At 37.7% G+C, this 72,089-nt stretch overlaps 2 protein-coding genes across 4 annotated transcripts; one reads left to right on the forward strand and one right to left on the reverse strand.

Annotated features, from left to right (window-relative positions):
- Positions 1 to 3,975: 3,975 nt before the first annotated feature.
- LOC139739756 (perilipin-2-like) lies at positions 3,976 to 40,476 on the forward strand. Of its 3 annotated transcripts, none has more exons than XM_071650354.1 (9): positions 3,976 to 4,476; positions 13,670 to 13,912; positions 16,194 to 16,276; positions 18,193 to 18,373; positions 26,102 to 26,298; positions 26,961 to 27,116; positions 28,259 to 28,423; positions 30,540 to 30,665; positions 39,132 to 40,476. In XM_071650354.1, exons 1-9 carry the CDS (start codon positions 4,470 to 4,472, stop codon positions 39,228 to 39,230), a joined length of 1,257 nt encoding a protein of 418 aa, XP_071506455.1. In that variant the 5' UTR covers positions 3,976 to 4,469; the 3' UTR covers positions 39,231 to 40,476. The 3 variants fall into 3 exon arrangements, with proteins under 3 accessions (XP_071506455.1, XP_071506453.1, XP_071506454.1); XM_071650352.1 differs by lacking the exon at positions 39,132 to 40,476 and adding an exon at positions 34,404 to 34,880; XM_071650353.1 differs by lacking the exons at positions 3,976 to 4,476; positions 39,132 to 40,476 and adding exons at positions 10,476 to 10,575; positions 34,404 to 34,880.
- Positions 40,477 to 68,890: 28,414 nt separating this feature from the next.
- Positions 68,891 to 71,388, reverse strand: LOC139739758 (uncharacterized). The gene is made up of 2 exons (XM_071650355.1): positions 71,266 to 71,388; positions 68,891 to 70,091 (listed from the first exon to the last, which is right to left on the reverse strand). Exons 1-2 carry the CDS (start codon positions 71,295 to 71,297, stop codon positions 68,891 to 68,893), a joined length of 1,233 nt encoding a protein of 410 aa, XP_071506456.1. The 5' UTR covers positions 71,298 to 71,388.
- Between the last annotated feature and the right edge of the window lie 701 nt (positions 71,389 to 72,089).

The raw sequence follows: 72,089 nt of genomic DNA on the forward strand, positions 1-72,089 counted from the left end.
ATCAGACTTAAGGGACGCTGAGGCTTCAACTCCCCCCACCCCCAACCCCACCCCACCCCACCCCCCCCCCCCTTCGGCCGTGTGTGGACGGTGGGGGGGGGCTCATTTTAACAAATTGATATCATAACACGATAAAGATGCTATCTGCCAAGTTTGGTGAAAATGCGTCTTAGATTTTTCAAGAAGATGCTGAAAATGTAGAAAATCCCCTTCCTCCCCTCACCCCTCCCCCTCTCAGTTTAAGGGCCGCCTGCATGGTTCCGCCATAATCAAACATGAAATTTCAGTCATTAATGTCTTCGAAGAACCTCTATCTTTTTTGGTTCGACTAAGAAGATGAAAAATTCCAGACTTTAGATCTCTGAGGCTTCAACTCCCTCCCCCCCCCCCTTCGGCGGTTTGGGGGGGGGGGGGGAGTTATTTAAACAAATTAAGATAATATCACCATAAAGACGTCATCTGCCAAGTTTGATGAATATCCGTTTTGGAGTTTACAGGATTCGTTTTGGAGTTCACAGATGCTGATTTATCGTTTGATGTATTCATGAAAATTTTGAAGTCATATTTAGATAAACATATTCAATTAGTGAAAGTTAAACAATCTAGTTATAAAAAACATCCCAGACTTCCGTGGATAACAAAATCACTTTTACGATCTATAAATCGAAAAAAAATAGATTATATTACGCGGATAGAATCAAGCGTACTGAACAATCTCGTCGTAAATACACTATGTATAAAAATATTCTCACAAGATTATTACGTAATGAAAAAAGAGGTATTATATGGATCAGATATCCCTTTTCAAGCATGATATGAACAAGACTTGGAAATTGATAAATAGTGCTATTCATTAGAATAATGACAAACCCCGAATAACAAGTATTAAATTGGATGGTGTTAAAATAACAGACCCTGTGTCGATAGCCGCTACATTTGATAATTATTTTTCCCAGGTTGGACATGACCTTGCTGAAAATATTCCCACATCTCAAAAGAAATTCCATGAATTTCTTGCATTACCCAACTCTAAGTCATTTTTCTTAATCCTGTCACAAGTTTAGAAATAAAAGATATTATTATGAATTTAGAAATAAAGTTCTGGACCTGATGCTATTGATAACATTATTTTACAGAATATTAGTGAGAGTATTGTCGAACCATTAACTCACATTTCTAATTTATCATTAAGTAATGGTGTTGTTCCATCGGAAATGAAAATCGCCAAAGTGATCCCAATTTATAAGAGAGGTGATAAAGAAGATATTTGTAATTATAGACAAATTTCTTTGCTGTCTCCGATTTCTAAATTATTAGAAAAAATTGTATATTCTTATAGACTCCTTAATTTTTTTGATTTGCATGATATTATTTCTAACTCTCAATTCGGATTCCGTAAGGAGCACAACACATCTCAAGCTATTCTATCCTTTGTTGAAAAAGTCGCCAAAGCCGTATAGACCAGTGCTATCATACAGTTTACTTGGACTTCTCCAAGGCCTTCTATACCATCGATCATGACATACTTCTTTATAAATTGTGTCACTATGGTATCCATGGGAAGGCCTTGGAGTGGTTCAGGAGCTACCTTACTGATCGTAAACAATTTTGTTTCTTTATCTGGTCAAAGTTACATAAATAGATCAGTCAGATGCGGTGTTCCTCAAGGCAGTTTACTGGGACCTCTTCTGTTTATAACGTATGTGAATGATATGATAAATATTTCTCATATTATTTTTATCTTTTTTGTTGTTTGCAGATGATTCAAACGTATTTTTCCCACTTGGATCCCACATTTTGGTGGATACCTTAAATTCAGAACTTCAAAAGTTACTTTATTGGATAAGATCAAACAAACTGTCATTGAATCTTCTCAAAACTTAGTGTATGTTATTCAGTAATAATTATCTTTGAATAGTCTTCCAAATAATGTAGTTTTAGATGATGCTGTTATAGATGTAACTTCATCAACGAAATTCCTAGTATATGTCTGACAATTGATATATAATAAACTTTCGTGGAAGACACATATTGATAATATTTGTCATATAATATCTTGTAACATTGGTGTCATAAATAAAGCTAAGTTTTATTTTCCCATTCCCACCCTCCTTATGCTATATTCAACTTTGATTCTGCATACCTTATCTTAATTACGGTATCATAGCTTGGGGAAATCTCTCAATGCATGTCGATAGACTGTTACGTCTCAAGAAAAAAGCCCTTCGTATAATTTGCAATGTATCATGGAGATCTCATACAGACGTTTTATTTTTTGAAAATAAGATTTTAAAGGCAACTGATCTTTATAATTATCACCTTGGTCAATTCATGTACAAATTTAGTAACAACTTATTACCTCCCAATTTTACTGGGACGTCCCTGAAAAAAAAAAAAAAAAACTCCTTCCCGGATACCCAACTCATCATTCTAATGAATTTCATTTACCTTTAACCAGGTCCATATTTACTTAATCTATACATTTACTTTTGTTGGACCAAAATTTTGGAATAGCCTTAGTGATAATTTAGAAACGGCCCCAAGTTTAGATTGTTTGAAAGTCAAGTTAAATAAAATAGTTTAGATATTTGTTAAAGGTCATTTAAATGCTATCATAAAAAAAAAATATTTATTACTATTTTTGAATAAGAAATGGATAAAATTTTGCTGAATCGTTAATGATTGCAGAAGTAGTGAATATTCACTTTTATTTTTTTTTCATAATGCGTATGGCTCAGCGGCTCCGTTTACTCATCACCTCTTGTCTTCACATCGACATTGTTCTTTCTTTAACCAATTTTCCAACCATGTCATCTCTTCTGCTTTATCTCTCAGTCTTTTCTTTCCTGTTCTATTCTCAGCATGACAGCGACTTAGTGTTTGGATTTGTCTGGGTGTCTGTCTAGGGTAGTTAGGTTTTTACTCGTAGTTTGTGTAATCTATATTTTGTAAATTTAATTTCGTGTACAAAGTAGAAGATCAACGATATAATATGCATTGTTTAACTATGTTTGGGGGAATGCACTGTACAAGCTGTGCTTCTTCAGCATTCCTCCCCATCTCCTGCATTTTCTAAACTTTAGAATGTTTTTTGTGCTTTTTTTCTCACCCTATCATTTGTTTATCCTTAAATATCATTTCATGATTACTGTTGACACATACGTGATAAGTTTTATGTGAAAAAAAATGTGTTTACAAGTTCTGTTGGAGATGGAAAAAAAATGAATGAATGAATGAATGAATGAATTAAAATTATAACGGTAAATGTTCATGAGCAATTTTGTTAGACATCGAGATTATCTATAATACCAACGGTACGTAGACCGTTGAAGTACATGATTTTTACATTTCCCGGCAGCGTTTTTACAATTCCCGGCAAAATTGAAAGTTTTTACATTTCCCGGCGAGACGTTTTTACTAATCCCATTAATGCAGTTTTCGAGATTTTTAAATTTCCCGGCGAGACGTTATTACAATTCCCGGCGTTTTTACAATTCCCGGCGAGACGTTTTTACAAATCCCGGAGTTTTTACAAATCCCGGCGTTTTTACAAAACCCGGCTCCACACACCGTCGTCACGAAGGATCCAGTGTACTGTCTCTCTGACTGTAGTCTGCAACCTTGAATAATTGATGGAAAAAAAAAAAACAAACCCGAAGCAGGACATAATATTTATTTCATGCTGTGTTTGGTCCTAGGCAATGAGATAACAATCACACGGGGTCATAGGTGCACGTTATCAACCTCGGATAGTGATCGTAACTCGGATCGACCCCGCGTCTGAATATTCCCGAGACTGAGGCCGAGGGCCGTACAGTTCTGTCGTCGAACTTTTTCAAAGTTCAAAGTACAGTATGTTCACCAATGCGCGCGTACCGCGTGTATGTTTTCCATGCAGCGCCATCTCATCCAGCACCGATTTTTGGCGAAGTGGCCGTACGTACGTCTTAGTGCGACTTGAACTTATGATAAATACCCTCCGCAACTCTGCGCAGCAATGCTTATCTATCGACTGACTGCCATCAAGTCAAAGTAGGGCCTACTTCACAAGCTCATCCATTAAGTGAGGTAGCAGATTAATCCTTAATTAGAGTCTACTAGAGGACAATTGTTGCCCTACTGGAGTACTTAGTATCAGTTTTAGTACTTCTTCTGTTTGTTGGAGGCACGTACACGTGTACGTTTTGCGTTTTTCACCGCTGTGCGGCTGCATGCTGTCTGCAACAACAACGTCGCTCGGTGTACCGGTACCGGGATCGGACTGCTCTTGCTGCATCACCATCAGTAATCTCTTGAACTTGGGTGAAGCCTAACCGTCCGGACGTAGTACAGTAGGCCTAAATAAGTCGTACTGTAACGTTAGAAAGCTATCGTTCGGTTTACCAGAGTATTTGAGAATCGACGCTATATTCTTCTACTAGTAAAGGCAACATCTGCACAAGTCAACGAAGTTTCAGCCACCATTAAAGATGTCTGGTAAGTTGACATGTGTTGTATGTTTTCTATGTCACTACCAACTAGTCTAGCTCTTGCACTTTTAATGTTTTAACGTTTTTTGTTAACCCTTCTTAAAGCCCAAACCAAGCTACTGATTGACCCTGATTCCCAGACCGATTTGATCTAAACTTGCCTAACTGTTAACGTTAGAGGGCCTTATCACCGCCATATTTTGCACATGTCATGGCCCTAGCGTTACAATGTATGTGTAGAGTAGCAGCGAGTAACTTCATTCAACCACTCAGTCAGTCCGCAGCGCGAGCGAAAACGCACGTATTTATTCAAGTCGTATGCACGGCTGAGCGGTGCTTGCATACGTAATGAGCAGATACATGGTCATGAATAAATCCGTGTAGAACGAGTATTTCTTGTCAGTTTTCGACATTTTTAATATCGACTGAAAGAGAAAACATTAGCAAATATGCTCATGATCAAAATAAAACGGAAAAGAAGAATATAGAATATCAAAATATCTCTCGAATTCGGTATAGTATTCAAAAATATTCCTTCACGTTTGACGCCAAAAAACTAACCTGAAATCTTTCATGCCCCTCTAAAATATGGTGAAGACTATGTCCGCTAAAGTATATAGTATCACAATAAGGGCAAGTTTTCTCATCTTCATTTCAATACGGGTCAGGAACTAGCAAAATTCAGAGACATGTCTAGCGTCGAGTTTAAAAAGATTATCCTCGCGTTCGCACCGGAATTCCGGGTCTGTGATTGGTCGAAATCTGTCGCAAGACGCGGCGTGTCGCATTGCGTATAGTATCCATTGGCTGCTGACTCAATGCTGTGAGTTCAAAAACTATGTATCAGATAAAAGTGTCATTGATATGAGTAATAGCTGAATAGTGCACAATTGAGTTGGAGGTAATTTGAAAATGAAAGCCTAGACTAGAGTCTATATTAGTTTCATGAATCCATGATTTTTTTTTTTTAAATGTTAGGTTCCAGATTGTGATCGAATTTTCACTCTCTATACAAAACTTGAACTTTACACAGAAACCAATGATGTGTATGTGAGTGTGCACTTACAATAACCCTGAACAATGGACCTGGCTACCACCTGTCCCGAGCTCTGCTGCAAGGCACATGAATGCTTTATCAATTATTCATGTGGATTGCCCTGAGCACTGCTAGTCTGAATTCTTGACACAGGGTGAAATGCATGCACATGAAAGAAGTAAGCACATATTTCCATGTGCTTGCACACACCACATTTCAGAATTAACAAAGACTAGCTGCGATAGTGGAATTCCTCAAGAAGCATTCCAATCCTGGTCATTGTCCACGACCATTGTCTGGGTATCAACAACACACTCCACGCGTGTTCATTCACTACCCCACTTTCGGTAAGAAAACATAATTTGCCTTGTTTTCAACAGGAAAATTCACAACCTTAAAAATGGTGCCCCTCTTCGTTTTTTAATTGATCATACTCGCTCAAGTTTCACGATTGTGAAATCGAAGAAATTACGGAGATCCATTTTTAATACCAGTCAGGAACTAGCAAAACATCAAACTATGATCTAAAAGCTTCTTGAACACTGGCAAAATAATCGTTTACTTTGATGCTAAAATGGACTACTATATTGAGATCAAAAATAGGGAAATTAGGTATCAAATTAATGAGCATAATCAGCTCTATAACCTACCCAACCATCCTGGGTCAAACAATGCACTGCGAAAGCTATGAAAGCTGTTATTGCGACCTCTGCAAAAACTTTCGCAAAGTATCGCGAAATCTCGTCAGTCTCAAGGGCACAAACTGCGCAAACGTGATTCTGAATAAAATTGTCGTTCGTGCCTCATTATCGCACGCGCTGCGGACTGACTGCACTGGCCGGCCAAGTGCGCACGGCTGTACATTTAAACTTTCTCAAAGTCACCCATTGAGGGCGCTATTATTATAATCAAAATACTAGTATTATAGGGCCTAGATATGATATTGATTAAAAAAAAAAAGAAGAAGCAGGGCTCTCAATAAACATTAGACACAGAAACTCTTTTCAGGCGTAGGAAATTGATATGGATATCTAACATTAGACCTAGACCTCTAACTGTTAGAGTTGTCCTAGGCTCTATGCAGAAAATTATTATTTTTACAATTTGCCTACCTCCGCCATCCAAGGTAGGACTAGGATAGGTTGTTTTCATCAGCATTGCCATTGCGTGGTTTGTTTTTTTATTTGCCTGTGTGCAAAATAGAAATCTAACTCAAAAAGTTGTGATGGATTTGGATAAAAATCTAAAGTCTTAACTGTTATTTAAATATTAGACCTGGTCTAACATTAGAGAACATTCTACAGCCACAGAAAATTTTGAAAACAACACAAGTAACGTTAACCAATATGCTGGACATTGCATTGGCACTGGTCTGACGGTTCAGGACCAGTAAAAATCACTGTCGAACCAATAGTCTTAACTTTTTCTGGAATGGACCAGTAATATAAAGATGAAAAATTAGGCGTGCACCTAAAATGTCCTAGACTATTACATGTAGTAATATGTGGTACTACTGTAAAGTGGAAATTTCTGCGGTGTTGAAATTTTTGCGCATTTCGCACAACCAGAAACTAGCGCCAAAATAAAAGCATGCAAATATTTTTGCTTGCCATGTTTTCCAATAGCTGATGGCTTGATTTCGCAGAATTAAAAGCACATGAAACTCGTCTTCATACTTGGCCAAGTGCGAAAAATTATCTGACAGACAGGTTGGACCAGTAGAAAAAATTGGTTAGTTTGCAGCCCTGTGTTAAGAGATAATTCAATTTTGGTAGTGATTTTTGTGGATTTTATGAAGAATTTTTGATATTTTGGCAGGTAGGTTCAGTTAACTTGGAAGCTAAAGTGCGTGATCTAGTATTGAGTAGTATCTTCTAGGGTAAGGGGCGCTGCACACCTGGACCTACAAAAGTAGAAGTTGATGACGTAATAAAAAGCGTAGACCTACACAGTTGTATTGGGAAATCGGGCGACTTTCAGTACAGGCCTGTGCATATACAATGTACGTATAGACTCTAAGTAGCCCGACCAAACGCCATGCTTTGCACGGCATCAGACGAGCGGGGCTTTTCCATCACATTGGGGAACCACAACACAACTACAAAACTTATAAAAATGTATGCATTACTTATAGAAATTTATGTTCGTACTCACATAAAGTGCATGCTTATATTACAGAAGGTACATAACAATGTAAGTCCATAGTGGCATAGAGAGCCCCTGGGATAAATCCATGGAACAAAAAAATGGCACTTTCTAGCGCACTCCTGAACTGTCGGGGTTCATCGTTGCAGAATTCAAAATTGCACGTTGACCATTTTGCAAATTATGCGAGCGTGTGCGTGGCTGGAAGTGCAGGTACAATGTACATGCTTGTATCTGTAGCGTGTGTGCGCTCCTTGAGTGGTGCAGCACGGTTGACAACGCGACCTTTACTGTAAATGTACATTTAGATCCCGATTATCAGATGTACAACGCTGTACCGTTCGCAAACGCTGCATATAATCTTGTTTTCGGTAGGTTGTGAATTGTAATTGTACAATGTAGTATGTCAATATCGCTAACGTGAAGTCTCATTTATGAAGATTACATTTAATAAGTTTGAGGTGACAAAAAATGATGGAAATTCGCTTTGTGCTTGCTCTGTGTTGTGGGCCGCTCTGGTACAGCCCTGTCGCTATCAATACAGCGACTGGGGCTGTGTATAGTTACACTGTAGACTCTAGGAGGAAATCACTGATCTCTATGGAAAAACAAAATCAGTGGTGGAAATGAGCTGATTGGCAGAGGTCTTCGCTCTCAGAGTGCTTCTCTAGTTCTTTATACAGTGTAATTTTTTATATTTTTTGTACGTAGGGTTCTAGTACCTAAGCCTCGGGCATTAAGAACTGAATGTCTTTATTTTGGACCAATCATTTTCATATTTCCCTGGTCCTACCAGAAATCAAAACCAAGTCAAACTTTATTGTTTGTCATGGTTAGAATTTCTCAAGGTCCCCACATGGGTGGGCTATTCATTACACTATTGAGACCATACAATGTATGTCTATGATGTGTTCTTTGGGATAGGTAGGCCTACATGTACATGATGTAGAGTACAACACATTTTGTTTCCATACCTACAAAAATTTTAAACTCCGTAAAATTTTGAGTTTGCAGATTGATGATATGATAAACAAATTGATACTACAGCCACTGACAAAACTAGTGTGATAGATTCAAAGTTATATGAAATAAAATGGTAATATTTGTTAGAAATGCTGCTTTTTCTACCCCTCTATTAATGCCTAGACACCTATTTACATAATGTGACAAACTAGCGTAAGCACTGAGAGCGCAGACCTCCGCCCAGCAGCTACGTACTTTCCACCGATGATTTTGTTCCTTCCATGGAGATCAATGATTTCCACCCATACGTATGCATGCTGAAAACTTGGCCGATTTCCCAATACAGTACTCTCCGCGTAATCGGGTATCGCTTAACTTGCCTGTAGATCTTACAGATTGTAGACTATAGGTAGAGACATTACACTGTAGATTACTGTTGGGTCAGTCCATGGGGTTGGGTCATCATCTGTGGCGTACACCATGTACTACCTGAACTCAAAATCAATCTGCCAGTAATGAATTCAGAAAGGAAACAGTATCCCACCAAGATTTACTGCTCAAGCATCATGGGTATTACAATTTCAGACTAGAGAATTTTAAAATATTGCCAATGTTAATGTACAGTTTTACTATGTCTGCGGCAAATCCATGAAAGATTTCTGATCTTTCATGCATGCATGAAAGACATGCATCTCTATAGCAGGGGGCAGAGCTCATATTGGTACAGCAAAACTTAACCACATTCAAAGTGATCATCTTCATTATGAAACGAAAAATTTGGTACCTCCATTGCACAGTTGAACAGACATCATGCAATATATTGACTCAACTGAAAAAGAAGAAAGAAAGAAAGAAAAAAAAAGAAGAGATTCCTGTGGCCCAAAACACAAGTGTACAATGTACAATGGTGTACCTGCCCAGAATGTACAGTAGTCAGAATTTGTTTCATGTCATTCCATGCCCATGCAAGCAATCAACATACAATGTACTTCAAGGCTAAACAGGTTATTTTTTTATGACTCAATATGAGAAGAATCTGCATGCTGTACAGTCTGAATAAAATAGATCGTGTGGAGAAAATTGTATCTTTTTTGTTTTGTTTTGTTTTTGTTTTGTTTAGTTTTTTACTTGAGAACATTGATCTCTACATTCAGAAGCCAAATAACCAGTTTGTCAGGTTTCCTGGAGTATTTTGGTATTTTCTGAAGGAATAGATTATCATAAAAATAATGATTGGCAGTACAGTGTACGGTATTTATGCTCATTCCTTGGGCTCGACTAAAATTCTCTTCTTCGTCCCATCAACTCTGATACAAATTTCCTGTTTTGGTTCTCATAGTGAATTAAAAGAAATGTGTGGTAAAATGTGCATTTTCACCCTAGCCATCCTCAGACACATTTTATCTGTAATTCTTAAGTATTCAGACCTACAACTACAAGTGTATTTATGATAACCTGTACTGACCTACATTCATTGCCCCTGTGTCATTGACGTGACCTCCAGAGCCTGTCAAAGAATGCAGTACAAGTGCATAATGAGTTCACCAGGCTTTTGTGTACTAGACTCTGACTAATACCATTACAGAGCTTACTGGGAAAGCCCTGAAAGTCAATAGAAGGTCAGGCTCCACTATCTGAGCGTGCGTGCGTAATGGAAGCAGTGTCCGCCTGTCATTCACACTGAAGTGCCAATCAGTCTATATAAGTACGTGCAGTTTCACAGGGGCACAGTCGTCTCTCAGTGACTGAACTTTGTGGCATAATTGATGAACTTCTCTGGAAAGAACTGGTTACTACGTATTCATTGTGCACATGTACACTGTACAGTAGCATAGTGTTGCATCATACTGTACAAATTCAATGACTTTCAAGTTGAATGTTCCGTCTCGCGAGAGAAGGTGTTAAGATCAACCGTCAAAATCACATTTGTGCCCTAGAGCTTTGATATATTTGGTTCAGGAGGTAAGTTGATTGCATGGATTTAATGCTTTGGAATCCATATTCCATGTCTATGTCATGTCTGTATCATGATACAGTGTATTCTATCTGTCAGCAATGTGTGTAGTCAGCTAGTGCCAAATGTGTGGATCTGGACCCCTATAGCAACTCCTACTGTAATGGAATGGCAACTTCCAATAGCAACAGTCATTCAGGAAGCTGGATTCTTGTTGTTACCATGACAATTGACATTCCAGCAAGAGTTGTTATCATATCAACTTTTTTATGAAATTGGTCCCTATGTTCTTGAGCAGTAGCATCTACAGCTTGTATACACATGTACACTCATACTGTTTACAGGTGATTGTAATGTGCATAGTATCATACAAATTGTATGTCATTGATGAAGATTGTGATAGCCATTTATGAATCAAGTTGTTATATTATCATATTTTTGTAATGTTTTTCTTTTTTAATTTTATGTTTCTCTCTTTTACTTTTTTTTTTTGGGGGGGGGGGGGCGGGGGGTGTCATCCAGCCCAGTCAGTTTTGTCACATTGTATATTCCAAAGATAGATAAAATCTTATCACTCGTGAAAAAGACATGGTAACATCATCTTTATATTGTAAAGGTGATCTATATCTATTAAAGGGAAGATAAACCCCAGAGCAATGTGGATTGAGTGAAAGCAGCAACATTAGTACACATCAGTGAAAGTTTGAAGAAAATCGGACAATCGATGCAAAAGTTATGAATTTTTAAAGTTTTGGTGTTGGAACCGCTGGACGAGGAGACTACTAGAGGTTATGACGTATGAGTGGACAACAATACCAAGAAAATATAAAGAAAATTCTACAAAAATACATTTTTCATGAAAATTACAAATTCCATCAACTTGATATTGACATATGTTATGGGTAGCAATTATTCCCCCTGCTTTCTGAAAGAGGTTGGTCCATTGCTCTTTCATTATTCTAGAAAAGTGAATTTTTGTAGAATTTCCTTTATATTTTCTTTGTATTGTTGTCCACTCATACGTCATATCCTCTAGTAGTCTCCTCATCCAGCGGTTCCAACACCAAAACTTTAAAAATTCATAACTTTTGCATCGATTGTCCGATTTTCCTCAAACTTTCACTGATGTGTTCTACTAATGTTGCTGCTTTCACTCAATCCGCATTGCTTTTGGGTTTACCTTCCCTTTAATGTTTAAACAACTTACAAGTTTTAGTTACCACTTGAATGACAAATTACTCTTCATCCATCTATGAGCGTGTTTCTATTGAGAGCACCTCGCATCACCACGAATTTTGTCCCCCGCATCACCTCATTTTTTACGACCACTCGAGCTGTTTCTACTGAGCGATAAAATACGCGGTGATGCGAGGTGACGTGCTAAATGTGGTGAATCCGGAAGTCGCGTATTTTCAGGTCACAGTAATCACAAGCCCTGCCTGCGCTACAGCTGCCTCTGCCATTTTGTGGTAGGCCACCGAATTTCGTTTAGTCTTTCTGTTAAAAATGCCCCTCACCAACATGCCACTTGGTTTAGAAATCATTGCAGGTCGAGGGTCCAGTTACTGTAAAACAAGAAATGTTCGCGTGCATTTTAATTTCGCGAGCGCCAAGATTCGCGAAATTAAAATTAAAATTTCTTATCTACACTATATGCATTGAACGCAAGAGGCAATTCGTGAAAATTTCTTGCCACGAAAAAAGCAGTCGGCTCCTATTCGCGAAAATTTCATGCCGCGAATATATCATGTTTTACAGTAATGCTCTGACATACAAACGTTAGTATTCTAGCGAAAACTAGGGAATCTACAACTTTGAGACAATACGATTCTATCCATGGGGAAAAATGAATGCAGTGTAAAATCAGAGCAGAGTATAGTAGAGCCTATAGTATTATAATAGGCTGTTGGGCACGCAAACAATAGACGATGAAGAAAGCACGCAATTCACATGTACCACCACCTATTTAGTAGGAGTTGGTACAGTGTACAAGGCATGACGCGTGCGAAACTACAGTCGCTGTGTACACACAAGTGTCGGAGTGTGCGATGAACTGATTGAAAAGCGCGGGGCGAAAGCTCCCAATAATTCAAGACTTCCGGTACACCGCGAATTTCGCTACCCGGTGTGTGGGCCCATTTCCGGTTGTGTGTGTAAAACAAAAACAAAAACAAAAAAAAAGGGTCCTCAGCTCATCTCTCCCCTTCCATTTTACGGGTTTCTTCAGCTGACAAGCAAAAAAAAAAAGGGTCCTCAGCTCAAAAAAAGTAAACAATAAGAAATAATGGTCTTCAGTAAAAAACATAACCTTACCGCGCTCACACTTCAAGATTTCTATCTTTTTCTATTAAGTGCCACTTTTGTACTTCCGGGTTAAAAGAAGTGTGGGGGCCCAAAGTGATGACACCTTACAAGTGTATGTACTCCTTGGTATGGTGCACAAAAAGTGTGGGGGCCTGAGCCCCCACAGCCCCCACGGTTCCGCCGGCCATGACATGTACCTCTGTTCATTACTGTACTCCAAAATAAGGAATTTCACCACTCCTGAAATTGTCCGGAAGTCACAATTTGTGAAAAATTAGGCTTGCTAAACAACACTGTATGCTGTATACATGTACAGTACTTTATACTCGGTAACTGACGTACACTTTGTACAATGTATACACTGAGAGAGAGAGAGAGAGAGAAAGAGAAAGAGAAAGAGAGAGAGGTTTCAAGTACGTACGATGGTACAAAGAAATTTCTTCTACTTGCCCAAATGGAGATTCAGGCAAGGATCACATTCTGTTAACAATAACAGGCAGATGCCCTCTTTTTAAAGGGACTGTACAGTACTGGTTGAAGTGACGATTCAGCTTGTAATGTTTATATTATCCACACCTCAGGATTGTCACTGAATGTCAGATATTCAATAGTGTCATAGTGACAATTGCTGTGACTGCAAGCATATTCTCAGAGACAGAATGTTACCATGGGGTTCTGTTCAGCAAGGTGCACAACCATGGCCTTTCCCTTTGATATCTTTAGACGAGACCATAAAATTACTGATCTCGTTTTGCGTGAATTTGATGCCTGTCCTTGTATTATTTTGTCTTTGCTCAGAAATCAAGGAGCCAGCCAATATGCCTGCTGAAGAGACTAAAGCAGTTGACGCTCAGTCCAATGTCATCAACCGTGTGGCCGCACTCCCAATGGTCAGCTCCACTCTGACCCAGGTCACCAATGCCTACAACTGGACCAAGGACAAGAACAGCCTGGTCAAGTACACCCTGGAAATGGCAGAGAGCACCGTTGCTATGGCAGCCACCACAGCCAAGCCTGTTGTGGATCGCCTGGAAGGCCCACGTGAGTGTTTTTTATTTGCTGGTTTATGTGTTTTGCTGGTTTATTTGTTCTGCTGGTTTATGTGTTTTGGCCCTTTAAGTTAACTGACAAAACATAGGACACCATCACTACATATTCCAGTATGAAGTAAAATATTGTCTATTTTATTAAGAAAAATCAGAAAATCAAAAAAAAAAAAAAATCATGTGTTTTCAAATTTTCAGTTTGTTTATAGCAGTCTACATAGTGACTTATGACTTGTGCCTCAAGGCAATGACAAACTACAGGTGTACACTGTACCGTATATCTGGTGTGCACCAATCGTGTTTGTAGCTCAGCAATTTTTTTTTCAGTCTGACATTCCGGCTCCTAAACATGTTTTAGCCATCACCCCTCTTCCAGTGTTCCCTAATCTTGTGATACCATGTTTGTGGAGTCATAGCGAGCAATTGCAGAAATCATTCTACGGCAATACACATTTACTGTGTAGTGTGATGCAAAATTAAAATGCTTCATGTGCAGAGAAGACACAAATAAGTCGAGAGAGTTATTTGACTCTTGGGTAATGCTTTCATTTTCATCTTGCACTCTTTTTGTCCCCGCCGAACGAGTTCGAGCAGGGGACTATGAAACGGGCTCCGTACGTGTGTGTGTCTGTGTGTCCGTGTGTCCGTGTGTCCGTGTGTCCGTCTGTCCGTCTGTCCGTGCGTCCGTGTGTGATCAAAATGTTCAAAATGCTACTCCTTTGCCATTTCTAACCCGATTTTGATTCTGTTTGCTTTATATGATAGCACTACATGGGAGCTTTGAAACTTCTAAACAGAATTTCAGTTGTGACCTTTGACCTTGACCTTTGACCTATATTGTACATTTTGCTTCAAAATGCTACTCCTTCGCCATTTCTAACCCGATTTTGATTCCGTTTGCTTTATATGATGGCACTAGGTGAGGGCTTCAAAACTTCTACACAGAATTTTGACCTTTGACTTCTTTGACCTTTGACCTTGATTTTTGACCTATATTGTACATTGCCTACAAAATGCTACTCCTTCACCATTTCTAACCCGATTTCGATTCCGTTTGCTTTATGTGATGGCACTAGGTGAGGGCTTCAAAACTTCTACACAGAATTTTGACCTTTGACTTCTTTGACCTTTGACCTTGATTTTTGACCTATATTTTACATTTTGCTACAAAATGCTACTCCTTCGCCATTTGTTACCCGATTTAAATTCCGTTTGCTTTAAGTGATGGCACTAAGTGAGGGCTTCAAAACTTCTACACAGAATTTTGACCTTTGACTTCTTTGACCTTTGACCTTGATTTTTGACCTGTATTGTACATTTTGCTACCAAATGCTACTCCTTCGCCATTTCTAACCCGATTTCGATTTCGTTTGCTTTATGTGATGGCACTAGGTGAGGGCTTCAAAACTTCTACACAGAATTTTGACCTTTGACTTCTTTGACCTTTGACCTTGATTTTTTTTACCTATATTGTACATTGGCTACAAAATGCTACTCCTTCGCCATTTCTAACCCGGTTTCGATTTCGTTTGCTTTATGTGATGGCACTAGGTGAGGGCTTCAAAACTTCTACATAGACTTTTGACCCTTGACTTCTTTCACCTTTGACCTTGATCTTTTTACCTATATTGTACATTTTGCTACTAAATGCTACTTCCGGCGGGGACATATTTTACGCACCGCGTAATTTCTACTTTTCCTTGTTTTTGTGTGCATGTGTGTTATTGCAAGATCTCAATATGTATTGTACTATTATTAGATAACACATATTTCTCTCCATTTTTGTGTCATTTTTGCATAGTGCTGTGATTTTGGTATGCTTTGAGAAGAAAACCGAATGACAGTTCTTGTTTTGCAGACGGTGGCATATTTGAACTGTACCGTAGATGATTGCTGTCCACTTCATGGCATATATCCATAATAGCTATCCACTGAGATTGCATTATTGTATAATACATTGTACCTGCAGACAAATTTGTACACAGTTGTAAGATTTTTGTAAAGTATGCATACAATTGTACAAACAGTGATTCCATTGTACATGTAAGTGTGCATTTATGTGTTTCCATTCAATGGGTGGTAGACACATGACACTTCGGAAATTGTATTCAACAGCACTAATCATTAGAGCATCAGTGTACAGTATGTTAAAGGTGAACAGATCAGCACTCACGTATCTGAGAACATTGTCAGTGACACAGTATTGTCAGAGTATGTCAATACGTTGTACATGGTGAGGACTCATTATACCCCCACTCTTTCCGTTGCATTATCAGTTTCTGCCGCCAATGAATACGCCAACCAGCGTTTGGATATGCTGCAGGAAAAGGCACCCATAATCAATGACAGTCCGGACAAGGTAAGCTCATGAATATCAATTGTTTATGCATGTCTCTGGTCTAAAAGGCCATCCTCTTTCATATTAAAACAGTTGTTTTCTGTTTTCTGCATGGTAAAGACTGTATGAGATTCTGCTGATCATTTGGAATGAATTGATATATTGTGTAATTCGGAGTAAATGTACATTGTAATAATGCCTATTTTGTACTACTTACACCTCGTAGATAAAGGCAGTCATGTGATTTCTTGAATGTAAAATCCATGATAAATAACATTTGTTGTCCCCGCCGAACGAGTTCGAGCAGGGGACTATGAAACGGGCTCCGTACGTGTGTGTGTCCGTGTGTCCGTCCGTCCGTGTGTCCGTCCGTCCGTCCGTGTGTCCGTGTGTGCGTCCGTGTGTGATCAAAATCTTCAATTTGCTACTTCTCTGTCATTTATGAGCCAATTTTGATTCTGTTTGCTTTATATGATAGCACTACATGGGAGCTTTGAAACTTCTACACAGAATTTCAGTCGTGACCTTTGACCTTGACCTTTGACCTATATTGTACATTTTGCTACAAAATGCTACTCCTTCGCCATTTCTAACCCGATTTCGATTCTGTTTGCTTTATGTGATGGCACTAGGTGAGGGCTTCAAAACTTCAACACAGAATTTTGACCTTTGACTTCTTTGACCTTTGACCTTGATTTTTGACCTGTATTGTACATTTTGCTACAAAATGCTACTCCTTCGCCATTTCTAACCCGATTTCGATTCCGTTTGCTTTATGTGATGGCACTAGGTGAGGGCTTCAAAACTTCTACACAGAATTTTGACCTTTGACTTCTTTGACCTTTGACCTTGATTTTTTGACCTATATTGTACATTTTGCTACAAAATGCTACTCCTTCGCCATTTCTAACCCGATTTCGATTCCGTTTGCTTTATGTGATGGCACTAGGTGAGGGCTTCAAAACTTCTACACAGAATTTTGACCTTTGACTTCTTTGACCTTTGACCTTGATTTTTGACCTATATTGTACATTTTGCTACGAAATGCTACTCCTTCACCATTTTTAACCCGATTTCGATTCCGTTTGCTTTATATGATGGCACTAGTTGAGGGCTTCAAAACTTCTACACAGAATTTTGACCTTTGACTTCTTTGACCTTTGACCTTGATTTTTGACCTATATTGTGCATTTTGCTACAGAATGCTACTCCTTCGCCATTTCTAACCCGATTTCGATTCCGTTTGCTTTATGTGATAGCACTAGGTGAGGGCTTCAAAACTTCTACACAGAATTTTGACCTTTGTCTTCTTTGACCTTTGACCTTGATTTTTGACCTATATTGTACATTGGCTACAAAATGCTACTCCTTCGCCATTTCTAACCCAATTTTGATTCCATTTGCTTTATGTGATGGCACTAGGTGAGGGCTTCAAAATTTCTACACAGAATTTTGACCTTTGACTTCTTTGACCTTTGACCTTGATTTTTTACCTATATTGCACATTTTGTTACAAAATGCTACTTCCGGCGGGGACATATGTTACGCACCGCGTAATTTCTACTTTTCCTTGTTTATTATTAGGATATGAAGATCGAAGATCTGTGGGTGTATTCAATTCATGAAAATCACATGAAGAATACACTGTAGCTAATTGTTGGATGTTGGAAGTGATAATATATATATATATATTTTTAAAGAGACTATGGGGTGTTTAGGGGTGTTCCGAGATAATACAGATGTGTTAATGCATTGGTAGTATATCTTGTAGTTTGCAATATTTTGGTAGTGTATTAAAGTGTTTGGCAAGATTACATGTACAGGTGGGATTAACCTGTTTGCACTGAATTGTTACCCGTGTTTCCAATTTCCTGTGGTATGCATACCCCTCTCCTGACCCCCTGGTCCCTCCTCTTCTCTCTCCTGATCCCACTCAGGTCCTCGCCTCCATTCAGGATGGCACCAAGAGGGTGCTGGACAACACCAAGACTGCTGGGGCAGAGCAGATCAACAAGGTTCTGCTGACCAGGCTTGGCAAGGCAGTGACCCAGGGGGTGAACACTGCCATCACGCTCTCCGAGTTTGCCGTGGACTACTACCTGCCTCAGGAAGAGGGCAGTAAGTACACTGTATCTCGTAACCTGCCCTAGAAAGATAACCTTGACCTGTCGGGATAAATCCCTTATCACTGGTGAGCAGATATAGAAAATGAAAGAACTACAGTACGCGCAATAAGAAACGCCTCCGTCAATTTCGTTTTCCAACGAAAGTTCGTTATCGATCCAGTAGCAACGAAATCTGGACGAAATTTGGACGAACTTTCGTTATCGATCCAGTAGCAACGATTCTGACGCTTTGTGGACGCTTTGTGGACGCATTTCACGCACGACCGCCCGCTCAATTCCGTTCGGCAAATGCGTTGCTCGTTCGGAAAATGCGTGTTCGGAGCTCGGCAGTTTCGTCCAAATTTCGTTAGAAGCGTCCGTGATCCAAGGCGCACATGGAATACACACGTGTGTGTAGTACAGTGGCCACATCCACTAGCCAGCCGGCAAGAATCACACTGCAAGACTCAGCAAGTAGCACAGCGGTCGGAATGAGAACTGTAGACAGGCGTGGAATTCACCTGATACACATGATAATATTAAAATGGTAACATGTATACATATATCGATGCCGTTTTCATTGAAGCAATTTGTAAAAGTTTTAGTTTCCCTTACCCTAACTGTAAGTACGGTACCGTTATCACTGCATTTAGTAAGTCACCTGATACATCACATTTCATGCTGCTGGCTGCATGTAACCGTATTAACCAGGGAAAGTGCACGTGGTGGGAAAGGCGAGTGCGCCGTGTGTGCGTCGCCATTGCTATGGCATGACTCGCTCGCCTGAACCACGTTCTGTGGGCTGAACCAGGCAGGTGAGACTGGCTGAACGAAACAGAGATATGTACGATGTACTAGTACGAGTAGTTCACGTGGTGTTTTGTTTTGTTTTGTTTGTTTTTTTTACAAGCAGAAAATAAACAACTGTTGATCATGAAATAGACTAAATTACCAATCAGAGATCATTCGGGTTCATAGTATTTAAGAGAAATCACGCAATTTTGGCGAGCGGGAACCCACAGGAACCTTATCGTAGAATGCCGACCAAAAAGAAAATGGTTTCACTAAAATTGCGCGTACGTAAAATCCATTTGAGTATTAGAAAGAAAATTAACCCCCCAAAAGAGGAAAAAAGAAATTAGAAGGATTTGTTCGCCGTTATTTGGTCATTAAATATATTTTCTTTCTTCAGCAATTGCGCGTTACATTGCCCGTTTTTTTATTGAATCAGAAAAGCAAAAAAAAAATATTTAAAACAAGACAATAAGTTTAATTCTTAGTTTCATATCGTTTATTTCTTTATTGGACAGAGATAATTCAGACGGTACGTGGAATTTTCAAAGCGACTAATTCTGACTGATTCTTAGTTTGACTAAGCTCTTTCTTTCTTTCTTTCTTTCTTTCTTTCTTTTTTTTTTGGGGGGGGGGGGGTGAGGGTCATGTTCGTTGTACCCATGCACCCATAAGGTTCGTTAGTACGAAAATGAAACGTTCAGATACACGCGACTTCCCTACACGAAATATAGATGTTCGTAAATGTGATAGTCAAATTATATTATGATTCATAATCCGAAAATGTACGAATGTTTGTGATTGGGTAGGTGCGTTATTGTCGGATAAGCAAACCTTCGTAGTACTGTAGTATCGAGCCTTTTGTATTCACGGATAAACGAACTTCTGGAATAATGAATTCTATATTAGAGCAAGACAATAAGTTTAATTCTTATATACTTGTAGTATGACATCGTTTATTTCCTAGTTGTGAAGCGGGAAGCGAGAGATAATTCTGAAAAGAAGTATAATATACAGACGGAACGTGAAATATTCAAAGCAGCTAAATGAGATTAAATCTTAAGTTGTTTATTTGTTTGTTAGCTTTCTTGTTTGTTGTTATGCTCAAGTGTTGGTGTAATACATTTTTTTTTTTTTTTTAGGGGGGAGGCATTTTTGTAGTACCCACGTAAAGTTCGCTGATGCGAAACTGATAAAATGTTCCGTAACACGCAAATTCCCTACACCTTGCAGACGTTCGTACCTAGTGTGAAAATAAAATCTATTATTATTTTTTTTGTCATTGTTCGATTAGCAAACCTTCGGAGTGTCAATCCTTTCGTTTTCGGATAAACGAACTTCCTTTACTCACAACACCACTTTCAGAGTAACAAACTAGTCATTATTTTATTCGGGCATTGGGAATAGTTCAGGAAAGAAATATAGAAGGGAGGAAAATCATTAAGGCAAGAATTACGTTGGATTCTTATAGTTTGAAATAATTTATTCATTTCCTTGGTGTTCATTATTCCTAAAAAGAAAACGGGTGCGCTATTCCGATGGTTACGGCGTTATTTCGAATCCGAAACACGCATATTCCTTGTGCCTATCCATGTTTGTTGATTCGAAAATGTAATCATGCTGCGGGTAATTGCTATAGGGCCATATATTGTTTTATTTCTGTCTTTTGTTATATTATTATTATTATTATTATTATTATTATCATTATTATCGTCTTTCACTATTATTAACCAATAATTTGATTAACGAGCATTTTGTGGGCTGTTTTTTTTTTGGGGGGGGGGGCATTGTCCGATTAGCAAACTTTCGGAGTGTCAATCCTTTCGTTTTCGGATGAACGAACTTCCTTACCTCAGAAGAAGAAATCAGAGTAACAAACTAGTCATTATTTTATTCGGGCATTGGGAATACTAGTAGTTCAGGAAAGAAATATAGAAGGGAGGAATCCCAAACACGCATATTCCGTGTGCCTACTCATGTTTGTTGATATGCTGCGGCTAAGGGCCTATAATATTGGAGGTCGTTTCTCATACCTCTCGTTTGGTATACGATTTCTTTCGTTTCATATCACTTAATTTGTTCCCTTTATATTCTGAAATATTTAAAGGTAATTCTTTCAATTGCCTCGCACTGTGTACATATGCATTTTAGTCACGGCGATTTCCCGCTTTGCTGCAGTATTTCGAAGGGTGTTTGATCCCAGCCGCTTCGGTGTGCTCTGTGGTAATGTTTATGTAGTTGTCGGGGAGGTTGTTGATACTTTGTTTGTTGTCATTTATTTTCGTACAGGCAGGGGCGGATCCAGGAATTCTGTAATATTTCTGGTGCCACTTCCGGGTTTCACTTCTTTTTTTTTTCTTTTCTTTTCTTTTAACGATAAATAAAGGGGGCGTGCGCCTCATGCGCCCCCTCTGGATCTGCCACTGCTACGTGTTTATCTCGAGTGATGGTGATCGTTTTTCTAAATGTTTATAAGAAAAGGACAAAATTATCGGAGTGATGCCTGATGATGGTGATGATAATCAACGATGCTGATGTAAAAGACGGCTTGCTGTGGATGCTGAGCGTACGTGCCCTTCGTTTATTTAAATGAGTTTTCCCTCTTTTACTCTTCTTTCCCCTCCCAAGAATGATAAAAAAGAAAATACCTACACCTCACAACAAAAGGAACCACGTGTGAACAACCATCATCAAGTTCAACCTAAATGTTCATTATTAGCAAAGAATAAGGGGGAAACACAAGTGACGGAAAATAATAGAAGCGACGAGATTGTCTTCTTGTATAATGCGGTCTCTTGGGATTGGAAAAACCCCACCCTCTCCCTTTGTGGAAATTTCCACAAAACCAGGTGCGTGCCAGACCCCAGGTGCCAGACGAAAGAATGCGCGCACTGGTCTAATATCGATCGAAGAACTCGCTGGTGAGTTGAGTTAAAGGAATCATTGCAAAGATGTTCTGATTCTTTCGCCTTTCTTTAGGCGCATACATCGAACCGTCGATTATTGTGTACTTGATCTAAGTACAATGCATTTATATGTTCCCGAACTGTTAAAAGGAATTGATTAATCACTCAAAAATGCAATCACAGAAATATATGAAATGTCTCATATGCCTAGACAAATTCACTGCGATGTCCTATGTGATGCAGCCACCACCCGATTAAACAGCAAAATCATGACAATTAATTTCACGCTCATCAAAACTGCCTATTACTTTTCATTATATGAATTTTGGTTATCAACACTCGTTCGTGGATTTGTTTGTTTGCATGTTTTGTGTGTATTATTCCTCGATCCTGAAAGACGTAATAATCATTCGCATCGAACGTAAACTGTTTACCGTAACTAAGCCTATGGCGCATTCGATCCATTAAACTTGCAGTAGCACATGGTGCATTCCTTTGAACCACGTGTTTCCCATATCGGCACATCCATCCAAACACATTAGCGATCATCGTTATGGCGAACTTTCCGATTACAGTCAGGGGAGAAGAAATCGTAATACTGTACATGTACTTACGAAAGTGATTATGCTTAAGATCAAATAAAATGAAGAAGCTTGAAAACAACTTGGCAACACTCAATCAAGTTTTGCATTCTGTCACACAAATGCTCTCTTGAGAAAATGAAAGCATTCCCCCTCCCATGCTAGATAATGAAGTTTTCATTACTACAGCCCAGCAAGTTTTGGGAGTGTACATGAATGTTTTTAGGATAGAGTCAAAAGGGACCTAAGCTTTCGATCATAGCAGAATCTTCGTCAGAAGCAAAATGGCAAATAGGCAGAAAAAGCAACCACATACATGTAAAGCGACTTCACACAACAAGAACAGTCAGGAACAGGCAAGGGACACGAAACAAAGAAAACAAAAGGAGAGGGTAGGATGTCATGGGCAAGGAGCCCAACAGGTAAAGGGAGGGGGATTAGAGCAGGAGGATGGACAGACAAAAGGCAGGGGAAGGTTAGTAATAGTCGTGAGGGCCAGGGGGCAACCATTGAAGGAAAAGGATGAATATGGAGGCAACATCAAACAAGATAAGGAACAACAGAGAGATAAAGAAAGGTATAAAGAGTGAAATAGCAACAGCAAAGGGGGGGGGGGGGTGAGCAAACAGCAAGCCCTAGAAAGGATCTGCACAAGTACCAAGAGGAGGCAACGAAATGAAAGTGAGAGTCAATCAACAAATGCAATTAACCATATCAAAGTATGGTAATAATAATACAGCAATAATGATGATATTGACAAAACAAACTAGAATAATAATCATTAAAGCACATAAAAAAAGGGGGACACAAAGTCCATGGGAGAGAAAACGTATACTTGCAAAGCAAGTATCAATAGGCAAATTAAATACGTTTCACAGAGCTGGTTCATATGAAATCACCTTTGATTTATGATTTTACAAACAAGAATTTTCATCGCTTACCTATTTCTTTTATTACTTTAGTAATGTCATGATATTTCATGATGGTATGTGTTCTGTCTTTACATGGCAAGATAGGGTTTTTCTTTTCCATCCAGGGTCAAAGAAGAAAGTGATAGAAAGATAATTGAAAGGATAGAATGAAACACCTACTCAGCAGGCTCTTGATATAACACAAAAGCAATTCATCAGAAATGCAGTACAGTTCTAAATAATTTATCAGTGGAAAAATGAGCAAAGAAAATGGGATTTCGAGTTAAAAAGGAGTAGGAACATGAGGATCAGGCGTGATCCTCTATCTACGAGGTACATCGACCACCTATCTCATCGCAATTGACAGACTTGGGCTTGATGTGCAAACATATTGTCTAACTTCTGGTTGAGTTTCTTCAGAGACATAAATTTTTGTAGCAGTAAACCAGAGTGAAAAAGGCAAAAGGATACAATTAAATGAAAAAATAAAATGCAGGTCTCTAGACCACTCCAGTGCACGATCGAGCGAGCCAACACTAAAACCGCCCCCAGGGCCAGGCCATGTCGTCAGTGTCACTCTCGTCTTACAGGCCTACATTGTACATGTGTAGGCTACTCGTTTCGTACTCGTCATCGCCAACGTCATGATGGTCGGTCACACGAAATAAATTGCATCATCAAAAGAGCTCGTATATCAACACCACTAGATAGTAGAATCATTATTATTATCACTATCATTCCAGTCAATCTCATCCACCGCGAAACCCTCAAAATCCCTCTCAAAACAAACCTGTAAACGATTCAGACATCGCAGACCTAGCTACACATCTGGCACACAAAAATGAAATGGAGGTGGAAAACTACGATGAATACACAAAAACTATCGACGATGGCATTTTACCGTAGCAGAAAATACACAGAGTATCTTGCACCGGAAAAAAAAAATGGATGTGGAAAACTACGATGAGGAAAACTAGGTGAAAACCCGATGCGTGAAGACGAACGATGAAGACACTTTACGGTAAAAATACTTACACGGAAACAAACGAGTGGGTACGATGTCCTCGCACACACGAAGATAATCGACAAATCGTTCAATCGAAAAACTCAACAAACACTCGAACAAAAACTCACCCCAAATTGTTGCAAACAGGGTAATCACTTAATAAAAATGAGAAAACTAAACTCTCAGAAGTATGATTGTACTCTGAAAAGAAAGGGATACAATGATACGAAAGCAAAAGAGAGAAAATGAGAGAAATGGACGGGAAACCTAGACAACTTCAACGAAGGGAGAGCTAGCGATTCGAGCTAACTTTGTATACACTGTAGCTGTGTGTGTGATGTGTACAGAGGGTTGAAAGCGTTGAAAGGGTTGAAAGCGTAGAAAGCGTTGAAAGCGTCCACAGCTTCGGAAAAGCGTTCGGGGATTTCGTTGAATTCGTTGAATTCGTCCAAAATCCGTCCATGAAGTCTGGACGCAAAAAGCGTTGAAAACGTCCCCGACGAAATCAACAACGAAAAAAGCGTTGGGACGAAATTTGGACGCACTTTCGTCGGGCGTTTTCTATTGCGCGTACTGTACACGTACATCCGTAGGCTAGATGGGTTTAAAAGTCAAGAGGCATTGTGAAGAGAAACCATGCAGTGCTTGGATCAATAATGTCCAACTGTGGAAATTGGTGATACCCTGTAAATATGTCAACATATTAACTAACAGAGAAAAGAAAGGAAACAAACTGAGGCCATGTTAACTTTGCTTGTCATTGCCTTCTCTCTTTTTTTTTTCTTTCTTTTAACGAAGCGATTGAAAATTGAAATTGTGTTTTGTTTCTAATATAACTGATATCACCTGGCTTGAATGTGCTTTGCCCATGAAATTTGGTTATACATGACACTTAAGAATATTGTTAATGACAGTTTGTGGTGTGACTTTGTATCTCCCTCCATGTCCTAGCAATGTACAACTGTGTACATCTACATGTATAGTAGTCGACTGCCTTTTGCTGTTTCGTGATGTGAAAGTCATATACAGTAAATGCAAAACTTGCTGGCACCCATCGCATTTTCACTTCCCCTTTCCAATTTGCAAGTCATACTACCCTCTTAGATTAAGTATAGTTCCATGCTGCATCAATGGAATGGTAATAAAGTGTACTGCATGGAAGGAGAGCTGGGGATTTCATTTGAAACTACATGATACAAGCATTATTATATGTCTTGAAAGATGAACAGATTAGCCTCTTATATACCCAGGTACTGTTAGATGCAATTTGTTTACTGTGCTAAGCCTTTTCTTCAGACTTCAATAATCCTTCCAAACTGGACCAAGTAATACAGTTAGTTAGCCCACTGTGCATTTCTAACCTGTAATTGTCTGTTTTGTGTCGCAGAATACCTTTAAATTTAGAGATTTGGTATTTGGTTGAGTTCTGTTCAGCGGCACATATTTTTCAAAGTCACTACATTACCTCCGCGAGAACAAGAACATTTTCAACTGTGCCTTGTTGGATCAGTGCCGATTCTATCCTGTCATATGTCCTCACTCTAGATGCTTCTGAGAAGGCACAAACTGATGAAGCTGTGCAGTGTGATGGGGACAAGCCCTTGGAGGCCACCTTCAGCCAGGCCTCGCGTGTCACCAACAAGGTCCGCCGCCGCATCGTCAACAGGGCCATGAGGAACATCAGCTCTGCCCAGAAGCGCAGCAAGGAGACCCTAGACAAGCTGCATGTTGCTGTTGACCTGGTGAGTAGCTGTCGCCTGCAGCGTCCAAAGCAAAAGATTCAATTGTAAAATGTTTGTGGAGGATATGCGATCTTGCTTCACATATCCCAAAAGGTCATGTAGGTCAATTTTCCAATAAACCTTAAAGTATACTCTATCAGCTATTATTGGAAGTGAGGGACACTCGGTTGTTACAACCATCATATGCTTTAATCTGTGAACCTTTTTTTATGTCCGCTTGTATTGTACATGTATGTTGAATTGCCAAATAAATAATAATAATAATGATAATAATAATTAACCTGCTCCATCCAAACTTCATTGGCAGGTATGCATCTAGATGATTTAAATTGGTACACTTGTAAATAAGCTTACTAGCACTGTTCTCAAAAGGTATCTAAGTTTGAACTTAACATTGCATGATTAAGGGAGGAAAGAACAATCAAGTAATATGAACAAATAATCTTTGTGTGAATACAGGGGTCAAATATGTTTTCATCATCACATTCCAGCTGTAGGACAGATGTCTCAATATGGGAGGTGGGTGTTCCTGCACTAGAAATGATTCAGCAGTAATCTACAATGTATAGTTGGATTAACCATGGTCACGTTCATCTGTAGTAAGGAGATAAGTTGGCTTCATTATTGTTGTGTGTTCCTCTGTCACTGTCAACCCACCACAGATGGAGTACACAAAGCAGCACATGATCCAGCCAGCCAGCCAGGCCGTCCAGGTGCGCATCGAGACTACGCAGCATACCCTCTGGAAGACCTGGGATGAGTGGACACTGGAGGAGGGAGAGGAGAAAGGGACAGCCACTGACGAAGTTGAAGCCACCGTAAGACCTTGACCAGCTGACCAGGCACTAGCTGCCAAAAATGAATATAATTTCTTTTTGTCATTCCTCTCTTTGTTTTTTAATATTCAAAATTGCAATGGTCAGTTTAAACCAGGCTTGCATATCACCATGCAAGTTTCTGTACATCACAAAGAGAATTGTTAGCAATTCCTGTTGAAAGAAAACCCACACACACAAAGAGTTGTGTAGCAAGACAAACAAAAAGAAACGGAGTGTATTTGAGAACTTACATGATGTGTTCTTGACCGAATGAGCATGAAATGTGTGAGTAGTGGAGTGAATCATCTTGTAACATTGTTGAGAAGAAGATGCAAAAACACAACTTCAGCTTAGTAGGGTTTTTGATATTACAATGATGGTGCAAACATTTGGATTATAGTAGGAAGTAATAAAAAAAAATCATTTCAACTACTTTATGAAGGGCATGCATTAAATGGAGAGACCAACTTTTCTCATGAAATTTGTTTCATTCCTTTGTTGCAAAACAAGTGAAAATGTGTCTATACATCAGTCTGTAAAATTAGAATGTCATAAATCCCAAACTTAGTAGCTCTATTTAACGCGTTGAAGACGAGTCTCGAGAATACTCGAGCAGGTGTTTATGAGAAATGTGTGTTATAGCAAAATCAGTTGGTCCTTACGGGGTTAAACGGATTGGGATAAACTTGCTGAGGAGTAATATGTTCTTACATCAAATGGCAGCAAGAAGTAATATTTTACCTAGTCAGCTGAGAGTGTGGCTGCTGCATTCAGTGCAGCTTCAAACTAAGAACTTGAATCTAACAGGATGAAGAATCTCCCCATTTTAAACACTTTGTTATCTGCACAAACTTGCAAATGTAGCCAAAGTGCACCATGTGTCTCCTTCAAGCATGGTTCTTGCCTGTACTTTAAAACCAGAAATTTCCGCATGCTTTTGCGAATTTAGCGAAAATCCAAGATCTGCGAAAGTAAGATCTGCATGAAAGGTTTTGTCTCCACAATGCTATGAATGCCAGTGGCAGTTCGCAAAATTTTCATGCTGCAAAGAAGGATGCGGCTCCAATTTGTGAACGTTTCTGGTTTTTACAGTATATTTGGTCCTAATCCTGTGCCTCTCCTACTTCTTTGCTGCTGCACAGAATGGTGAACAGAAGACTCTCGCCATCGCCCGCAGCCTTGCCAGTCGCCTCAAAGTCTTGAGCGGCAACATCGCCGGATGTGTCCGCCTCCTCCCGCAGAGCCTAGCAACCAAGGTGGAAGAGGGGCGCGACCTGGCAGAAGCCCTTTACAATTCCCTGGAAGAGGTAGGTTGCTAGAGATCAACTGGTATTTGAATTCCTCATCAATGCTTCATCATTGTAAGGAATATCCTTCATTGCCCCCACCCCCCCCCCCCAAAAAAAAAGTAGCGAGAATAGCACTAAATGCAGACGTATCTCTTCCTCTAGAGAGAAATGCCGTTCATGTCTTCTCTAAGAGCATGGTATATTAACCCTAACTAGGCCGGGCTATTTAGGTACTTGATAGAGCCGGGGGGGGGGGGGCTCCCAGGCCCCCCTCCAGATCTCGGCCGTAGACTGCGCGATCGCAACGAAAATTGGCACACACATTGCCTATGATGTAATCTAAAATACCATGAAGTTAATTTGTCAAAAAAATCATCATTTATGCTAAATTATGCTAATTTATGCATGATGATGCATAAAATCAGACTATTTGGTATAAATCACACAAAAAAAGCTCAAAACAGGCACATTTTTTGTGTAAATATTCTTTTTAGTGTCCTTAGCAAATGTGATTTAAAAAAATTGTGATATCAGAAAAAATTCTTAATTATTTTATTGTTTTTTTGAATTTCTTATGTATTTCATTGTTTTTTCGACTTTATGTTTTTCATTGTTTTTCCGATGAAATTTGTCCGCGACATCGCTCCGAACAAGAAAATATGTTATTCATTGATTTTAATCAATAAAACACCAAAATAATCATGCTTTTATGAAATTTGCCAGTAAGCACAGTGTGCATTGAAATTGTACACGAATTAACGTTTTCAAGCAATTTTTGGTCTGACATGCATGTACATATTTATGCGTAACTTCGGAACCGCGTGCCCGGGTGTCGCAAATTTGGTGTCAAAAGATGCGGGAGACTCGAAAGAAAAAAGTCATGAAACGTCGCGGTGATAGCTTTTTGCGATTGCGATACATCGCGCAGAACGTCGAGGGGGAGAGGCCCCCCGGCCTAGTTAGGGTTAAAGGTAGTTAATGAATCAAGACTACTTGGCTCAGTCAGTAGCGCGTCTGCCTCCGACCCAAGCGACCCGGGTTGAAACCCGAGTCTGGACTGAGCAACGTTGTGTGTACATGTAATCATACCATCCCCTCCAGCAAGAGGCAAAACACTCTGTCCCTGGGATAGGACATAAAATGGAGGTCCTATGTGCGAAAGAGTCACAACTCATGCACGTAAAAGATCCCGCTTCATTCATTCATTGCAAAGAGCAGGGTATTTAACCGGGTGAAGTGATCCTGCCTCACATCCAACTGGACCCCATGGAAGACCAACTAATCCATAGCTGAATATGGGCTATCCAGCCATCTTCTCAGATGGAAAATGAACAAACAAAGAGGTCAGCTGTCTTCCAGCGATGATGTGTGAAAAAAAGAAGAAATAAGAAACTAGAAAAACAATGATTTTCATGTAATTTTCTTTGCCTGTTTTGTAATATGAAGCATGTGGCTGGGACGACCAAATAGGTCAGGTGACACACTACAAGTGCATAACTCAGGAGAGCTCCTGGTACAATGGTGGTTGTTGGTACAATGATGGAAGATTCTTGTTTCAGGAACGTAGTGGCAAATGGACTCCTTAATTTAGAACCTTTGTAGATCCCATGGAAAAGGAAGGTCAACCACTTTACAGTAGCAATATGCAAATTCTATGTATTTGTAAGTACTTGCATCATCAGTCTTTTTGTTCAGCCCTCAAGAATATAATCAGATCCATGAGTAGTGTAGTGCAACAATGATTAAAGAAGATAAGACATGACACATTTATCTTGACTTTCAAATCAAACAAAATTTGTGATGGAGTATAACATTCAATGTACACTCATTCTTGTTTATCTTCATGATGTTCTTTGTGTATTATCAGTTCTTCTTTGAGATATTTTCTCTGTTCACTTGTTTCATACTATCCTGTGTTTACTTTTTGAGAAGAATGACATGACAAATTATTCAGCAAGAATGTAGGTGAGATTTATCAGTGTACATTGTTTTGATGATAATTCATATGGTCGTAATGCATAAAGAGCTGTTTCTGTTACGGAATAAGTAGCAAGCAATTGATGAAGTTGAGAGAGAGAGAGAGAGAGAAGACATCCATGAAGTATCACATGGCATGTCATACTTCTTTGCCCAGGTCCAGACTGTCCGTGAGCTCCCCTCCAATGTGGTCAGCTCGGCGAAACAACAGCTGAACAGACTGACCGACATCACCATGTCTCTGGCGGACTTCCTTGTGTCGTCGACTCCTCTCCAGTGGCTGGTAAGTCAAGACTAACTACATTTTAACATCACATTTCTTCTTTTCCTGCTGTTTTTCTTTCTGTACTTCCTTCTTTCTTTCTTTCTTTTTTTTTCTCTCTTTCTTTCTATTCTTTTTTTCTTTTTTTCTTTTTCTTTCTTTCTTTCTTCTTTCGTTCTTTCTTTCTTTCTTTCTTTCTTTCTTTCTTTCTTTCTTTTTATCTAGTATCCCTCATCTTCTTATATGTGATCATACTGTTTTTCATATGCATGCTTTTAGGATTTTCTTCTCATTTTATCTTCATTTTAGAAAAAAAGAGGAAATGGTAATTTTAAAATAGGAGGAAACACATTTAAACCCTTCATGCAAGCATTCTTTCAAACTAAAAAACACACAAGCAGAAGTTCTTAATCCCCTCCCCCCCCCCCCATTGAAAAAAGAAGGGTAAAAAACAGAACTCCCACCTCAAAACATTTTCAGTAGTTTCAGAAAACTTGTAGGCACAAGCAGTGTATAAATACATTCTTTCAAACTAAAAACACACAAGCAGAAGTTCTTACTCCCCCTCCACCAGAAAAAACAAAAGTTTTGTCAGTAAGTTTAGGAAAGTTTTAGCCACAAACAGTGTATAGATACATGTGTGTTGTTGTTTTTAGTATCTTTGTAAACATCAAATTGAGAAGATTTTAGGCTGTTCATTTCTCTTCAAATTGTCATCAGACAATGTTAGATATTATGGTCATCACAACAAATTATGCAGAAACTGGACATTACGAACACAGTAAGATACCCTACTCTAGTAATTGATTAGTAGATGTGCTGTGTAAGTTTAAACCAAACTGATATGAACCTTCTGTGGAGTCATTCACTTGTGATCATGTTTTGTGTTGAAGCTTTCACCATAGTGTTCTGATATTCTGTGGTTGAAACATTGTGTCCATAAAAGTGTCAATTGGGTGCATGTGGTACCACTTTATGTGTTGATGAAGCTTGTGCGGCAGCTAATTAGTACCAATTTCATGACCTTCATGCATCGCTGTACACCGTCATGAATCGAGTGCTTTATCTGGTGTAGGTCTCTTTCATGGCCGTATTCGAATGGGAGTTCCAGAGTTTTTGATCTGATGTTCTCCTGCTTGATGTGTGTTTGAACATTAACAAACACTTCATGTTGGATTATCTACTGGTATATTTTGGTGGGAAGGCGGCATGCTGTGATAACCTTGCTCCCTGTCTTCAGACTGACACTGCACTCAGGAGTTTGTTATATTTTGAAGGAAATGGCACTATTAGTGACATTCACACATGCCAATAAGATGGGTAATGATGACATGCTCTCACAGTCTTCTCTTTAAACAAAAAAACAAAACAAAATCAAAGCAAAACAGATTAGGAGGTGTATGACTTGTTAGTAGTCATGATGATAATACATTTATAAACATAGCATTAGAGATGTGTGGCAGGTAAAGCTGACCCTATTGTTGATAGGTATGTATTATGACTGTGAATGCAGAAAATCAAAAAGAAATATCGATCAAAGGAATCGTGAGAATACGTATGTAGTCATAACAAGCAGGCAAACATTGATGGTGCTTTGTAGGGCAGGTTGAATTTGTTTGCATTTTTCCACCGATGCTTTGACTAAAAAGCAAAGCAGATTATGGATAAGTGACCGACATTTTGTTTACCGACATTTTGTTTTTTCTTGTTGACAGACAAAATAAGTGGCCCTGTGAAAAATAGGCACACTCATCCCCTCCCCTCCCCCCCCCCCCCCATAGAACAAGGTTGACAAAGTATGAATGTCGCTTAAATGCACAAGTTTAGGTGATGGAGGCCTGTTCATTGCTATTAAATGTACAGTAGTGCGGCAGAGATGATAATAGCATACAAAATGGTAGATTTTGTGACGCAGACGTACAAATGTCTGAGCTACACGTAGTACTGCTTCATCATGTCATGTGAATACATGACTCATTTTGACACACTCATTCAGGTCAATGTCCTTACTTACACACACACACACACACACACACACACACACACACACACACACACACACACACACACACACAAAGGTTGCTGGACATGTTGTCTTGGTTTTCTTCTGGTGGCAAATTATCATGTATCTGGCATTGAAATGGTACAACTTGTGTAACTCACTGGGTAGTTTGAGGCAGTAATAACACAAGAGTGAGACCTGGTAGTGATTATGATTTCATCATACCTTCGCAAGGTCGAGCTCTCAATATTCATGTTTGTATGTCATTGTCTTTTCTCTCAACATTTTGTGCACTGCAAAGTGTAGAATTGTCTGTGATCACAAAATTGTCTCGAACTGACAGTTTTTTATTCTTTACACACTGCTATTTGCACAGTATCATTTTCACACTACACTTGTTGAGCAGAGTGCCAGAGTCTGTATTCGATCTTTCTAGCCTTGAGAAAGAGGCTGTCATGTTGCGATCAATTCTTGGTATCAGATGTAGAAGTAAAACATCATCACAGCTTATAATCGAACATTGAGAAAAAAAAAAAATCTGTCCGTGGGCCAATTTAGATAAGGATTTAGTTGATGCAGTGACAGTATGCAGAAGCATGCATACATTGTACAATGTATAATTCACCTTCCGAGTAGGTAAAATGGTTGATTGAATTGTGATTTTATATGATACCGGTACTCATATCTTTAGTCCCATTGATAACTGTTAAATCAGAAGATTAACACTTCCAATTCTGTAGCTCTTTTAAAGTTAGAAATGCCAGAAGAAAATATGGGGTTAAACAGAGAATACTTTGTAATTGTTGGCCAATGAAGTAAAACTTAAAAGACAAAATGCAAATTGGTGGGGGAGGGGGGGGGGGGGGGGGGATAGGGATAGAAATACAACTGTCTTTAAACACAGGCTTCCTTTTTCAATTTCGGTTGTGCTGTTCAACTGTACACATGATACTGTTCCAAAGTTCTGCATGAAGACATAAAGAAGCCATTCTTTGAATAATTTGCATAGTTACAGCATACTGATATTTGGAGTTAAAGACATTACATGTGTTCTGAAATTTTATCAAGCACTCTTTTCATCAGTTATTTTCTGATAACATCAGACTCGCTTGATTTTACTTGAAAAGAACACGTAAAGATAGTATTTTGTAATTTCCTTTACAAATGTGTACTAACAAGATACTTACTATTGACATTCGATGTCCTGACAAGTACCTCATACATAAAAAATGGTGTAGGGGATAGAAATCATATATATACATTCACAGTAACTTTGTGCAAAAAATATTAGTGCTGTAGGATGAATGTATACACAGCTATGCATGACAACTCTTTGACAAGGAATGAAACAGATTTAAGATGCAGAGAGAGATAAAGAGAGAGAGGGAGGCTGACCTTGTGAGTGCTGCATTGTATTCAAATTCTTGTTGTTGATATGAACTTGCAGATTGATAATTATTGGTGATAGTACAGGTGTTTTGTCTGTTACAGTGGTCTTATTTGAGTGACTGAGTCATTTGAGTCTCTGGGTTGCAGATTACATGATAAGCTTGCTGTAGATTTTTTATCATATGATGTGGCCTGAGCATCAGGTCACAAAGGTGTGCTTGCCGTGCGCTACGCATGAGATATATCTGGAAATTCTTGCCATGGGAATTGGTGCCCCACCCCTACCTTTTAAAGTGGATGGTATCTCTAGCGACAGCCAGCCCCCGAATGAATCCTTGCCCTCATTCCTTTGTTTGCACAATGCCCAGGTACCAAGCAGCGCGAGGACATACTTGGCCTCTTACAAGTCTACATCGAATGGGCATGTCGCTGAAATACAGACCCCATCACCCTTGCCATGCGGACAGGACCACAGCTATGCTAATAGCAAGCCTCCATCCCAATGACTAAGCAACCAGCAGCCATACTCAGGAACATTTAAAGGTCTTCCCATGGCTTTAGGCACCCTCATCACAGGGTATCAGCTTACAGAGAAACCAAACCAAAAACTGCATCCCAAGAGTTGCTCCCCAGTCACGAGGCACAGAAAAGTCGTCCGCCATCCGCTGGAAACGGGTGAAATCTGGAAGAGGGCAATGAACAAAGGACTCAGCTCTGGTTCCTTGAAATCCCTGCAACAGTCTGTATGCCCTTTTCTCCCAACCATTCACCTCAAGGCATCAGTACGTATAAGCATCAAGGTGCAAGAACACGAGGACACCCAGCAGCACTATCAGTTTGGTGTGAGCGCATCTTCACTGGTATACATCCCCCATCTCAATCAGCACTGCCATCCCACTACCATGGTCTGCAGGGCTACCCATGTATTAGCTGCTGACTGACCTCTCCTTGTCATGCTCTTCCCCCCCTCTTCTTCTGCTTCTTTTTTTTTTAATATAATCATTTCTGAAATTAATATTATGTTTGTTTTTGAGGCATTCAGTGCTACATTTATGCCGTCTGAACCTGGAATATCTTAGTACAAGTCACATTTTGAGGCAAATCAAAGATTTTATACATGCTGTAGCTTTGTTTTGTATTTGTCAGCATTCTTGTTTGGGTCAAATTTAAACTGCATTGTCTTTTGAGTGCATATTATGTGTTTGTATGTTTGTTCGGATGTCTTTGGTACCTGTGATTTTTCAGAGAAATTGTATGTTTCAAAGTTGTTGTTTTTTTACATGGTATATTGTACGTAGATGATGTAAACCTGATTTTTAAGGAAAATTTAAAGGCTTTGACAGAGTGTTCATGATAAAAGAAATCATAGTTGCTATTACATGCACAGATGTGGAAAATTTTGAACTGTTAACCAGAATATCATTTTAAAGCATGCATTTTGTGCAATTTTTGCAAGTGAATGGCCCTTACAGTACCAGTATGTGATGTTCCCAAGAGGGATAAAGTTTGCAGTGTTTGTACAACATAAACACTTTAATAAATAATGCTGCACAGTTTGTGTTTGTCTTCATACACAATTTGCTCAAGATTGTTTTGGTGATTTGGGATGTTGTAATATTCTATTACTGTCTGTTTATATTCTCTTGTATTGCTGTCATGTCAGTCCCATCATATTCTTGTCTTCTTGCTCTCCACACTTCTCAATTATGCATTGTGTATTATACATAGTGGACTATGCAAAGCATTTCATAATGTGAACAATGAAATATATTGATGATCTAAACAGTGACAATTTGCTTGTTTTATCAGGTTTCTCATTCTATCAGGCTACTGAAAAAAAAAAATTAAAGAGCTGGGACCTGCTAGATTACGTTTTTTCATAAAGGACTTTGTTACAATTACGTTGTATGTATATCCATCCTTAATTACAAGGTCCCACTGTACCTTTGTTATCTTTAAATAGTGGAATTGATGGATTTTGGTGTGTTCGCACATATTCTGCAATGTAGATTGGCGTTGATGTGTTATATTTCTTCAAAAGTTCTTGCACCAAGTATTGTATTTTAATCATCATTTCTCAAGTGCAGTACTTTGTTGAATCAGTAATGATCTGTAAAGATGTTTTGTGATATGGATTTTCATTGATGATTTCTTGACCGAATACTAACATTAATACCAAAGTGTAATATATTTTTGTGTTTAGATAAGTGTGCTCATATACAAAATGAAATAAACACTTGTTTCTTAGAGTTCCAACCTTTAAGTCATTATTTGCAAGGGAATGAGTCACAATATGAGAAAGGAAAAGTGTTTCACATGAGGTGGTTACTATTGAGAATGATTTTGTTTTGTCTTCCTTTTTATATGACGAGATAGCGCAATACATTTATCTTCAAACAAGATTTCGATTGCTGATATGCTTACACTCTGTATATGTACAATGTACTTACCAGTAATCTTTATGCTGCCATGTATGTATCAAAGACCTAGTGATAATAAAATTTCTGAAGTGCTGACATCTCCTGTGTTGTCATCTGTGCAAGAAGTGCAAGAATGTTGTGTGTCACAGGTCAAATCAGAGTGTGGGTGAAGCTGAGTGTGCAGTGAGCATTTCAGACTTTTGGCATTGGCTCTAAATAGCTAGCTGACAGTGTGCTGGTACATCAAATGTAACTATTGCAGGAATCTTAGACATTTGATTTGTCCCCAGTAGTGGAAGAAGGGAGGGGGACTTCTTTCCAATGCTGTCAAAGAGCTATGATAATTACAAGTATGTTTTTATGTATGTGTGTGTGTGTGTGTGTGTGTGTGTGTGTGTGCGCACGCACGTTTGTATTTCTTGTTTGTTTTGTTTGTTTTTTACAAGTACATGGCTTCTATCAAGGTAATATCAGTAGATTCAATTTCATTTCACCTCCTTTCCTTTTCTTTACCTCCATTTGCCGTGTGAAGCATATTGATACAAATATCTGACTAGAAAAAATATTGGTAAACATTTTCACTACTTAAACTCTTTGATGAAAACAAAGTAAAGTTTCAATATACTGTGGTGACTTTTTAAAGGAAAGTTTTTGTCAGTCCGAAATCTCTGTCCGTATTGACAGATATAAGTTTGATGACTTTTGCAGAATTTTACCACCAGGAAATAAACCTAGTTACTCTTTTTTCTTCACGATCTTGACAAAAGGGTCATTAATTAAGGGGATAAGTCGGGTAGAGTATTGCATTATGTAAAGGACAACATACAACATATCCTGCACAGTGATAGGGGAAGAACAGAGCACACCCATGCTTTGCAAACCCATGCTTTGTGTAAAAGATCAGAGCATGTGAAGAAAATCTAGCAAGATTTACAAAAGAAGCTTTGCTGTCCTGTAGATTTATAGGGTATTCAGCAGTAACAAGAAATTTGCAATCTTCCTCTATTAAAATCAAATGCTGAGAAATGATGTGGTCCCATTTGTGAATGTGTTCAGAGACTGCTACTGATTGGTGACTAAGGTGATTGATTGATATACAAAGGAGCTGAATAGATAAACAAGCACATGATAAAGGATTGGGAGGATTAAAACCATTTGAAGTGATGACAACTACAACAATTTTATAGCAAGAACTCTTCATGTGCCCTTGTGTACAGGGAAAGACTTGTAGCCCTCCCTGTCTATCAGTGTGTTTTACAGGCTGCAGTGGATAGTGATCTCTGAGTGAGAGAATAGAAAATGAGTAAGCATCCTTCATAGTTCTTGATTGGTAGGATTGACAGCCAGGATTGTTGCACATTTACTGTCATGGTGTGATTGAGACCGACTAATCTGTTATTACAGAAAAATGCAGATATTCACAGTTCCAGAAATGCTCCAAAATTTATTCATGGGAGTACACTGTATATTATGATCAAATACAGAGATGACAGATAGATGCAGGTACATGTACCAAATATATATTATTTGTGTTTGTGAGAAAAACAGAGCAGAAATGGCATTGACCTTGTGACTTACAAGGCTAACTCTTTTAATAGAATATTATGTGTATAATATGCAAACAGAAGTTTAGAATACATTGGTCATCCCACACATGTTTCATAATTATACACACACACACACACACACACACACACACACACAAGCACATGCACAGCAATCCAACACTTTTCAAAACGAGTCGTAAATGAAACCTAAAAGTGAACCATGACTGTCCACACCTTTACCAGTGGGAGTAGAAAGTGCCCAAATCAAAGACATCGCACTTTGTGAACATATTGTAAAACTGCTGACTAAATGAAATCTTATGTATACTGCATCAGTTCCTTACATCAGGGTTTTAAAAAAAAAAAAAAAACAGATGAGACACTGTACTGTATTAAGAAAGTCTGCCCAAAGCTGGAGGGAGGGACATGGGAGAAATATTTTCAGTAGCTGTTGGCATTATAAATAATCTTTCACAGCAGCATCAAACATGAAGATGTGCATTAAACCCACACACAGTGGTACAGCTAGAACTCTTACCCATCAAGTTCTTACATCAGTAGGCCAATGGATATACACATGCCCATAATGTCCATGATAGCACACTCACAGAGAACAATGTTAATCCCAGTCCAGCCCACCCCTCCCCCATTTTATTCAATTATACAACTTTGCTGCTTTTAGTTTGTGATAGAAAGCAATTGTATGGAATTAACCCCATTTTAATGCACAGTCCTCCTGCTTTGCCATATTTTGGGCTGTAATCATGAAAAATCCACAGTAGAAATTGATTTCCTCTTACTTCACCTCCACGAACATGTACTATTAAAGGTTTGTAGTTTTCTTTTCTTCTTTTTTTCTTCTTCTTTTTTTTTTGGGGGGGGGGGTAGTTTTGTTCTTTTTGTTTCTTTTTTTCTGGAAAAAATATGGCTAATATTGATGAATCATGGTAATGTTTCTTCAAAGTTCATTCAGAAAAGTTCATATAATATTATTATTTATTTGTACATGGATGTATGTTTTAACCGTATAATAGTGCATTTTACCCATTGTGCGTATGAGCAGTGTAATGAAGGGAGAATTGGCTGTTTTATAAGAATTTGTCTGTACTTTTGTTCTCGCCCACCAAAGGTCCCAGATGTGGACATCGACTCCATAGAATTTGACTACGTCATTGGGTCGGACGAAGGCGACTTTGACATCCGCAGTGACACCTCAAGCGACATCTAAATTTTGTGACTTCGCGGCAGATTGTGTGCGATGATGATGATTTTCCCTTGAGCAGATTTCGTAGGATTTTATGCAATGTTACACTCTGTGAATTTTGTTAGGCTCTTTCTGTGAATGTTTTTTTGTTCCTCCAGTAATGAAAAGCTCAAGTTTGCATGTATTTCAAGCAATCACGATTGTATGTGCACTTTCCTGTGAGAATGTCTCTGTTTAGCTCTTTTCACCTTACTGTTTTTCAGCCTGTTAGCACACTCGATGCATCTGTAGCCATCTAAGAAGTATGTGGGGAGCTATCTAATATCATTATTACATAACGGAACTCTAGTATTATAATGGAAGATTGCATTGTCAGAGCATAGCCTTGCCGAATATGGGAAGTCTTAACTGACAGGGAAATGTAGTTCGGTCTCCAAATCTACAAGGATGCTTTGCACAAATCCATCATGTAATTCCTTTGTGTGCCTCATTTATTTCCTGCCCATAGGTTTGTGTGTGAAATTTGTGCACATTTAACTCATTGGCACAGAATTAAAAGGTCTTTACTTTTAAGAGGGTACAAGGTTAAAGAAAGCAGAAACTTTCTCATGGCACATTGAGACTGTCACCTTGTCACTTACGATTATTCTGTAAAAGTTCTCACAGTCTTGGCACAAGACAGTTTATGTCGTACATGTAGACTGTTTTCAGATTTTCCAGTTAGATTTTGGTGATATGCTTACTTGATGCAGTATACTGCAGAGCAGATGATCACAACAGAGGCATTAAATTTTAATAGTTTCCAGAGCATGTTGCAAAGCCAGCTAAAGATGCGGAGTTCATATTCTGTGCATCACTAACTTTTTGTTACCTCTTGCACAAGGAATGTTCACCTGTAGTTTAAGTAGTTCAAGAGTAACTTTCAACAACTACTCTCCCATGGCTTATATCTGTATTTCCATGAAAAAGTTTGTGACATTCTATATGCTTGGAATGAGGTACAACTATACAATGTTTATGGAAAGGGGAAGATATATTGTACTACATGTATACTTGAATGCTTTGTTGATATATTTTGGCATTTGATTATGGTGATATTTCTAAACAGTCTTGCATGATGTTTGATGTGGATCAAAATGTTCCCGTGCACTGAAGGACAATAATAGCTAGTATAAAAGAAGAAATGGTGACTACGGTATAGTTGTCTGTTGCAGTCAAACTTAGACATTCCTCTGAATAAGAAAGGAAACATTGTTGTGCTAGATCGAATACTCTTCTTGCATATCCCATGTATGAAGTCAGCTTGATTTATATTTGATAATGATTGATATTGATAGTCCATTACTTTTGGGAAAATAAGTCAATATGATACACTTGCTAACCTGTTCAACAACAACAACAAATGATTTTATGTTATTGTCTTCATTTATTGCTTACTCAGCTTAAGGAACATGAATATGAACTAAAATAAACCTACATTATAAATTGGTATATTTATTAAAAACGTATAAATGCACATTGTGGGACTCATAGTTAACATGTGGTGGGATTCTGATCATACCTAGTTCTATAGATACTTTTTTAATAGTGGTGAAGGCGAGTGACCCTAATGTTATACATGATGGTGGTATATCGTATTCTGCCACATTGTGTTTAGACCTCTTGCGTTTACAGGCATTATTACTGACACATTCACAGTTTATAGAAGCCTACAGAATTTATTTGTGCTTATATGAAATATTAAGAGACAAGTGTATGTGTCTTTCTGTGATAGTGATACATTAGGTTTATTTTATGATTTATGATATATATATATACATTCTAGCAGAATTCATGTGAGATATTATTGTCTCAATAAAAGAAATACTGCAGTTAAGCAAACATGACTTCTGTCTTCTGTTCTTTTTTAAATAACTTTTAACCCCCGTTTTCTTGCTACTCTTTATGCTGCTTCTTTGCAATAATAGACAGCAATAGATATAAATTATGATAGGCCTATTCTTCCAAAGGGGAAGTGACATCGATGAAGTGTTTGATAAATTGATGCGCCAAACTGAGTCATAATAAGGTTAAGTTTTGTTTTGTTTGTGTGTGTATGTGTGTGCGCGCGCGTGCATGCACATCGATTATGTTGAAAAAATCCATACATTTAAATTAATTTGCTTCATGGAGATGGCGATGCAAGAACTGGTACAAAAGACATCACTGACAGGATGATAACAGAGAAAACAGGAAAATATGTCACAAAATGTGTAGGGGGGGGGGGGAGCAAAGAGATTACACTCTTATGAGTAACCCAAATGCGCCTGCTGAGACTGTGCATGTACATCCGCTATTAAACACGGCCACTCCTTGATTGAGCCTATACAATGTGCGTGTGGAAACTGACAGCTCCTACAAACATAATTGCTTCGTGTCGCAAGCTTAATTCCCAAGCACTTAGAGAAAGTGATACCACAGGAATTTGAGCAACCATTTTAGAATGAATTACACAGGCAAGATGTTGATGCATTGTCGACAGCTATTGGTAGATATATTCTTCCCCTAGATTCTTTCGCGTTACTTTCACATCAATAAAATCTTAAAACAGGTTGATTGCAATTACAGTATAATTATGGTTTATCTATGCTTTTATATCCTCACCCTATTATGGCTGCTCTTCCTTAATAAAGTGTCTTTCGGATTTTCGGTTTTGTTTCACTGATACAATCAAGTTCTCTTGTTCGTAGTCTAAAACATCTTGCAGAACTTGCGCAAAAGTCGAGACGTTTAAAGGGGAAGGCTATTCGTAGTAACTGATCAGTGGGAATCAGTGGAAATGCTGGGAGATGATTGTTCCAATCCTTATGGGATTCATTCAAGAGTTCATTGTATATCTATTGTTGTGTGAAAATGATTTGCTTCAGAACGGTCTCATATTCAAGTAATGTGCAGATTAATGCTCCGTCACTGACCAGGGACGCTAACCTGGAAGCATTAAACTGCACATTACTTGAATACGAGACCATTCTGAAGCAAATCATTTTCACACAACAATAGATATACAATGAACTCTTGAATGAATCCCATAAGGATTGGAACAATCATCTCCCAGCATTTCCACTGATTCCCACTGATCAGTTACTAGCCTTCCCCTTTAAAAATATGTTCCAAACACACTGAGCACGAACTGCGATGTCACACAGCCGTTAAAGGTCTTCTGCACCAATGAGTTTAAGGCATCCGGTAATGACTCGCCAGGCAGCATTTAAGGCTGGGCCGATTTTGTCAGCATGAACTTATCTGCAGTGGCGTATCTAGGGGGGGCAAGGGGGGCACGTGCCCCGGGCGCCACTCCTTGGGGGCGCAAAAAACGAAAAAAAAAAACGAAAAATAAAGAAGAAGAAAAAGAAAAAATCGAAGAAGAAGAAGAAGAAGAAGAAGAAGAAAAAAAAAAAACCCTCGCCCGGAAGGGGGGGGGGGCGGGCAGAAAACCAAATCAAACAAGATAAACACAAAACATGACGCGGACAAAATGACAATGTTTATTGTGTTCACACAAGAATTCCATGTTCTGTCAGCTAAAATACAAAAATTTTCGGCTCGCTCGCTGCGTTCGCTCGCCAAAATTTATATAAATAAAGAAGGTAAGAACAAAACGTGATGATGACGCGGACAAATTGACAATGTCTATGGTGTTCACACATGTCATTTCATATTTAGCAGGCAAAATGTTTCACGGAGCAGCGGCTGCAATTTCTTTCGTTCTGAAGCGATTGCCAATTGGATCAAAAGAATGCGCCAACGGTTTCGAACATACGGGGGGGGGGGGCGCAAAAAAAATCAAGCAAGATAAGAACAAAACGTAATGATGACGAGGAAATATGCAAATTTCGGCTCACTCGCTCGTACAATTTAGAGTATTTTTTTCAAGTCCACAGTTTGTTGGTATAAATCGTTATCTATAAGGCCGTCACTATATCTTGATTAGGATTGTAAGATTAGATAAGAAAAAATGACAAGAATTCAATGTTTTGTAAGCTGAAATACAACAATTTTCGGCTCGCTCGCTGCGCTCGCTCGCCAAAATTTATCAAAAAAAAAAAAAGAGATAAGAACAAAACGTGATGATGACGTGGAAATATACAAATTTCGGCTAACTCGCGCGTACTAATTTAGAGTACTTTTTAAATTCCTCATGCAGTTTGTTGGTATAAATCGTTATCTATAAGGCCGTCATCACTATATCTTGATTGGAATTGTAAGATTTGATTAGCAAAAAATGACAAGAATTCCATGTTGTGTAAGCTGAAATACCAAAATTTTCGGCTCGCTCGCTGCGCTCGCTCGCCAGAATTTATCAAAATTCATTACATTTAAATCACCCTCAAAAGACCCCTTTAAAGTGCTTGAAAAAGCATATCATGTGAACTTTGTTTAAAGTCCCTACCGGGATTGGGTTGGGGTTGAACACTTTTTCAGAAATTAGGGGCGCAATTTTCGCGCTTGCCCCGGGCGCCGTTTTCCCTTGATACGCCACAGCTTATCTGCACCAGACGGGAGAAGTATATTCAGCAGTTGAGAAACACGAGGTGAGAGCCGCAGAAAGAACAGTTTCGCAGCTACTCCTCACTTGGTCTTAAAGGGACATTCCAGACGATTTTCATAATTTCACATCATATAGTACATAAATCGACAACTCCTTGTATAGATTTGTGGGATTTATTGTGGTTCTTGAGCAGAGAAACAATACTTTGAAAAACCTTAAACAAATTACACTGAACAAGGATGATGACATAGGAGGTTCACATATTTCAGAAATGTAGCAGTGTAATTCCATTACAATACTGCTTGCTTGCGAGTTCACCTGTGTATAATCTATGCATGCCTTCTTCTTTTGTTCTGCTACCTTGAGCCCCAACTCATGCATTCTTATGGTGACTCTGCCATGTCATTATCCTTATATTCATTGCAATTTGTTCTACATTTTGAAAATATTCTTATTCTTCATCCCAATTATCACAAATTCTGAAACTCTGTCCTCGGTATAACTAATTTATAGTTGTTCAAAAGTAAAAATCTTAAAAATCATCCGGAGGTCTCCTTTAATTAAGCCAGTATGGTCCTTGTAGGTGAGGGACCTACTTAGACTGCCACCTAAACTTGTAAACAGATGGGCTTTGAGGAGTGTTAGAGCTGCTTCCCACGCCAAAGCACTATATCAAATGGGAGAGTCTTTCCATCGACATGTTGTGGTGGCTTCATCTTTGGGGTAAAACAGATAGGATTTGGACAGGACATCACTTATCCGATTATCTGACCATTAATCCAAAAAAGTCATTTTCACCAAATTTCAGATACGACGTCTTGTCGCCCCAGCGACGTTATGCATGTCTGATCTTTAGATAAAAAGCACACTGCTGAGTCTCGTCTGGGTTTGCTCTAAAGGTGGTTTGAGACGCAGTGTACACTGGTGTAGGGGTGAGGTTTTTCCAGAGCATAGCTGATAGAGTCCTCTACCTCTTCAAAAGAGTACAGGTTGTCAGCATGGAGGAAACTTTACCTGGATGGATGGGTGGGTCATTTGTGTAGATGTTTAACACCAGCGGTGAAAGATCATTGCCTTTTGGAAGACCATGTTTCGATCTGCTTCCTCCAGGGACTTTTCTTGCCGCCAACATTGACAAAATAACCTTCTATTTCCAGCAAGTTGCGGATCAGTTCGGTCAGTTTTACACGTTCTGTGACTTCACCCAGTTTTCCTGTAAGGATTCCGTGGCTGGCAGTATCATATGCCTAAGTCATTTTAACAAATGCAGCTCCTGTTATTTTCCCCTCTTCAAACAGATCTTGCATCAATTGTCTTCGGTTTAGAATTTTCCTGCGCATGACTTTCGTGGTCTGATGCCGCCTATTCCTGGAGTAAAGTTTGTTATCCACATGAAGGGTTATTAGGTTTTAAAAATGTTGTATTTGAGGTGCATGTGATAAAATTGACTAGATGACACCAGGTTACTTTGGTGGTCCATGCTTCATATACTTGCATGTGTTGCTTGTTCACACTTTGTGTGTACACCATAAGATACATTGTGAGGGTGTGTGTCATACACAATGCCATAAGTGGAAATTAAGTAGCCACATGACCGACTTTTGAATGTCAAAATAATGTGTACATATTGTATTAAAGTCATTATTCACAACATCCACACTGGATAGTACAAAAAGAAGGCGTTCAAAGAGCTTGTACATGTGTAGGTCTGTAGTTATTGGGGACGGCTGGGTCTTTGACAGGTATAAGATGGGTAATGATGCTTGCTTTCCTGCATACATTTGGGTTGTTGTTGCCATACTGATCACGGGGCCTCGATTTCAACAACAAGCATCATGCCAGCTTGTGATAATATAGAATGAGGATGATAGCAGGATGGCACTCGGTGTGTTCACTGGAGACAATCACAGCTACATTGCTTGATCGTGATTGGCACCGTTGAGACATGGAGGTGAGACCTTTAAGGCCCGAATTCTCGAACGTGGTACAATCTTGTTCATTTTTTTTTATATCATGGACAAAGACCATGGAGCGCCAAGTGTCGCATGGAATAATTCGTTACGAAATCAGTCATTTTGTCGACGAAATGACTTATTTCGTAACTAAATATTCCGTGCGACACTTTTTGTTCATGGTTTAAACAATGGAGAAGATTATACCACCTTCGTGAATTCGGGCCTCAGTGTTCACAAATACTATACAGTTAATCTTCATTTTCATTTCACTTATTTCATTCTTTCTCTTTTTTTTTGCAAACATAACACGAAATGAATCAGAAGATATAACATAGGCGTGTAATTCGACTTTACATGGTAAATAATAGTTAACAAATACAAAATTATACATGCATACCGGCAAAATACAAAGTTATGTCTGGAGAAAAAAAAAGAAGAAAGAATTGAGAGGTCCACTGAAAAGCATGCTTGTAAATTGTGGACCACTCAAATGATTCTTCATATGAACATATTTGTTTACAAAGACAGGATAGAACAAAACAGGACAGAACAAGACAGGAGAAAAACACGACATTACATGACTTGACAGAAGGGTGTACTATTGAAAGTAATAAAGCACAAAAGAATAATGGAAAGAAAGGAGAGAAAGAAACGGAAACATGAAAGGAAAAGCCAACACGCTGAACATCGGGATCGAAAGAGGGAATTGAGGTGCTTCAGAGCTAGAGCAGCTGACCAAAGTTTGTAAAAATATTAATGTAAAAAAACCAATGATGAATCAAATGATTGACGAATTAAATGATTGACGATGAACCCTTAGGTTGTAGAGACCAGCTAAGTAACGAATAATATTTTATCCTAGTATGAATTCAACAAAAAAGTTTCAACTTACGCTTGTATGAACGAATTCAAAGATAAAGAGTTTTTTTTTTTTTTATATATATCACAGCTTGAAGAATTCCAGAATCTAAGGCCAGTGTAAATAAATGTATTTTGCGCCAATAAGGTTCTCAGAAGGGGTAAATGAAACTCATTAGATCGCCTGGTGGAATAAATATGAAAAAATTGATTTCTTGGAAACATTGAATTAAAGATGCTGGGAAGTGCATTTGTGTTATAATTAAACATAAACTGACCCAGCTGAAAGAAAAACAAATCTTTAATTTTTAAGATCTTTATATTTCACAAACAATGGATCTGCATGAGAACATGGTGAAACGCCACAAATAATACGAAGTGCCTTTTTTGTAATGACAGTAATTTATCTTATAAAGTTTGATGGGCACTACCCCATGCTAAAATTCCATAATTAAGATAAGGTAATATTAATGAAAAATACAACGTCAGCAAAGAAGACAACGGGATATGAAATTTAAGTCTGTTAATAATACCAATATTACGCGAAATTATTTTACTAATATTAATAATATGAGGCTTCCACGAAAGTTTATCGTCCACTGTAATACCGAGAAACTTTATGTGAGATACACGTTCTAAATGAACGTCATCAAAAATGATATCTGTGAGTAAAACTTCCATAGACTTACTAAATAACATATACTTAGTTCTCTGAAGATTTAGTGATAATTTATTTGCTCTTATCCATTGAGTCACTTTTTAAAATTCAGAATTGACAGTATGGACAAGGGTAAATGGATTTTGGTTGGAGAAAAAAAATATTTGAATCATCGGCAAAAAGTGTAAAAGATAGTATGTCGGATGATCTGCAAAAATCATTAATGTAAATGATGAAAAGTAAAGGTCCTAATATACTACCCTGAGGGACGTCACATTTAATGACTTCAAGACTAGAGCTGTGCTCGTTCAAAGATACATATTGTTTTCGGTTTTGCAGGTAACTCCTGAACCACCCCAAGGCCCTCCCTTGTATACCATAATGAGACGATTTATGATGTAAAATTTTGTGATTAATGGTATCGAAGGCCTTGGAGAAGTCCAGAAAGATACCAACAAGATGAGAATGGTTATCAACTAGTGTGTGCGGCGTTATCAATAAATTTCAAAAGAGCATGAATAGTGCTGCGTTTCTGACGAAACCCAAATTGGGAATTCGTAAAAACGTTATGATAATCAAGAAATTTATTCGTTCTTGTAAATATCAATTTTTCCAAAACTTTAGATAGGGATGAAAGTAAAGAAATATAGGTCTATAATTACTTACATCAAAACTGTCTCCTTTTTTAGATAAAGGAAAAACCTTAGCAATTTTCATACAATCAGGAAAAAACACCATATAATATGGATTTATTAAAAATATGAGAAAGTGGATCAGCAACAGAAAATATAATTCTCTTTAAAACAAAATTACTTATATCATCATAACCGGCACTTCGTTATTATTCATTGCAGTAACAATGTCTATTATTTCATATTTCGTAATGGAGCAAAGAAAATAGAGCTGGGATTGGATTGACCTAAAATTTTGCAAAATGCGTATCAGACTGTGGTACTTCTTTTGCCAGATTCTCTCCAATCATTGTAAAATAAGAATTAAAAATATTTGCTGTATCACCAGAATCTTCATAAATTTTATCATCAAAATCTATTTTTGTAATATTTTAATTTCTTTTTTTTTTGATATATTCATGGCCTGCTTTAATATCGTCCATGTATTCTTTACATCATGTTTATATTTTTTCTATCTGAATCATATAATATTTCCGCTTTTCCAATCGTATAACCTTGGTCAAAAATATTCTTATATGATGTAAATTTATTCTCTGACTCTTCAGTTTTTTTTTCATTTTCGAATTTATAGTATAACCTATTCTTCCTATTAATTGAACGGAGGAGAGATTTCGAAATCCATGAAGTTTAAGGGATGTTTTATAATTAACTGACTTATCTTTTTAATTTGGTAATACAATCATCTAAATGTTTATTAATTGTCTCCATAATAATGATCAAATGATACATTAACATCATCATTATCACAAACAGTTGACCAATCAACCCTATCTAAGCTAGTGCCAAGACAAGCTAAATTTTCCGGTGTGGCTCTACGTTTATATGAAGGAAAATGAGACTTATTAACCGAATGCTTGAGATCACAACATGTTATGATTGGAAAGTGATCGGTCATATCGGATAAAATTATAGAAGAATTCAAAATTTGCAAAGAATTAGTAAAAATATTATCAAGGAGGGTGGCGGAATGATTTGTAACACGTGTAGGTTTGGAAATGAATGGCAAAGAAGAGGATGACAAAAAAAATTCAAAAAATTCTTGTGACGTATTATCATCACTCTTAATCAAATCAACATTAAAGTCACCCATTGTATAAACACATTTATTAACAAATAGAGGGCCTTTTAATAAGTTTTGTAATACTACTGTATCTAAAAACTTTAGAATTGGAGTTTTGGGGTCTATAAACAACACCAACTAATATTTTTACTTTGAGGGATGGAAATTTCAACAAACAAAGACTCTACAATATCATTCATTACATTTAAATTATCACAAACATTAAACTCAAGTTCATTAGATAAATAAATCTCAACGCCACCACCGGTCCTATTCATTCTATTATTTACAATCAAATCGTAACCATTCAAGGCGTACGGTAAATTAATATGTGATAACCATGTTTCTGTTAAACCTATTACAGATATTTGTTGTTTATTTTGATTATCTAACAATATCTGTAAATCATCAAAATGCTTATTAATACCCCTAATATTCAAATGTACCATAGAAAATATACTTTCTGAGAAATCTTTCACAAAATCTTTCACAAATCTTTAAATTGATCAACCGTAACATATTTCGAAGAAATTAAGGTGTAATCATATTCAAAATCAAAATCATTAAACAAATCATTACTCTCTAAAAAAAAATCGAGTGAAAATATTCACTCTTAAAAGAGTGAATACAAAAAAGAGTGAATTTTGAGTGAAATTCGAGTGAATTTTGAGTGAAAATGTTCATTTTTCACTCATTTTGGAGTGACGTCAGGGATCACTCCAAAATCTTCGAGTAAGCATGAAAAAAGCATGAAATAGTTTTGATTGAGATGAGAATTCAGCCCATAGCCTTTCTCGAGATACTTTGAAAGCGTTAATGAAACATTCAAGGGAATGGCTACTAACTGTTCAGCGGGAATTCGTGGAATGCAGGGGATGATTGTTCAATCATTGTGGGATTCATTTAAGAGTACATTACATATCTATTGTTGTGTTAAAATCATTTGCTTCAGAATGGACTCGTATTCAAGTAATGTGCAGTTCAATGTTTCCAGGTTTAAGCATTTCTGTACGAGTGTCGTGGCGATCGTTAACGGCCCGTTATAGATCGCCCCGACAAATCCCACTTCTCTTTAAATCATAATGGTAACAATAAAAGTAATCATGATGAACGGTCTTCTCTATTTAGACCAGACTCTTCGGTGCTGCCAGTACTCAAGTCAAGCTATAAGAGTGTCTGACATTATAAGCCAGTTCGGAGCTAGCTCATGGGCACATTGGTCGGAATGACCTTTCTTTTTTCTCAGTCGGTTACGGGGCTCTTCACTCGTTTTCAGAGCGACATAATGCATAAGCTTTACGCAACGATTTATGGTATTCATCAATCCTGCTTAAACAAAGAATGAACTCGCATAGACCAGCTGGCCAGAATGATCCGTCAAATAACACTTGGAAAAGCATCCATTTCATTATCTTACATTGAATGTAAGAACAACCTCTTTCTATCGATATTGCCAAATACCACTTTTGCTGTCAGGTGGATGTGCTGGCAAGCAGCATTTATAAGGATTACATGATAATCATTATACATAATAATACATCACAGACGCTTATCCCAGTGACTTAAAAAACCACGTGCCTGTTGGTCCGAATGACCTTTTTTCTGCTCATGCGCAGAGTGGAACTCCGAACTGGCTTATTGCCCTATAGTGTTGTTACAGGACGTAATGGGACATAATCGCTGGGCGGGAATGGAACTCGGGTCCTACGTCTGAGAGTTTTGATTCTTATCCATGTGCCACAGCGCCCCCAACCCCCCCCCCCCCCCCAGTCTCCCCCCCCCCAAAAAAAAAAACAAAAAAAACAAAACAAAACAAAACAAAACAAAAAAACGAGAACCAAAACAAACTCTTGATATAATAAAGCATCCTGTCAGAGTGAATATTCTGATTGCGTTTCATATCTGTTTTCCTTAGCTCCTGGAAAAACGAGTCTAATATTGGTGCATTTCGAATCGAAGCATCTCCCCCTGTCTTATGAATAAATCTATTCTGGTAGCCCGCTGAAAGGACAAACAGACAACCTTCAAAACGCAGACCATTCCTGAGAGGACCTGCACCCAACGGTCAAACAAAGAAGAGATTACGTCAGAGTGCCGCCTTTGTATTCTGTCTCGCATAACAAATCACTTCTATCCTCTACGCTCTCGTATAGTCGGCGCGCTCCATTCAAATCGGCAACATCAGTGGTAGAGTTCATTAATGAGACACCTGGCGGGCGTCACTTCTCGATGGTATAAATTTGGGAGCAATCAGGGCATCATCATCACTATTTCGTTCACTGTTCGACAGCAAGTTACTTCAATCAATGGATCAGCAAATCACCGTGAGATGGCTCCATGCAGGTTGGCGTGGTATGGAGGAAGTCATAGACAGAAGACAAATCAACGAAGAAGGCAGGCTCGAAGCTGGGATGGTGGTGGATGTCACGCTTGACGGCGGGCACTACAAGGCCAAGATCGTCGACAGACCTCCGACTGACAGAGATTTCGACGGAAACTCAGCTGCACGCAGCCGGCGAGAGAGCCACAAGAAAGAAGAGAGAAGAAAGAAGCCGTCGAGGGTCCACCAAGCGATGATCAGCTCAGCGACCTGAGGGATGAGCTTAGCGACTTGGGGGCCCACCAAGCGATGATCAGGTCAGCGACCTGGGGAGCAGGCGAGCATTGTGGAGACAGATCGGCCAGGTGACCTCAGCAGGCTGCCCGTTGATCAGCTGGTGCGTAGTGTGCATATGCTCATTGAGCAAAAACAGGGCGATGCAACTACAAATCAGGGAATTGAGGGCAGCAGTTGATGGAAAGACTTCGAAGAAGAGTCAACCAACTGCCAACGCTTTCGACACTAACAACGTGTTGATCGGCCCGGCAACGATGCAGCTCATCTCATCTCCACGTCCGCCTACCTTGATGCGTTTCATCGGTCACAGGGGGCAAAAGACTCCGTCCTTCGACTGCTTGGTGTGGTATACTCAACTCAAGAGTTGGCGAAGTCGAACTTCTACGGCGGATTGGTGGTATACAATGGGGCACGAGTTATGAAAGAATCGCTCAACACCAAACTGGCATTCCACGCCATCCTCATCCAGGCAGACTTTGACTTCCCCGGCTGCTTCGGTTCTCAGATGTTCCAGAATATGACCTTCGCAACGCCATCAATGCCAAGTGTCGCAGAGCTCTCTTCAGTCTGAAGAAATAGGCAATACACTTGCCGACAAACGGCTCTTTTCAGAGCCACCACAAAGTCAAGAAAGAATACCGATGCGTTAATTGAGAAATCACAATAACATCAAATCACAAGTATCACACATACATTGAAACATTACCACCGTCTAGCCTTTCTTTTTCTTTTTCTCGCCATCCTCTTCTTAGTGTTTAAGCTTCCGTATCGTTTTTGTTTCTACCTGTCTCACAAAATCTCTCTTTCTTTTTTATCACTATCAATTACTCTCATGGAGATTTATGGTCGACGCACAAATCTCCTCTTTTACGGCGTCGAAGAAGCCCAAAACGAGCACGTTGAGGACGTTCTTCGTGATACCTTCACTTACCTGGGGGTCAACGACGTCGACAACATCGCCATGGTCAACGCTCATCGTCTTCCTCGCCGTGGTATCGCGACTGCACACCAGGACACCACTGGCCCGTCCCGCAAAACAGTCCCACGTGCTATCATCGCCAAGTTTGTGTATATGCGTGATCGCAACAGAATCCTGGCCGCCTTCGAGGACCGCCAACGCCAACGCCAAGCGCCGGCATCTAACGGTGCCCTCTCGGACCAGGATCCCCGTAGGATCACCGTCCGTACAGACCTTCACCCAGTCTTGAAAGCTAGAAGGAGTGTCCTCGCGAAAGCTGCGTACAATCTCCGAAAAGAGAAGCATGTGTCCACGAAAATATCGTTGGTAGGTCCAAATGTGTTACTTCACTGGAAAGAGAAAGGCGCCACGAGCTGGAATCTGTTTCAGGATTGAGCTTCTACACTGCATGTGTTAACCCACTTGAATTCATTTTCTTTCTCCTTACCCTTCATCCAAATATGTCAACTAGTCTTTTAAGTATATCTTGGTAAAATGTAATCTTGATCAGTAAAACATATCGTGTTTGCATTATCTTGAAGACTTTTTTTGTGGTAAAAACTAGAACACCACCAATGTTAACTAAACATAATTGTTGTGTTGTTATTTCATAGCCTTGGCTCATGCCGTACATGTTATACTTTGCTGCCTTTATAGGATTCATGAAATCGTCATACACCAAACCTGCCTTTTATCCTTCGTCTATTTTGCTACCAAGTAGTCCTATTTTAAGCTTATTGTGGTGAACATGAATCTTGATGTTTGAGATCAGAATCCTTCTTGTGTTCCCCTTAAGTATAATATAATTTTCTGTAAATACACATATGTATTTGTACCGATATATTGCTTTGAAGATATATGGTAAATATTTTCACTTAATGTCTTAATGCCATATCGCACGTGTCATACTCGGCTGCCACTCTGGTATCATGAAACCTATCACGACTGCTTATACGCCTTTAAATTACGAGTATTTTTCACTCACACAGACTCTGATACCCTGTTATGTCTCTTGTTTTGATATGAGACTAAATCAGCTTCTTTCAAGGTTTTGTAACACAAATTGGTAGTATTTTACTTTAACTCAGTCAAGTTACAAACTGGACAAAACTTAGTCTCAGCTATCTGACTGGGTTGGGGAGAGGGAATGGGGGGGGGGGGGTAGGGTGTGTGACCGTTGATACTCCGGGAGTCCGTCCATGACATGTCTATTTGGAGTCTGTTTTGGATTGCCTTCTTATGTGTTTTAACATGCTCGAAGTCAGAGCAAATCCTATTTTTCTCCCTTATTTTGGATATATTTTCCTTCCTGAATATGTTTCGATCAATTTTTACTTCTCAATGCATTTCCTGTATACCAACCAATGACTACCGTCTTACTTTGTGTCTCATCTGTTCCTGCTCGCTATTACAAAAAAGCCACATGTCTGTAAATGTAAGCAACAAAATGCAAGTAATCTTGATGTGTAAGCTATTCGATAACACCTTCTGGTATTGTCTGGCATTTGGAATTCTTCAACTTTCCTAAGTCACTCATGCAACGTCTAGAAAAATCCATGAACCTGCTGTTCCAGCTACTTGTTACGTAACGTTTATACTCGATCAACTCACGCGTAGATACAACGAATGTCAAGGACCTCACTTTGTCACTGTCGATAGCGGTTCCTTGTTATTTGGTTCCTTCTTAAAATATTCCATTATTTATTGCCCATGCCCATCTCTTGAAATATATACCTGTTCTTAGTGCGTAGTTTCACAATGTGCAATGCACACCTGTAATTACCACCTCTTCATATATTATCCCACGTAAGCGCCTGTACTTCTGTCATTACTTACTACTGGAATGTTGTTTTTGAAAATTGTCTCAAAGTGATAGATGGAAAGCGAATCTACGAATATGCATTCCTGGTAAACAACCCATTATGTAACTTGTGTTTGTTTGTCACCAAATATGGCTGAACAAATTAATGCAAATGTACTTGTTATGAACAATGAAGTATGTGATTATCAGTCAGCTGTACTAAATTCTCCCTTAACGTGTTCTGATTGTGAAGAAGGCGACAGCACCGATTTTATCACATCTTTAAATGCAGAAACCCAGGAATTAAATCTGGATTTTGATTTAAATGATGTTTCACTGCAAAATGTATTTTCTAACTATCTTTTGGAAAATGACATAGTTACCTTGTCTCATTCTAACCCTAAAGATCTTTTTGTTTCGCATATCAATATTAGAAGTTTGAATAAAAATTTTGACCAATTTCTTTTATTTGTTAATGAGTTACAATTTAGTCATATGATTATTGGCCTCAGTGAAACTTGGCTAAAGGAAACGTCACCTGCTTCTCAATACTCCATCAATCGTTTTAAATTATTTACCAATAACAGGACTGGCAAAAGAGGTGGTGGAGTAGGTTTTTATGTTTCACAAACTCTAAATTGTCAATTGTTCCACGAATACAGTATCACCTCAGAATGTATAGAGTGTATTTTTATAGAGGTTATAACTCCAAACAAAGGTAACATTATCCTGGGGGAAATTTATAGACCCCCGCATTCTAACCCTACTGAGTTTATTGGGTTGCTTCATGATCTCCTCTCTGATAAATATTTTGATAACAAGACATGCATTATTATGGGAGACTTTAATATAAATCTCCTTAATTATAATGATACTGCAGTTTGTCAAGATTTTCTCAACCTTATGTTGTCCAAATCCTTTATCCCTTTTATAAGAAAACCTACTCGAATTTCCGATGTCACTTCAACTCTCATCGATAATATTTTTGTTAATAATTTATCTCTTGACGTCACATCTGGTATCGTAGTTTCTGACATTTCTGATCACTTCCCGATTTATGCCCTTGTACCTCAGTTCACAACCAGAAAAACTCCAACATCTAACCATGGTACTCGTGACACGTCTGAACGCAATCTAGATAGGCTCAGGGAGGGATTTGGGTCCGTTGACTGGTCCCCTGTCTACAACGCAGGAAATGTAAACTCATCCTTTGAGGTTTTTATGAAAATTTTGATAGAAACTTGTGATAATTATATACCCTTGTGTAAACGATCTAAATCTAATTACAAAAAGATACCAAAACAGCCTTGGATCACGAAATCTCTTCTTAGGTCTATTAATAAGAAAAACAGATTATTTTGTAGATACCGTAGATCCCCAAATTCTTCAACTAAATCTCGTTATGTTTGTTATCGAAATACGCTGACCTCTACGTTACGCTTAGCTAAGCAACAGTATTTTTACCGATAGTTCGATAGAGAGTACGTGGAAGGTGATCAACACAGCTTTAAAATCCAGCACTGAGGCGAATTCCCCAAATCGTATTCTAAAAGAGGGTCGCGTGATAGACAATCCAGGGGAGATGGCAGATGTATTCAATGTCTTCTTCGTTAACCTTGGGCCAGATCTTGCCAAGAAAATACCTCGCTCCGGGACACCTTTTCATTCGTTTCTAAGGGAAAGGAATGCACACACTTTGTTTTTTGTTCCTATTATCGAGGAAGAAATCAAAGAAATTGTTCGCAAACTAAATAACAAGAAAAGTACAGGTGATGACGGAATTTCAGTTTTTCTTTTAAAAAATATAATAACTGAAATAATTACTCCCCTTACTTATATCTTCAATCAATCTTTGTTAACTGGAAAAGTTCCTGAAAAGATGAAAATTGCTAGAGTCGTTCCAATATTCAAAAAGGGTGCTAAAGAATCGGTTAGCAATTACCGTCCAATATCTCTTTTAACTTCAATTTCAAAAATTTTGGAGAAACTTGTTCACAAACGAACTCTGAGATTCCTTATCAATTGCAATATTCTTTCAAATTTTCAGTTTGGATTCAGAAAACAGCATAGCACAACCCACGCTTTGCTAGCTTTCATTGATAAAGTAGCCCATGCTTCAGACGAAGCTTCCCATACCATCGGTGTTTTTCTCGACTTCTCAAAAGCGTTCGATACGATAGACCATGATATTTTGCTTTATAAGTTAAGCCATTACGGCATTCGTGGGACAGCTCTAGATTGGTTTAAAGACTACCTTACTAATAGAAAGCAATATGTTTATTTAAACGGTCATGAGTCTCTCTTGAAAACAACTTCTTGTGGTGTCCCCCAGGGTTCCCTACTTGGCCCATTATTATTTATTTTGTACATAAACGACCTCCAAAATTCGTCTCAGATTCTTTCTTTCATATGCTTTGCTGATGACACAAATTTATTTCTTTCACATCGTAACTCTAACACGCTTATACATATGTTAAACAATGAACTGAAACTTGTTCAGTCCTGAATCCACGCAAATAAGTTGTCACTAAATATTGATAAGACTCATTACATGCTGTTCAGCAATTCTCTGCAATCTGTTTCTGATTATGTTAAGATCAATGGTATCAATTTAAACCAGGTAGATAGTATTAAGTTTCTAGGACTTTACATTGATAGTGATCTATCCTGGAAAACCCATATTAACTATTTAAGTAAAATTTTGTCCAGAAACATAGGAATTTTGAATAAGCTGAAATATTTTCCCCATACATATATTACAAATTATATACTCAACAATGATTTCCCCTTACCTCAACTATGGAATTCTTGCATGGGGTAATTCGTCCAGATTTTTGCTTGATCTGTTTTGTGCTGTACAGGACTATCCCGCTGTACCGTACTCCAGGGTTGTTGTTATGTTAAAACCAGCTATTTGTGCCCTCAAATTCTGTCACTGTGTCTATGACCTATTGCATTTTCTTCCTTCTCTAAGACATTTGGGGCGAGGTAACAGCTGGTGTTTTAATTCCTTCTGCACTGTAACCGGTTGTTGAATGTCTTCTTTTTTTCTGGGGGGGGGGGGGGGGGATTTGCAGGTGCATGTGTTCCCTCCTTAATACACGCAATGTATAAATCTTTAATATTTTTTAACCGTATTATTGTTATCATATATTGAGTCATATTGTTATTATCGCCAGAACGACAATGGTTCATCCGCCTACAGCATGTGGCTTATCCGACCCCAAATCTGCATTAGAGAAGAATTTGCTATATAACTGTATAAATGTACTTTTTTTTTCTCTATGTTTCGGTCATTGCTGTACCCGTGCTCCCCATCTTAATCTTTAACTCGATTTTAACTAGGACCTACGCTCAACAAGCTCGCTTTTAAGTAGGTTCCTTCATATTTCTTTAGCATCCATTCACAGATTCAAAACGTCATAGATCGACCACCATATGTTTTATATATTTGCAATATTTTATGTATGTCTCCAGCTTGATATCATGTACTTCATTTAATTTTGTTATATTTGATGTATTTTTTCATCGAGAAATATGAAAATAAATCGAAATTGAATTGTAGCGATATTAAACGCTTCCCCTTCAAATTGAGTTAAGTGAAATTGATTATGATGATGTTTTTCCCTTGAGCAGATTTCGTAGGATTTTCAATTTTACACTCTATGAATTTTGTAAGGCTCTTTCTGTGAATGTTTTTTTGTTCCTCCAGTAATGAAAAGCTCAATTTTGCATGTATTTCAAGCAATCAGAACTGTATGTGCACTTTCCTGTGAGAATGTCTCTGTTTTTGCTCTTTTCACCTTACTGTTTTTCAGCCTGTTAGCACACTCGATGCATCTGTAGCCATCTAAGAAGTATGTGCGGAGCTAGTATCATCATTATATATAACAGATCTCTAGTATTATAGTAAAAAATTTCCACAATCAGTAAATATCCTTGCGGAAAATGGGAAGTCTTAATTGACAGGGAAATGAAGTTCAGTCTCCAAAGCTACCACAAGGATGCTTTGCACAAATCCATCATGTAATTCCTTGAAATGCCTTTACTTTAAAGATGGTATGAAGGGTAAGAAAGCAGAAATTATCTCATGGCACATTGAAACCGTTAGCTTGTCACTTATGATGCTGTAAAAGTTCTCACAGTCTTTGCCGGAGGCAGTTTATGTGGTACATGCAGACATTGAGATTGACTGTTCTTCAGATTTTCCAATTAAAGTTGAAATATTGCAGTTTACTGCAAAGCAGATGAGCACAATAGAGGCGTTATGGTTTAATAGTTTCCAGAGCATGTTGCAAAGCCAGCTACAGACGCAGAGTCAATATTCTGTGCATCACTAGCTTTCTGTTACCTCTTGCACAAATGGGCACCTGTAGTTTAAGTACTGTAGCTCAGGGTTAACTTCCAATCAGTTGCTGTCCAACTGCTTATACCTGTATTTCCATGAGAAAGTTTGGTTCATTCAATATACTTGGAATGGAGGTAAAATGTTTATGGAAAGGGGAAGAGATACATGTGTTGTACTACATGTATACTTGAAGGTGTTGTTAATATATTCTTTGGCATTTGATTATGGTGATATTTCCAAACAGTCTTGCGTGATATTTGATGTGGATCAAAATGTTCCATGTGCACTGAAGGACAATGATAGCTAGTATAAAAGAAGAGATGGTGACTATGGTATAGTTGTCTATTGCAGTCAAACTTAGACATTCCTCTGAATAAGAAAGGAAACATTGTTGTGCTAGATCGAATACTCCTGTGGGTGATTAAAGTGACACTCCAAATGAAAACCATCTTCTTGCATATCCCATGTATGAAGTCAGCTTGATTGATATTTGATAATGATTGATATTGATAGTCCATTACTTTTGGGACAATAAGTCAATATGATACACTTGCTAACCTGTTCAACAACAACAACGAATGATTTTATGTTATTGTCTTCATTTATTGCTTACTCAGCTTAAGGAACATGAATATGAACTAAAATAACCCTACATTATAAATTGGTATATTTATTAAAAACGTATAAATGCAAATTGTGGGACTCATAGTTAACATGTGGTGGGATTCTAATCATACCTAATTCTATAGATACTTTTTTAATAGTGGTGAAGTCGAATGACCCTACTGTTATACATGATGGTGGTATTGTGCCACATTGAGTTTAGACCTCTTGCGTTTACAGGCATTATTACTGAAACATTCACAGTTTATAGAAGCCTACAGAATTAATTTGTGCTTACATGAAATATTGAGACAAGTGTATGTGTTTTTCTGTGATAGTGATACAGTAGGTTCATTTTATGATTTATGATATATATACATTCTAGCAGAATTCATGTGAGATATTATTGTCTCAATAAAAGAAATACTGCAGTTATTAAAGCAAACATAATTTCTGTCTTCTGTTCTTTTTTAAAAAATCTTTTAACCCCTGTTTTCTTGCTACTCTTTTTGCTGCTTCTTTGCAATAATAGACAGCATGATAGGCCTATTCTTCCAAAGGGGAAGTGACATCGATGAAGTGTTTGAGAAATTGATGCGCCAAACTGAGTCATAATAAGGTTAAGTTTTGTTCTGTTTGTGTGTGTGTGTGTGTGTGGGTGTGTGTGCGCGCGCGCGCGTGCGTGCACATCGATTATGTTTAGAAAATCCATACATTTAAATTCATTTGCTTCATGGAGATGGCGATGCAAGAACTGGTACAAAAGACATCACGGACAGGATAATAACAGAGAAAACAGGAAAATATGTCACAGGTGTGTATGGGGGGGGGGGGCGAGTAAAGAGATTACACTCTTATGAGTAACCCAAATGCGCCTGCTGAGACTGTGCATGTACATCCGCTACTAAACACGGCCACTCCTTGAGTGAGCCTATACAATGTACGTCTGGAAACTGACAGCTCCTACAAACAGAATTGCTTTGTGACGCACGCTTAATTCCCAAGCACTTAGAGAAAGTGATACCACAGGAATTTGAGCAACCATTTTAGAATGAATTTCACAGGCAAGATGATAATGCATTGTCGACAGCTATTGGTAGATACATTCTTCCCCTAGATTCTTTCGCGGTACTTTCACATCAATAAAATCTTAAAACGGGTTGATTGCAATTACAGTATAATTATGGTTTATCTATGCTTTTATATCCTCACCCTATTATGGCTGCTCTTCCTTATATAATAAAGTGTCTTTCGGATTTTCGGTTTTGTTTCACTGATACAATCAAGTTCTCTTGTTCGTAGTCTAAAAGATCTTGCAGAAGATATTACAACTTTTACTGTCTTGTGGAAAATACTTTCACTTTATCTGTTACTCAAATGATAGTTACTTCCTGTATTTTAGTTTGAAATACTAAGTATGGGATTCTTTTTTTTTTGTCATTCCTCCTACATGCATCGTATTATTTAGTATGAAGTGTGTAGAGAAATCCACAAATGAAATTCTTCAGTACTTTTATTCCTCGAATGATTCTGTGATACATTTCAGTCTTTTCTCTGACTAGTGAACCCCGTAGCCCTGTCAACCTGCTGATAGGATCCTAGTTCAATGTGAAGATGGATGGGAAGGTTGTGAAGGGTTAAATTTTACCCTCTATACTCCAATCAGAAAATGTTCGACATTTCCTGGAGTTTGCAGTTTGTTTGTTTGTTGTTGTTTTTTACTCGACCTGAAATGTTCACTTTACGTGCTCATGTTATTATTGTAAACCATTGAAAACAGTCCAATACTCAATCAAAATATATTATAGAAATTTTACTTGAAATCCACAATTATTCCAGACTTTCAAGAAAATGCATTCTCCGTGTTCGCATTCTTTTAACGTTATATAAATTGTTTTCATGAATGTATTTTGCATAAACCACGCACACACACACACGCACACACACATATATATATATATATATATATATATATACACATATATATGCTACTAGCATCATTTTTATAATTTCAAATTTGACGTTTTTATTTGTTGTTATGCTGCACCTAATGCTGTGTGAAAAGTAGTAATATTCTGTAAGTTTGTGTCCGTCCTTCTTTACCCCTCCATCTTGAGAGTTACCATCTTGACACATCAATTATACACTTGTAAATCTTGAAGCCATTAATCAGTATTCTATATAGTCGTTTACTAGACAACAGAGGACAGTACTTTGGTTTACAACATTTATACCTTTCATTCAGTAGTCACGATTCAAGCGCACGCAATGATCAACCAAGGTTATAATGGATATATTTCGATGTTTCTACAGCACAAGATCATTTGTTTTCATTGTCAATAAGTACTTATAGAAATTATCGATATACAAAGCTCTTCTGTTTTTTTTTTCTTCAAATAACAACTCGCAAATGGAAAGCTACATTACAATAATTATGTATAGCTGACCTGTTGTCTTTATGTTTCCTTTCTGATAATCAAGTTCGGCGTGAAACTAAACTTAAGATCAACAGTCACTATATACAAAGTGTAATTGTATGTGCGACCTAAATTGGTTTAGTAAAGTCAGGGTTATCACTATATGCAGTGAAAAGAGCATCTATCTTAAGCGAGGTCATAACCTACGCGACATGTTGGTTGTTTTTTTTTTCACAATGCTTATCATTAATGCCTGAGCACTTGTTCTGAAATTTCAAAAGTGCATATAACGAATTCTATACATGTATATGGATAATTCTAATGTACACTTCTTGGAAGTGCTTCTACTGGGTCCAAGATTAGAAATATGGTGAAAAAAAAATAGCAAATCTACAAAATCAAGTTAAATGGTGTAAATCTGCATCTAGAGTGCAGAGGGAGAAGAGATCTCCGTTAGCATGGTGTATTGTTATTGATTGAATGATGTAAATCTTCTTCATTTGGATGAATCAAAATAGAAAGCTTTGAATCTTGATCTCACGTGAAGTGAATTATCATAAGACGCCTTATTTTGGACTTTTTTGAGTGGCGATTTTTACATCCGTGATATTTTATCACCGTTTGATGTGCTAAAATCCTTACACGATCTTTGTTTTTTATATATCTCGTTTGTAAAAAAATTTTAAAAAAAGAAAAAAAAGGGAGAGAGAGAAAAAAAAGAGCTTAAACCACGCGAAGTGAAATGTTTTAGTTAATTTTTGACATAATTATGGAGCTTGTCAATTCGTAAATGAAAATGAGAGAATAAGTATGATCCAGAGGAGAGACTGACTATAGATATTCATTTTGAACGAACATTTGGTGCGAAATGGTCATCGTGTTTAATAGTCATACTTCTTGACTTTAAAAACATTTTGCTTGTTTGTTATAGACAATTTTTTTTTTTCACGGTTACATTCATAAATATTTACCTTTAGACAGTGATGGTCTGGGGCATAGATTTTTTTCGGACTGATTTCCATACATTGATCCGGAATTTATGGGGGTTGATTTGCTATTCGCAGCTGTCGTCAGTCAGCTCTGATGCGTTGCGTTGCGTCCAAACGTTTGTGTGTTTTGTTTTGTGTTGTGTGTATTGTAATGTTTTTGTCACAGTACAGTCTTGTTTGTGTCGTTACTGTTTGTGTACATAAAATGAAAACTTCCACAGGTTGTTCCTCTTTTCTTTCCTTCATTCTTTTCGTACATGATGCAGGATAACGTTACGTTTATTTCAATGAATTGTCGCGGCCTAGGAGATAGTCGCAAAAGACAAGATGTTTTGTTGTATGTAAAAGCTAAACAATATGATGTTTGTTGTATTCAGGATACACACTTTACTCGGGAAATAGAGACCGATATACGTAGGGAATGGGAAGGTAAATGTTTTTTCTCTTTCGATACGTCCAACTCAAGAGGAGTATCAATTCTTTTTAAGAACGCTGTCCCAGTAAATACAATAAATTCAAAGTAGATAATGCAGGGAACTTTGTGGTTTTAGATGTAACTCTGTACGAATATAATATTATTATCGCGTCGTTGTATGGGCCAAATACAGACAACCCAACATTTTTTGCAGATCTTCAACAAATTATACTAGATTTTGAGAATCCACATGCTATTGTTTGTGGAGACTGGAATTTAGTACAAGATTCAAACCTTGATACATATAACTACTTGCATGTTAATAACCCGCGAGCAAAACAACAAGTAAATAACATGAAAGATGAATTAGATTTATGTGATCCTTGGAGAATTAGATTTCCAGATAAAAAATATTATACATGGCGACAACCTACCCCTTTTAAACAGAGTAGATTAGATTTCTTTTTGATATCCTCAGAACTTCTTTCATTAGTGCATAAGGTTGATATTCTTCCAGGTTATCGAACAGATCATTCTTTAATTCTTTTAAGTCTCAGTTTGAATCAGTTACAACGAGGCCCTGGCTTTTGGAAATTTAATAATTCTTTGTTAAAAAACGAAGGTTTTGTTTCACACATTAAGAAAAAAATAAAAGATACTATTCTGTTTTATGCAAAAGACGGAGTACAGTTCGATCAAAATGATTGCATAGTGGGTGACTGTGAATTCATTGTAAATGATCAGTTATTTTTTGAAACTTTAATGATGATAATACGGGGAGAAGCAATATCATATGCTTCTTTCGCTAAAAAACAAAGTGTGAATAGTGAAAAGGATTTAGAAAAGAAAATTGAAGAGTTAGAAAGAAAATTGACAATTTTAAATGATAAGAATTCCATATTAGAGGAAATTGATAAATTGAAATTAGAACTGGAAGCTTTCCGTTTGAAATCAAATGAAGGAAGTGTGATTAGATCTCGGATAAAGTGGATGGAGTTTGGAGAAAAACCTTCTAATTTTTTTTTAAATTTGGAAAAGCAAAATAATATCAATAAAGAAATACGTCAGTTATTGACTGAAAATGGTGATATTTTAGATAAACAAAATGACATACTTAAGGAAGTGTATGATTTTTACTCTAATCTTTATGCAGAAAAAGAAACTGATGAAATCAATTTGGAAATGTTATTAAATCATTCTGACATTCCTAAGTTGTCTTCACAATTGTCCTCTTTATTGGAAGGTCCACTTAGTGTTGATGAGGTCTATTCCACTTTAAAACTCATGAAAAGTAATAAATCTCCCGGACAGGATGGTTTTACTGTAGAATTTTATCGTTACTTTTGGGAAGATATTAGATACTTTCTGGTAAGATCACTGAATTATGCGTATTTCTCAGGACAATTGTCAAACTCACAAAAAATGGGAATAATAACCTTGATTCCTAAAGGAAATAAACCTAGACATTTGTTAAAAAATTGGCGCCCGATCACTTTACTGAATGTAGTTTACAAATTGGCATCCGGTTGTATTGCAAATAGACTCAAGGGCGTTTTGTCTTTTTTAATACATGAAAATCAAACAGGATTTTTGAGTGGTCGCTTCATTGGCGAAAATATACGTCTATTATATGACACGCTACTTTATACTGAATTAAATGATATAGCAGGCATGCTTCTTGTTGTCGATTTCGGAAAAGCTTTCGATTCCGTATCGCATACTTTTCTATTCAAGGTCCTGGATTTTTTTCACTTCGGTCCATCTGTAAAGAAATGGATCAAGTCATTTTATGCAAATGCATCCTCTTGTGTATTAGTTAACGGATACTGTACAGATAGATTTGAAATAGGACGAGGGTGTCGCCAGGGAGATCCTTTGTCCCCCTACCTCTTTTTGTTAGTCAGTGAAATACTTGGTATCCTAATACGACACTCGGATTCTTTAGTTGGATTGCATATGAATGGGAAATCGCTTAAACTTTTGCAATATGCAGATGATACCCTTTTGACACTCAACGGTTCAACCCAGGATTTACAAAGTGCTCTTACAATACTTAATGAATTTGCAAATATGTCCAACCTCAAAATTAACGTAACTAAAACTCAAGTAATATGGATTGGGAAGAACAGAACTTTCAAAAAAGAGATTTTACACGAGTACAAATTAAACTGGATATCTGAAGGATATTTCAGGTACCTGGGCATTGATTTTTCAGTTAAATTATCTGAAATGGTTAATCACAATTATCAAGAAAAGGTTAAAGAGATAAAACGTCAGATAGCGATATGGCTGAAAAGAACATTGACTCCCTTAGGGAGAGTAACGATAGTAAAATCTTTATTGATACCCAAACTGAATTATTTGCTTTTATCTCTTCCAGAACCAAAATTAGAAATTATGAATGATGTTAACCGATCTTTTTATAAATTTATATGGCACGATAAACCTGATAAAATAAGTAGGAAACAAATGTGCCAATTATACAGTGATGGTGGGGTTAAAATGACAGATATTTTTATACATTCTAAATCACTCAGAATATCATGGATAAGAAGATTCTTTTGTTATCCAAGTAACAAAAATTTCACTTTACATATGTTCCAATCATTCTTGCCTCCATCATACACATCTCTCCACTTATTCATGGGGGCTGAACATTACAAAGAATTAGCCATTTCAATGCGCAACCCATTTTGGAAAGAGGTATTATTAGCCTTTTCAGATTTAACTCAGTCCATTGTAGATAATATCGCATGTCAACCCCTGTGGAACAATCCTAGAATACAAGTTAATAATAATGTAATTTATTATAAGTCATGGTGTGCTAAGGGGGTACGTTTTGTTAACGATGTTCTAGAAACAGATGGAAAATTTCTTTCATATTTTGATTTTCAACGTAAATACAATGTACAAGTAAACTTTCTTCAATATTATGGTTTGTGTAATGCTATTCGATTTGGTTATAATAAAAATGTCATACCTAAGATTATGGAACCTACATGTATTATCCCTGAAACATTGTTTTTTATACTGAAAGTGAAAAAAGGTTGTGCACATATCTACCAGGCTTTCTTGAAACATAAGACAAAGGAATTTAAAAGTCTTATAAAATGGAAACAGGAGTTTGATTTTGACAATATCATTTGGAGTTTTTATTACCAAATTCCCTTTTATTCAACTGTCGATGTAAACATGAGATGGTTTCAGTTCAAGATGCTAAATAGAATTCTTTATATGAAAGATGCTTTATTGAGATTTAAATTAGTAACAGATAATTTATGTACTTTTTGTAATAACAGCGAAGAAACAATTATGCATATATTTTGTTCTTGTATATATTCAAACGAGATATGGTCAAAACTTGAGCTTTGGCTGTCCCGTAATGCTATTCATATCAAGCTTACAAATCAAAATAAATTATTTGGTTTTTATGGACGTAATAACAGTGCCCTCAATTGCATTATGATTATAGTAAGGAAAGAAATTTTTACAGCCAAATGCAAAAATTGTTTGCCAGTTTTTGAACAAATCATGTCAGCGATAAAAAGTTATTATGATATGGAAAAGTATATATGTAAACAAATCTGAAAGAAAAGAAATTTATGAAAAAGTGGTTACATTTTACTAAATGTTTCTGATTGTGTTTTCTTATGAAATGATTAGTCAGGTAATTTTCTGACACTTTGAAAAGAATTTGCAATTTATAATTGATTTTTGTAATTGTTTGCTGTTCTTATTGTAGTTAGAATGGCCAAGAATATCATGTGTTAAATCTGCATGTACATACATATCTCTTTTTGTATATATTTGTGTGTATGATATTATTCAATAAAGGAACCCTGTGGAAGGGGAAAAAATGAAAAAAAAAGTAATTGTATCGGTTACATCACGGATAGTTTAATGGTTACACTAGGTAAAATATCACATATTCATCATATGGTTGTTGTTTTTTGTCTGTGCATGATAGGCAAACCAACTTACTTTAAAATAGTTTCACAAATGTCTTCTCTTACTTTACTTTGGACCCAATGATAGATTATGACCTGCATAAATTGTGACATACTGGCGCAATGAGGTACTAATATGACAGTCAAAGTCACTCTTTCAAAAAGCCGTTTCTTTCTCTGCCAAAATTTTCTAATTATGTTTCATTTCGTACTTAGTACTCGCGCAATCGTGGATACTAGACATAGAATAGATTTCTGTTTGCTACATTCATTTATTAATGCTTGATCAACAGTTTATGTTAAGCAATCCGCTTTTTACTTTAATAATGTCGATGCTAACATTACGCATTACTCAGTACAATGATTTTTAAATCGTGCAGTCATGAAGGCATAGATACACTGAACTGTAAAGTCGTCAATTAACTAATGAAATCAATGAAGTAATTACTCGTTTGAGCATGATGAGACCCAATGTGCATGCCACTTGCTATGGTATGAGATAAATGCATTACTGTGTGAAGTGAAGACATGAAGATATTTCAGAAAAAAAATGTTCACACAAGTTATATACATATAACATGTTGTATACATACACTATTATCGTAATGTGTGAGTATCACTTTTGTTTTGTACAGAAGGGTAAGATGGATAGTTCATGATTTAATGATAATAGACTTGCATTATCATCACCTTTGACATTGCTGTTATCTACCCAAAGAGGCGTTTCATTTGTAACTTTAGTCAATTTGTATATATTGCCATTTCTAGCTCATCGGACTTTCTGATAAGATTAATTCATCATTTAGTTCATCCCTTTGAGAGTACAGTATGCAGTCCATGTAACAGGCCTCTTATATTATGCAAAAACTATTCTCTGCCAGGAACGCCTTCATCTCCTCCATATAGCATATTCTAAGTAGTTACATGTATGTGGATGTGGTAGATCGAAAACAATAATTCTTTAAAAAAAATGTCATGATTCGCCCCGCCGTTATCACATTTGAATATTTTACTTTTTCTCTTTTTATTTTACTTTCACTGTGGTAACTTTACTCAAGAGGTTGCATTGAAATGTGAAACATCGTGTCATTAAACCAAGGCGCAATGGTTCCAAGGTTTCTTGTTGTTGTTGTTGTTCCAAGGTTATTTGTTGAGTCATTTCATTACTTCAAGGTATCGTATAGCTTTGGTTGAGACCTAACTTCAGGTTTCTAACACTTTTTTTGTGAAATAACGAGAAACCTCTTACAAAATATGAAAGAGCATGTAGTTCCAAAAGGAATTCATCGTTTATTTGATGAAAATAGGTTTTGAAATGGCTGACATATCCAAATCAAAGCAATCTTGATAAAACGTGGGATCCACCTTTTATTACAATCGCTTTGTTTTTACTTTTTTGTTACAATGTCTCAGCCATTCCAAAGTCGATTTTCATCAGATAAACTTTGAATTCCTCTTAGAATGACATGCTTTGCATTTCATAGGTGGTTTCTTGGTATCTTGCAAAAAGTTAAAAGCCCAATCCTCATCTAGACCAATACCATGTCATCCCTATGAAACAATAACAACCGAGTAACGATATATGCCCTCCGACTTAATCTATTAAATAAAAAAAAGGGGAAAAGACAGCAAAAATGCTGAAAGTTCAAACATTACGTAAGTTGGTAAGGTTGAAATTCATCATTAAACATATTATTTTACTAGAACGTTAAATGGATATTTGCAATGAGACTAGATTTGGAAATTTGGGATAAATATGAAAGTGTACGGCTGGTTCCGTCTGCAACATTACATGTTTCAGTTATACCGCCTCTACTTCGTCCTCTTTCGTTGAGAATCTATTTGTTTGTTACATTAATGTACAGATCCTCAGAGAATTCTAGCTTTGTATCAGCACATGTTTTACGTTCTTTATCTACCTCTGCATACAACCCCTCGCTTAATACTGCTTTTGCCGGCAAAAGTGCTCCACCTTTTTTGTTCACCCGTGCATACAGTTCCTCACCAGTTTCGGGCTTTGACATGTTTGAGGCGAAACCAACTAGTTTCATGGAATCTGCGGGCTTACTGAAAGTATCCATATCTGTCATTTCTGGAGGAAGAATATCTTTAGAATATTTTTCTGGATTTAGCAGACTATATTCGTCGGAGTCAAAGGCACCATGGAACTGTGGTTCCTTGTGGGGATCAATTTCATTACTGTCGTCTGGATCCAATTGATAGTACACTACCTCGTCAGAAGGTGACGCTTTAACAGAACTTATATTGGAAGAGGGCATTGCATACTTTTTGTACTGCAAATTCGGACTAGAAGGCAAGAAAGCAGGGGTGTGATTTTGGGGTAGAGCCCTGTGGGAGGCATGATTGATGTGATCATAATCGTTGTCTTCACAAATGTTAATGGACATGGCAAGGTCGGGATATCTACATGACTGACCATAATCCGCTACCAGTTCTATATTCTTATCAAAAGCTGTGACATTTCTGGCTCGATTTGGGTATGTTTTGTTGCTAGTTGTATTTTGTTTACGAGTGCAAATGCTGTCGGACCTGACACCAAAGTTCAGCGAATTATAAAACTCGTCATCATACAAGCATGCTCCACCATGGACCCCATAAACACCATCGGTCAGCCTGTCGTTTCTTTGAGGATCAACATCTTGGTAGTTACAGTCCTCATAACACCTCGCTGCTTCATCCGGTGAAGTTTCATGGGAGCTATCATTTCCTTGACAACACGGAATACTCGGTGAGGTCAGAAAGGTACTGACCGTGGTATTGACGTTGCTCTGTGTGACAGAAACTGTCCAAGGGAAGATTTGCTCCGTCCTTGACGGTTGAGAAGCCTCCTTCTCTACCCCCTCAGGGTCCTGATAGATATGATCGCCTGCTTCAGCGTCGGTACCGTGAGAGTCAAGCGGAACATGTCTAGTCGTTCTCGGAGTAGAAGCAAAGGTGTCTAAAGGATTCATCTGCAATTGCCCGTCACGTGGGTGGTCATTTGACGTGTTCAAAGCCTCTGGAGACCTACGTCTGTTCCTATGCGAATTATAGTATACATAAAAGATAACGTTATACGCGTATTAAGCTGTATATTGTGTGGTGAAAAGAGACATGAAAGATAAACTTACTCATTTCAATTAAAGGGTGTGTACAGTTCTAGATGAGGTGAGGATTTAGCTTTTAATGTTTTGCGAGATATTCAGAAACCACTCTATGAGATGTCAAAGAGCATGCAATTCTAAGGGGTATCAAAAGTTTATTTGATGAAAATCGGTTTTGAAATGGCTGAGATATCCAAAAACAAGGTGAAACAAAGAGATCCTAATAAAAGGCGTGGCCTGTCGCCTTTTATTATTATCACTTTTTTTTGATATCTCAGCCATTTGAAAACCAATTTTCATCAAATAAATGTTGAATCCTTCTTAGAATTACATGCTCTTTCATATTTCATAAGAGGTTTCTCATTATCTCACTTAGGAATGTTCAAAACATGAATCCCCACCTCAACCAGTACTGTACAGTCCCCTTAAGCTGTATAATATGTGGTGAAAAATATACCTCTGATATTTGAGTTCTAAATTGGTCAATGTGTCACGGGTGTAGGCCTACATATGACTTGTACAACAATTCAACATTGAAGATGCATTTAATTCTCAGTGTAGGCGCTTACTATATACGAAAATATATTACTAATGGGATGATACATTTTTGGTTGAGGTGGGGCTTCAGGTCTCCAACTTTCTTGATTTTTTCTAGATGATGAGAAACTTATAAAAGAGGAAATCAAAGTTTATTGGAAGAAAAATTGGTTTTAAAATTGCCGAGATAGCTAAAACAAAATAATGCTAATAAAAGGTGGGACCCACCTTTTATTAGGATCCCTTTGTTTTACTTTCTTTTGGATATCTCAGTCATTTCAAAGCCTATTTTCATCAAATAAACTTTGAATTTGCTCTCTAACATTTCATAAGGTGACATCTCACAAAAAGTTAAAAGCTGAATCCTCACCTCAACCAATACTCTGCCATCACTTTGAGCTCGTGTTAATACCGACCACTTCACAGAGCAGATCGCTCAGGTAAAACAAAATAAGAAAAGAATTCAAGAGCTTACTGACGAGCCACCCCCAGACACGCACACGCACAAACCGCACACATTTATGAAAAGAAAAACAGAAATTAGGGGGAAAAATAGCTATGCAGTCACTCACGTTTTGTAAGAGCGAATACACCAAGTCATCATGGAAAGACCGGCAAACAGTACGAGAATGATACACAGAAGGATTCCAAAGATGAGTAATAAAGCAGTTACCTTTGTCTGATGAACTCCAGGAGCTGAAAAAAAATCAATAAAAACATCCTGCGTTACTCAAGACAAATATGGCGTCATTTTTTCAATTCGATAGTCATATCAGATCGCATTATTTCAAACTTTTATATAAAGCAGTTATTAGCGCCATACTGCCAAGACAGCAGAAAACCATATTAAAAGAAAAGAAAAGAAAAGAAAATATTGCGAAAGCCTCATCGAGTCGCTAACATTCTGCGTTTAAAAGAAATTTCATGACGATCTGTTTTCAATGATGTTTGGCAATATATGTCACTCTTAATTCAAAATCCCACCAGATGATGGGCACCAAAAAGGCCACCAGATAGACGCAGTTTTGCACCAAAAAAAAAAAATGGTTCTGATATTCATCAATTTCACCATACATAGGGCCTACAGGCCCAAACAGAAAAATAATAGGTCAATTCAACTCGGCATATAGTAATCGGTAAATCCGAACTCCGAATCATTTATTTGTGAATTCGAAGATACTATATTGCATATTGATATACATACACTATGCGAAAAACTTCTTTCAGAAAAATGTCATATATATATATATATATATATATATATATATAAACATATAATTTATATAGTGCTTAATTGCTTCATTTCGAGGTACAGTATACTATTAGTAAAACATCAACTTTAGCATGGGCAGCCACGAGTACATGTGTTGACCTAGCTTACCTAAAAAGAAAGGTG

This window comes from Diadema antillarum, unplaced genomic scaffold (genome assembly GCF_040938485.1).
Source record: "Diadema antillarum isolate AM-2024a unplaced genomic scaffold, OU_Dant_1.0 seq00000815_RagTag, whole genome shotgun sequence".
Classification (NCBI taxonomy): Eukaryota; Metazoa; Echinodermata; class Echinoidea; order Diadematoida; family Diadematidae; genus Diadema; species Diadema antillarum.

What these genes read in the sequence shown, in the direction of transcription:
- LOC139739756 (XM_071650352.1), top strand. An exon ending in CTGACGAAGTTGAAGCCACC is followed by an intron (nt 27,117 to 28,258) that starts GTAAGACCTTGA and finishes GCTGCTGCACAG; the next exon opens with AATGGTGAACAGAAGACTCT. An exon ending in TTTACAATTCCCTGGAAGAG is followed by an intron (nt 28,424 to 30,539) that starts GTAGGTTGCTAG and finishes TTCTTTGCCCAG; the next exon opens with GTCCAGACTGTCCGTGAGCT.
- LOC139739758 (XM_071650355.1), bottom strand. Translation starts at nt 71,297, where the DNA reads ATGATGACTTGGTGTATTCGCTCTTACAAAAC. An exon ending in TGTATTCGCTCTTACAAAAC is followed by an intron (nt 70,092 to 71,265) that starts GTGAGTGACTGC and finishes TAATTCGCATAG; the next exon opens with GAACAGACGTAGGTCTCCAG.